Source organism: Schistocerca serialis, chromosome 9 (assembly GCF_023864345.2).
Source record: "Schistocerca serialis cubense isolate TAMUIC-IGC-003099 chromosome 9, iqSchSeri2.2, whole genome shotgun sequence".
In the NCBI taxonomy this organism is placed as follows: Eukaryota; Metazoa; Arthropoda; class Insecta; order Orthoptera; family Acrididae; genus Schistocerca; species Schistocerca serialis.
In genome coordinates, this window is record NC_064646.1 from 438,099,405 (window position 1) to 438,171,493 (window position 72,089).

The following is a 72,089-nucleotide window of genomic DNA, read 5'->3' on the forward strand; positions in this document are numbered from 1 at the left end:
ACTGTTTACGCTATAAGTGGGGAGATTTCCCAGAAAAAAACTTGAAACATGTATTTTACTACTCTCTCCGGGAAGTGTACAATATAAAAGCCTTTAATTCCACCTGTTGCGGTACCATAGGAGAAACAGGTAACTAGCAAAAGGAAGCAAAACTGCCTTCGCTAGACCCACTCTAGGTAGCGAACGGCGCTAATAGTGCGGTATGCGTCGTGAGTATAGTATTTACGTGGCTTTCCACAGCACACCAGGCCGGTCACGAACGCAGAAAGTGACACGCAATGCGCCGACTGACAACGGGGTGCGAAATTCTCAGCGCCTGTCTTTCACTGCATGCTAGCGGAACCAGAAATTCTTCCGCAGGCTAGGGCGGAATAACACACTGCTATCACTTATTGTTTTATGCATCACCTGACAGGAAATTGGCTACATCAACGAGATGTGATCTTGTGTAATAAACTGAAACATACGGAAAGTAGCAGCGGCGAAATAAGGGTTCTAAGTAGTTACTAGCGAGATAATAAAAGAGTCACGCAAGCAAGTTGGCAACCTGAAAAGGTGCTTGTTAGCAAGAGCAATGCTTCATTGCGTCTTATAGCTATACGGTGTGAACCCCTAACCACACCGACAACATTTTAAAGATTGTTCAGGTATATTTTTACAGCATCATTGAATAGGACCTCTGGTCTTCGGTAGCTTGTTACTGAGTAATAACATAATTACGTTTTGTTTGGTTTGTTGCCCCAATTAACACTGTTCTGTGAAACTACCCTGACAACGCTGAAAAAGCTATAATATACAATCGCTGGAATGTACAACACAGCACACACAGTACTGCAGCAACCCTAAGACAGATTAAAAAGCATTGCTCTGTGGTTGCACTGGCTTTGCGGACAGATCAGCCTGCGTTCAGTGAACCCATTCACAAGGTGCATATCTGGCTACTCTTTATCAGTAAATCTTTCCACACTGCCGTGAACACTAACACCGACAGAAGAAAACAAGTCTGAAACATAAACGAGCAATACGGACTGTAAGTTTTAGGGCGAAGAGTAAAGTGGGCGTTTTGACGACAGGAAGTGAGTGAATGGAAACACTTAGCTTCGAAGAAACACACAACGCATGCCGTCTTCATATGCTCTGTTCTGCAATATAGTTACAATGATTACCAGGTGTAAGAAAGTAAATGACATTCGTCTTCTACAAGACGTCCCAGGATGAATGGTCAATATTCAGGGATATCGCAGGAACTGTCAATGGAAGCAAGAAACTTCATACGGACATACGCCCTATTCCGAATCATTTCTGAGATAGAACATATTTAATGTACATGTGAGAGAACATCTGAGCCGCACTTATCCTAATACCTGAACTGGTCGTGTTTGTACATTTCCCTGGCCACTAGGAACGCCAGTCGTTATGCCGTTAGATTTTTTGTTAACTGTGTTGGGTGAAGTGTGAAGTGTGGAAACAATAGGAGAATATGCGAGATGAACTGCTTGCTTGCTTGCGTCATGCTTGCGCAGCTGCCCCAATTAGGGAATGTGCAGAGGCAGCCAGACAACCGACCTATGTTCTCCCAAGAGTGCACAAACTCCCTCAAGTTCGAACATTTATTGTGACCCGTACAACAGCTGTAATGTGAAGTGTACGATGACGCTTAGAAGTTAATGCGTTAAAAATATATATTTTTCAGTTGATACTTTGTAAATCGCATGCTGTAATGTTTACCAACTTTTGTACATTTGCAAACCTGACTGTGTATTGAATAATACAGCAATTAAACAAACTTGTACATTGACTGCGTTCTGTTTCAGAAACTATTCGCAATAGAACACATCTCCAAGTGAAGTTATTTGTGTCAACTGATCGTTGCTGTCTTATCGCTGAATCTTGGCCCTTCCGTCTGGGACACCATGCACGGTATTCCATACTCCTGTTTCCATCAATCGTTGCGTAATGTTCTTCCTGAAACTCTCAACAAGCTGTGGTTCTTTCAATTCATCGAAGTCCCATTTCTTTAATTCGCAGCCGTCTGCGATTTTTTCAGTTTTAATCTGCAGTTCATAATCAAAAAATTATGGTCAGAGTCCACATCTGCCTCTGTAAAAGCCCTGAAGTTCAAAATATTGTATCGAAATCTCTGTTTCACCATTATACAGGGTGTTTCCCAATTACTGTTGCTGGCTTTTAGGGATTGTAGAGAGGACTTACAAAGTTTTGAGAAGAAAACCATTTCAGTAACGTACCGTTTGGATACAAAATGTGTTTCAAGATGGAATCACTTTCAGATGTCGCACTTCATAGTGCGCACACACACTGACAACAGGATTCCTTCGTCGGTAATTCATGTGATAAAAGACACCACACACTGCGACTGCAACAACGGCTGCGAGAAAGCTGTCCGTTCACAGCTACAAGTTGGGCTGCCTGCGGTGCTGTACGGGTGCGCCGCATTCTCGACTTTGAAGAAGACATCATTCGTCACGTAGAAGAGAACCCGACAACGTGTACTCGAAACATTACCCAGAGCTCTACTCTGTGCGTACAGTGAAGCAGGACGTTCGAAAGTGATCCGACCTCTTGTGTCATTTTATGTCCAAAGGGTACATTTCCGGACGTGGGTTCCCTATCAGAACTTTATCTAGTAAGTCCTCTCTGCAAGCCCTAGAAGACTTTGATGAGAATTTTATGACAAAATAAAACACCTACAGCCGTCCTTATGATTTTATTTTATTTTATTGCGGCCAGTTTCAACGCTTCAGTGCGCCATCTTCATGCTGTTGTTGATGCGGTACGGATCAGTCAGTTGATGGTTGGAGTGCTGACTCAGTTGGTAGTTGATGGTTGGAGTACTGACATATTATCTGCCTATCCAGTTATGCTGTCAACTGATGTGATATACGGTATATAGAGATCATATCAACCCGTGCCGCATCAACAACAGCCTGAAGATGGCGCATTGAAGCGTTGAAACAGGTTGCAACAAAATAAAATAAAATCACAAGGACGGCTGTAGGTGTTTTATTTTCTCACAATAGTAAACGACTGTCGTCCCAAAGACCTCCTACCAAAAGGATGGACATACAAAAAAACTTAATAAGAATTGTGAAACGCTGTGTGTAACATATGATAAACCTTCCGGTGCCTCCAAGTCTCTTATATATATATACAAACTTCTTTTATGATTCTTCATCGAAGTGTTAACAACCATCAAATTGTGCTGTCCAACATTCTACAGGGCAGCTTCCCCTGTCATTCCTTTCCGACAGTCCATGTTGTTCTACAACTATTCCCTGATTACAATATCACAAAAAACTGGATGACTTACTTAGGAGAAAAAGCTTCACAAATTCAGCATATCAATAACGCTTTGGTCCACCTCTCAACCTTATGCAAGCAGTCATTCGGCTTGGTATTGACTGATAGTTTGTGATCTCATAGATATCGTGCCAGATTACAAATATGACTAACTGACGCGTTACAACGTCAAAATCTCGCGACTGTTGGAGGGCCCTGTCCACAATGTTCCAATCGTTCTCAACCGGCGACAGATCCGGCGTCCTTGCTCGCCAAGGTACGTTTTGGCAAGCACGAGGACAAGTAGCGAAAATTCTCGCCGTGTGCGGGCGGGCATTATCTTGCTGAAATATAAGCCCGGGATGGCTTGCCATGCAGAGCAACAAAACGAGGAGTGGAATTTCGTCGACGGTTGGTTGGTTGGTTGTTTCGGGGAAGGAGACCAGACAGCGAGGTCATCGGTCTCATCGGATTAGGGAAGGACGGGGAAGGAAATCGGCCGTGCCCTTTGAAAGGAACCATCCCGGCATTTGCCTGGAGCGATTTAGGGAAATCACGGAAAACCTAGATCAGGATGGCCAGACGCGGGATTGAACCGTCGTCCTCCCGAATGCGAGTCCAGTGTCTAACCACTGCGCCACCTTTTCGTCGACGAACCGCTGTGCCGTAAGGGTGGATGACAACCAAAGGAGTCCTATTATGAAAAGAAATGGGTTCCAGAGCATCACTTCTGATAGTCGGGCAGCATGGCGGGCGACAATCAGGATGGTATCCAACCGCTGTCTGGGCAATCTCCGGACACATTTTCACTTGTCGTTGTTGTTGTTGTTGTTGTGGTCTTCAGTCCTGAGACTGGTTTGATGCAGCTTTCCATGCTACTCTATCCTTTACAAGCTTCTTCATCTCCCAGTACCTACTGCAACCTACATCCTTCTGAATCTGCTCAGTGTATTCACATGTCCGACCAACCGGTCCCTTCTTCTGGTCAAGTTGTGCCACAAACTCCTCTTCTCCCCAATTCTAATTAATACCTGCTCATTAGTTAAGTGATCTACCCATCTGGTCTTCAGCATTCTTCTGGTCATCGGGCACAATTCGAATCGGGACTCATCAATGAAGACCATTCTACTACAACCAAAGATATTCCAGGTCAAAGACGTGTCTGGAGAGGCCCCAGACAGCGGTGGTATACCATCCTGAGTGTCTTCCGCCATAAGGGCGATGGGGTGATGGTCTGGATGCCATTTCATTTCATAGGAGGACGCCTTTGGTTCTCATTCGTGGCACCCTTATAGCGCAGAGATGCGTTGACGATATTCTACGGCCCGTTTCTTTGCCGTTCATTTTAGCAATATAATGCCCGCCCACGCACGACGAGAGTTTCTACTCCTTGTCTTCGTGATTGCCAAACTCAACCTTGCCCACCAAGGTCGATCTCTCCCCACTTGAGAATGTTTGGAATATTATCTGCAGGGCCCTCTAGCCAGCCCGAAAGTTTAAAGATCTAAGGCGCTAATCGGACAGAATTTGGCACGATATTCCTCAGGAGGACATCGAATAACTCCATCAACCAACTTCCATAAGGTCCAGAGGTGAACCAAAGCGTTATTGACTTACTCATTTTGTGACGCACTTTTTCTTGAAAAATCATCCAATTTTTCTGAAACTGTAATCATTCGTTTGTCTGTACATGTACATCACATCTACCGATCTCTGTCGCAATTGCATAATTCTTTCGTGGTACTCCTGGTTTTGTTTCTCCCTAGAGCGTATGATCGATGTCTTCCCGTGAACCGGATGACAACAAATAAACTACTGGTAAAGTTGTGGCTTCGATACTGCGTTCGCTATGCCGTTCGAAGTAAGTTGTCTGTATTCGATGTACAATGCAGGAATTATTCTTAACTGAAATGGATAGTTGGCAAACAAGAGTACGGAAGATCCAACCGTAGGGTTGCTGACCGAAACACTATTATAGTTTCATTGCGTCTCAGTTATAGAGGTCAGCCTATTATCTCCTAAGTCATTTAAACAGCAAAAAATAGTCGTTATTGCCGACATATTTTAAACACAAGTAACCCATATCGACACTGTGTGTTTTTCCCGCCTGAAGATGTACAAATACACTACTGGCCATTAAAATTGCTACACCACGAAGATGACATGATGCAGACGTGAAATTTAACCGACAGGAAGAAGATGCTGTGATATGCTAATGATTAGCTTTTCAGAGCATTCACACAAGGTTGGCGCCGGTGGCGACATCTACAACGTGCTCACACGAGGAAAGTTTCCAACCGATTTCTCATACACAAACAGCAGTTGACCGGCGTTGCCTGGGGAAACGTTGTTGTGATGCCTCGTGTAAGGAGGACAAATGCGTACCATCACGTTTCCGACTTTGATAAAGTTGGGGTTGTAGGTTCAAATGGTTCAAATGGCTCTGAGCACTATGGGACTCAACTGCTTAGGTCATTAGTCCCCTAGAACTTAGAACTAGTTAAACCTAACTAACCTAAGGACATCACACACATCCATGCCCGAGGCAGGATTCGAACCTGAGACCGTAGCGGTCTCGCGGTTCCGGACTGCAGCGCCCAGAACCGCACGGGCACTTCGGCCGGCTCGGGTTGTAGCCTATCGCGATTGTGGTTCATCGTATCGCGACATTTCTGCTCGCGTTGGTCGAGACCCAATGACTGTTAGCAGAATATGGAATCGGTGGGTTCAGGAGGGTAATACGGAACGCCGTGCTGAATCCCAACGATCTCGTATCACTAGCAGTCGAGATGACAGGCATCTTATCCACATGGCGGTAACGGATCGTGCAGCCACATCTCGACACCTGAGTCAACAGATGGGGACGTTTGCGACACTGCAACCATCTGCACGAACAGTTCGACGACGTTTTCAGCACCATGAACTATCAGCTCTGAGACCATGGCTGCGGTTACCCTTGACGCTGCATCACTGACAGGAGCGCCTGCGATGGTGTACTCAACGAAGAATGGCAAAACGTCATTTTTTCGGATGAATCCAGGTTCTGTTTACAGCATCATGATGGTCGCACCCGTGTTTGGCGGCATCGGGGTGAACGTACATTGGAAGCGTGTATTCGTTATCGGAATACTTTCGTATCAACCGGCGTGATGTTATGGGGTGCCATTGGTTACACATCTCGGTCACCTCTTGTTCGCACTGACGGCACTTTGAACAGTGGACGTTACATTTCAGATGTATTGCGACCTATGGCTCTACCCTTCATTCGATCCCTGCGAAACCCTACATTCCAGCAGCATAATTCACGACCGCATGTTGCAGGTCCTGTACGGGCCTTTCTGGATACAGAAAATGTTCGACTGCTGCCCTGGCCAGCACATTCTCCAGATCTCTCACCAATTGAAAACGTCTGGTCAATGGTGGCCGAGCAACTGGCTCGTCACAATACACCAGTCACTAAATGACTGTGGTATCGTGTTGAAGCTGCATGGGCAGCTGTACCTGTACACGCCAGCCAAGCTCTGTTTGACTCAATGCCCAGGCGTATCAAGGCCGTTATTACGGCCAGAGGTGTTTGTTCTGGGTACTGATTTCTCAAGATCTATGCACCCAAATTGCGTGAAAATGTAATCACATGTCAGTTCTAGAATAATATATTTGTCCAGTGAATAACCGTTTATCATCTGCATTTCTTGTTGGTGTAGCAATTTTAATGACTAGTAGTGTAATATGGGCAACACAGCGAATTTTCAATTACGAAACTGTCAGTGAACGACAACTCTAATTCGTACAGCTCGCCCATAACCGTATAAAAGTGAACGAGCATTGGAGTTGGCGGGGTACGAGTTGCTACAGAGGCGGTAATAGCAGAGCTAATGGCACGGCCAGTAGCTCATGGCCTCGCGGCTCACTGATGCTCAGGCGGCCATTCTGTATTCGCGGCGCGTTCGCTGCAGGGCGGGTATGGTTGTGGTCCGGCGAGTACTACGAGCTCCGTAATCACGTAGCCAGGCAACCTGCCCCCCCCCCCCCCCCTGTCTCCCTCCCAGCAGAGCAGCATCTGTCGTCTCGGGGAGGGGCGGTGTGATGTGATGGGATGTGGGTCAACGGCACAGCGGGCAGCCGAGCGCTGATTTACGTGGGTACTGACTACGCGAGGGGGTGGGGGCAGAGGGGCAACTTTCATTGCCGCAACCAGAGCTGGTCAGCAGATCAGCTGCCTACCTTCTCCCTAACCGCGCCGTCTAAAACACACACACAAACGTCGTGATTGAACACGGACCTGTTTTTTAATTGCACTTCTTTCCAGCGCCGTACAACCAGAACTAAACGATATGTCATAAACAACAACTCCTGTGGCTCTTTTTTTTTCTGACATGTCTTCTGACTGGTTTGACGCAGTCCGCCACAAATTTCCCTTCTGTGCCAATCTCTTCACCCTGAGATGAAGTACGAGGGTTGCCCAGAAAGTAATGCACCGCATTTTTTTTCTCAGCCGAAAACAATGCTACGAATGCGAAACGTTGACGTATGTATTATTCGAAGTCTCCTGAGTGAGCACACCAAGTTTCCATCACGTCCGACAGATAGCGTTGCTGCAGGACAGTTCCAAAATGGCGTTTGTAGCTGATGTACGGTACAAGCAACGTGCATTCATTTACTTTCTCACTGCAGAGAGAGAGAGAAAGTGTGGGGAATAGTCATTGTGAAAAGTCTATGGACCATCTGCTGTCGACAGAAGTACAGTTAGTCGCTGGACACGGAGGGTGAGGTCATCAGAAGGCGGCTCGGCGGAGCTCCACGATTTGCAGCGGTCGGGGAGACCATCCACGGCTGTCACACCTGACGTGTTGCAGCGAGCTGATGTTGTCATTCGCGAGGACAGACGCACGACGGCGAGGCAGTTGGCGCCGCATCTCTCAGTCAGCAAGGGAAGTGTGGATGCAATTATCTGCAGTTTTCTCGGATATTCAAAAGTGTGTGCAAGATGAGTCCCCTGGTGTTCAGAAATGGCTCTGAGCACTATGGGACTTAACATCTGAGGTCATCAGTCCCCTAGAACTTAGAACTACTTAAACTTAACTAATTTAAGGACATCACACACATCCATGCCCAAGGCAGGATTCGAACCTGCGACCGTAGCCGTCTCGCGTTTCCAGACTGTAGCGCCTAGAACCGGTCGTCCACTCTGGCCGGCTCCCGTGGTGTCTAACAGTGGATCACAAATCGTACAGAACAAACATTGTTCTTGATTTGTTGCAACGTTCTGAAGCTGAGAGGGAGGCTTTCTTGTCCCGGATTATGACAGGTTATGAAACCTGGGTTCACCATTTTGAGCCCGCAACAAAACGACAGTCGCCATTCCCACTCCCCACAGAGGAAAAAATTCAAAGCAGCTGCTTCCGCCGTTAAGGTTATGATCACCGTGTTCTGGGACTGATTCTCGTCGATGTGACGCCATTCAGAAGTGTATGTCAACAAAACTCAAGATACGCTTCCATCGACTTCAGCGCCCCAGCAACCCAGGAGATGTCTTCCTGCAACACGATAAACCTTGGCACCACAAAGGTCTGAGGACTGCTGAACACCTCGCAAAACAAGGCTGGACAGTGTTATATCATCCACCCTAGGTCCCTGACCCAGCCCCCTCTGACTTCCACTTGTTTGGGCCATTTGTGGAAAACCCTTTGAGGACGATGAGAGGTGATTCACACAGTGAAGCACTGGCTTCATCCCCAGGACAAGTACTGGTACTGACAGGGCACAAACGCCCTTGTTTCGCGCTGGAGGAAGGCCATAGAACAGGATGGAGATTACGTGAGAAAATCGGGTTTGTAGATAAAACACCATTCTTTCGTCTGAGTAATTCTCATTATGTTCAATAAAGAATTGTTGAAGAAAAAAATACGGTGATTTACTTTCTGGGCAACCCTTGTACTTGCGCCCTACTTCGTCAATTATTGGCTGGATATAGTTCATTCTTTGTCTTCCCCTACAGTTTTTATCCTCTACAGCTCCCTTAAGTGCCACGTAAGTAATTCCCTAGCGTTTCAGCATACCTTCTGTCATCCTGTCCCTTCTTCCAGCCAAAGCATTTACAAGACATCTTCTCGCATGGTTCATGTGTAAGTAGGCTGTTGGTGACGCCATGTAGCGCCCTGTATTAAAATCGCTGACTGCGCTGTGTGCAGTCTGTGGCTGGTTGGACTCATTGTTGGAATATTCGCTATTGTAGTGTTGGGCAGTTGGATGTGAACAGCCCGTAGCGTTGGGCAGTTGGAAGTGAGCCGCCAGCAGTGGTGGATGTGGGGAGAGAGATGCAAGAGTTTTGAGAGGTTAACATGAGCGAACGATCAGGACGTGTGACCGTGAGAAAAAGGAAATTTGTCAATTTTGATGTCACGAATTTATATGTATATATTATGACTTTTGAACATTATTAAGGTAAATACATTGTTCTCCATCAAAATATTTCATTTGCTAACTATTTGCCTATCCGTAGTTAGTGCGTTCAGTAGTTAGAACCTTTTATTTAGCTGGCAGCATTGGCGCTCGCTGTATTGCAGTAGTCGGAGTAAAGAAGATTTTTGTGAGGTAAGTGATTCATGAAAGGTATAGGTTATTGTTAGTTAGGGATATTCTTTTGTAGGGATTATTGAAAGTCAGACTGCTTTGCACTAAAAATATAGTGCCTCAGTTTAGTGATGATCAGAATAAGTTAAGAGAAAACTGTCTGAGTACGTTCAGTTTTACTCACCTGTTTCTGTATCAAATAACGTAGAAGTTTAACAGCAAAGTCATTCTTTACATTAAAAGGGGGAGTTTCACATGTAGCCACATATACCACAAAAATATATGAATATGTGTGTGTTTTTTACTTATATATTACAAAAATATATGAATGTGTGTGTGTGTGTGTGTGTGTGTGTGTGTGTGTGTGTGTGTGTGTTCCGTATCTTCTTCTAAACCACTGGAGCGATTTCAACCAAACTTGGTACGCATACTCTTACTGCCAGGCAACAATCGCTGCGGTGGTGAGAACTACCTACCACACATAGTTCAGGACATATTAGTCACAAACACTGAGATACCTGAAAAATTGTCGCACCATGCTTGAAGTTTTAACACGTCTATTCTTTATTACTAAGACAGTTGTGCAGTCGAGTCAAATTACGGAAATCTCTGCCACTTGGCAGCGCCCTTGCTAGCTTTCTATTGCGAAGCGGAAACGGCTGTAGCCGAAAACATTAGTCGGTTATTGTTCCGGCGTAAAAGTGAGACGCCGGCACGACGGTAAGGAACGTTAGAGAGGGCTGTGGAGACGACGTCAACCGATAGTACGCTGACCGACCCCTCTCTAGGACGACACCGAGACGGCAGCGACCTCTAGGCGAAGAGGACGTAAGCACCGCGCCACCTGGCCGCGGCCCAGTTGATCGCTAGCCGTTCTACGAGCTCTACAGCAGCGACTTAGCAACTTTATTGTTTCACTTGTATTACGAGTTGTGTATACTGAACAAGTTTTCTTATCGAGTCTGTCGTCCATTTCTTGCGACATATCATTGTAAATTCTCAAAGTTAAGTATTGTCATTTATCTAACTGTAATAAAAATTCATTAATACGATTTGCTTGGACACAACAGTTATAGTGCTACGAAGAGGCGTCGCCACAGTGACGTTTACAAAATCGCTTTGTAGACACGCGAAACAGCTACGACCAGCGTACAGGAACAGCCCGGAATCATATTGGAAACTGCACTTCTACATTGTACATTATAGATTTTTCACTGTACGACTGTTTCATAACTTCAAAAGTGTTTTCACGAATACATAGAAATGAAACTTTTTCGGTACTTCACTACAAAAAAAGTTCAGTTTTTGTTTTCGTTTCTAACAGAAAACAGGCAAAATGAATATCCGGGCAATGATGGATTGTAAGCTGTTATATAAACTACGTCTTCGACGAGGGAGGATCCTATAAATGACTTTAAGCAACACGTGATGAATGAATAGAAATTAGAGAAATGTTTACTGTTTATACATCTTACTTAAATTTTGTATTTTAAGAAAATGTAAAGGATTCTTACTACCTGCTGCTGAATAAATTCAGTATTTGCTGGAAAAAAGTCAGTAAGAGCAGGCCAAGGTTCCGATATAGAGTCTCAATTCGCCACGCACTTTTAACCTACCGCGAAGTTCCAGTTGAACCTTTAATACCACAAACGAAAATAATCTTCAGAATGAAATTTTCACTCTGCAGCGGAGTGTGCGCCGGTTTGAAACTTCCTGGCAGATAAAACTGTGTGTCGGACCGAAACTCGAAGTCGGGACCTTTGCCTTTCGCCGGAAAGTGCTCTACCAAGTTTTTTTTTAAATTATCATTTTGTTCTATATTGTTCGTTGAATTTGTTCGAGGCGGAAGTCCGATGACACTCGTTCAGGTTGTTCGTTGATCCGTTGACTCAGTTTTTTTTTTTTTTTTTTTATTACAGAGGGTAGCTAACCCTCTGACCGAACACGCTGAGCTACCGTGCCGGCACCAACTGAGCTACCCAAGCACGACTCACGACCCGCCCTCACAATTTTATTTCTGGCAGTACCTCGTCTCCTATCTTCCAAACTTCACAGAAGTTCTCCTGCGAAACTTGCAGAACTGGCACCACTGGAAGAAAGGATATTGCCGAGACATGGCTTAGTCACTGCCTGGACGATGTTTCCAGAATGGAATTTACACTCTGCAGTGCGCTGATTTGAAACTTCCTGGCTGATTAAAAACATAGGTAAATCCTTCACCTTTGCAGTTATATTACACTGAATTTATAGATTTTCAAACAGTTAGAATGGGAAGCAGAACCTTTGTATCACCGACAAGGTACCCACGCCTTTATGGAGAGAGTGGACGATGAAACAAACAAACAGAGACACCTGCGATGTTTTCTTAATGGCTATGAAGTGTGCCTGGAAATCTGACTTTTGAAGCACATCATAATACGTAGTATAAGCGCCAAAGTCGTAAGTTAGCTGGTAGTGCCCATGTGTAAGCTGCCAGAAGTTTCAAAATGGTTTCAACCTTTAAAATATATTTGAGTGCCATTTATTTAGATATGCCGGGTGATTATAATTAAGGTGCAGGTGCTCCCAAAAGTCCAATATTGCCTGTGATTACACTACGGCAGGGAACCTTTGTAGATATTTTAATGCCTCGGTTTTGACCACCAGGCGAAAATTTGGAACTGTGAATGAAAGAAAGACGTATATTAATGTTCCGATATGCAATGGATCAGCAACGGGACATGGGAACAAAAGCACAAACATGTGGGAAACGCATAATGTTGACTTCATTGTTAACTGCAACTCACGCAGTTCGTTCAATACGAGCACTGGATACATGAAAGAGATGCTGTACAGCGCCAGATTTGAACTTTGTGGCCAAACTCGAAACTGTTTTTTTTTGTTTTTTTTTTTTTAATGTAAAACGATTCCGCATTAACGCATTAGTATATCTATTAAATTTCGCTGCGATACTATAATTGCAGCCCGCACTGGACCTCCATGAGTTACTGCACTTTAATAACAACCACTCGGTATCAGCACATATAGTCTACGAACCACCGTCAAGTCCATAGCAGAGGGTATTTCGTATTGTGCCAGTTGTTCGGGCTTCTTCCCGTTCCATTTCACGTATTAAACGAGGGTGACTGCTTAAGCCCTTCTGTGTGTGCTGTAATTAGTCTTATCTCGTGCTCGTGGTCCCTGCGGAAGTGATACGTTTGGAGCTTTTGCTATGTTCCCAGATTCCTCACTTAATAGCGTTTCTTCAGATTTTGTAAGTAGACTTCTGCATGATAACTGGCATCTTTCTCAAGTGCCTGCCATAACAGTTGTCTCGGTATCTACCGTAACACTCTGTCATAAAAAAGTTACCTCATATGCTACTCTTGTGTGTATACGTTCAATATCCCCAATTTGAAATACCGTCCTTTACGGGCTATAAGACGCACTTTCTTCTTGCCTCCAAAATTCAGATGCATCTTATACCCGAAATTAATATAAAAATGTGCAGTGTTTGATTTAAAATTCCCGCCAGTCTTAAAAATGGCCATATATTCGATGCCGCGAGAAACCGATCTGTATCTGGCAAAACTGGATTAAACTGGCAGCAGCAGTGCATCGATGCGACGAACATGAATTGCGGGATTCCCAAGCTTGCTGCCGGCCGGTGTGGCCGTGCGGATAAAGGCGCTTCAGTCTGGAACCGCGTGACCGCTACGGTCGCAGGTTCGAATCCTGCCTCGGGCATGGATGTGTGTGATGTCCTTAGGTTAGTTAGGTTTAATTAGTTCTAAGTTCTAGGCGACTGATGACCTCAGAAGTTAAGTCGCATAGTGCTCAGAGCCATTTGAACCATTTGAACCAAGCTTGCTAACACGGTCTCCCGCCCGCCTCGACATAACAAACCCAGAACACTGTCTGCCTATGGTGGGTAATTGCAGTGTACGACGCCAGTGAACTTGAACTAAGTGATTTTTGTTAACGGTAACAGTACAATATTTGTTAGTAGCTGGTTTCGTAATGGAAAAAAAAAGATATTCACATGGTGCGGGCTATAAATTGAAAGTAATAGCATATGCAGAAAATGGAAACAGAGCAGCTGAGCGCCATTTCGGCCCTCCACCAACAGAAAAAAAGCCATTCGAGATTGGCGGACTAGTAAAGAAGAACTGAGAAAAATGAGGAAGACTAAATATGCAAATAGAGGACTGAATGCAAAATGGCCAAAACTAGATGACGTATTGAAAAGGATTCAAGGACACCGGCAAAATGGGATTGGAATTAATAGGAAAATGATTCAAATGCCCGCTGGTAAGCTAGCGCTACAGTGGAACTTAACAGACCTTAAAGGTGGGGTTGGTTGGTGGTACAGGTTTATGAACCTTCATGGACGTTGTATGCAAACCAAAACCAAAATATCTCAGAAAAGACCACAAGAGTATGAAGAGATTGTATTTCCATTCCTTTATTATTCAAAATAGAAAGAAAACCTGTGTGGAACTAAGCCAAACAGCGAAACTCCTCTGACCTTGGATGTGTTGAGTAACAGAACAGTTGCCGTGAAAGGTGCTGAAACTGTAACTGTAAAAACAAGTGGACATGAAAAAATACACTACACTGTTATCCTTTCATGCTGTGCTGAACGTACTTAACTTAATAATAATCCGCAAAACCTTCTGAAATACCAGCAGGAATAACAGCTTGCTGTTATTCCGGAAGAACTTACTTCACAGCCGGCCCCTGTGGCCGAGCGGTTCTAGGCGCTTCAGTCTGGAACTGCGCGACCGCTAAGGTCGCAGGTTCGAATCCTGCCTCGAGCATGGGTGTGTGTGATGTCCTTAGGTTAGTTAGGTTTAAGTATTTCAAAGTCCTAAGGGACTGATGACCTCATATGTTAAGTCCCATAGTGCTCAGAGCCATTTGAACCTTACTTCACAAGCGCAACTTCTTGATGTCTCGATAAGTAAACCATTCAAAGCTTATGTCTGGGAGACATGGAACAAATTGATGATGGATGAAACCCAACACGAATTCAAAACGTGTGTCAGTGGATAAAACAGTCGTTGTGTAGAGTCTAGAAGGCATTATTATTAAATCTTTCAAGAAGTGCGGCATAAGTAACGCTCTGGATGGCAGTGAAGACCACCTTGTGAATGAAGAGAATAACGGTGGCGAGGAAGAGGAAGGAGAAGAAGAAGAAGAAGATAGCTCAGATGACGATTTTCAGGGATTTTATAGGTTAGTTCGGTTTAATAAAAATGGTTCAAATGGCTCTGAGCACTATGGGACTCAACATCTGAGGTCATCAGTCCCCTAGAGCTTAGAACTACTTAAACTTAAGTAACCTAAGGACATCACACACATCCATGCCAGAGGCAGGATTCGGACCTGCGACCGTAGCAGCAGCGCGGTTCCGGACTGAAGCGCCTAGAACCGCTCGGCCAAAGAGCCCGGCTATTCATTCCATTTGACGTCTCTACAAATTTTTACTACCGAGCGTTTGTATGAGTTGACCGATTCCAATTGTGACTCACTGATACTATACTCGTAGGAAACCTCATTTTTTTCGTTTTGTGACGAGCATAATTTCACCTATCTGAACATTTAAAGGAAACTGCAAGTATTGGCCAGTTTGGTATCTCATCGAGATTTGAACGAATATTTGTGCAGTGTGGATAACTGTACCATCTGTCAGAAGTCAGAGGTTGCTCTTAATATTGACTGCCAGGTCATTAGTATACAACATGAATAGCAAGGAACCGAACCCACTTTCATGGAACGCAACTGAAGTTACTTTCACATAAATACGGACGTTATATAAAGCGTATATCACGATTGAAATTACCTTCTGTGGACTGTGTGGAGCAAGAGGAAAGAAAAGAAAAACAGCTGCCTTGTTTACCGTTTCCTTGTGGCCACACACACTCCACTGCAAAAGTTTCACACTCAAGGAAAAGTTGTGTTGCACGGAATATCTGAATCGCATCTGAGAGCAGCATTGTCCGTCGTAACCATAAACGTAGAATAACGCGATTCCGTTTTTTGCTACCTCGATTTATCGCTTTAACGGTTTCTGAAAACTTGCAGAAAGAGTCAAGGAACAAGTTCTGAATCGATTTTTGCCGTCCACAGGCGGTAAATCGGTAAGACTGTATATTTCAGGAAGCTATAACATACTGGCGCTGCACTTTTTTTTTTTTTTTTTTTACATCGGTGTTACTTTCGCTCGTGAACCAGTCCACACTTAACGCACCCGAGGAACAGAAAGGCCTCACGTCAAAACACGTCCTATTCTTTCTGTTTCCTTTTTTTTTAATTTTTATCGCAAGTGTTGCAGCGAGCTGCCATCGGCGCTTATCGCTGGGAAGGCAAGGCGTCGGTGAGTAACGGCCGCGTTATAAATCCACGTTGCGCGCTGCCGGCTGAAACTGCAAGCAGCGCTCCAGCGTTGGCGGGCGCCAGATCTACGGGATAGCCAGGCCAGACAGCGACGTATAGGGGAGGCGGCATTAGCTGTTGGCTATTAGCTACTGGCTACTGGGCGGCAGCCGGGCGCGGGCCGATGCGTCCGATAGCGAGCCGCGCTGTCCGGGGCCGTAACGTCCGCCGGACGTCATAAGCGTCGCCAGTGGCCGATCTGGAGTACGGAGCAGCGGCCGGAATTGGTACCGACAGTTCGTAAACACAGCGGACAAAAGAATTAGTCAACTCCTCGCGCCTCCCCCTCTCCCCCACTCATCCCCCTCCTTAAGCATACATCAGATTAATACCGTCTAACACAGTGGTCGTCAAACCGTTCTGCTCAAGAGCCAATACTGACATTGTGGGGCAGCACCCCGAGCCACATGTGCGGCGATCTTATTATTAACTGGAAACCCGCACGAATTACGAGGGTCATTTCAAAAAAAAAAAAAAATGCACACTATTTTTGTAAAAAAACAGTTTTTAGTCTGCATGTGTGAAAGTTTTACAGTGTGTAGATACATCCTTCCCGCTTGTTTTCAAACTTAGTTCAACCTGTTCCCGTGAGTGGCGCCGTCACAGCATGTCTTCAAGATGGCTGCTACAATTGACGTTCGTCAGAAGCAACGTGCTGTCATAGAATTTCTGTGCTGCGAAAACGAGACAGTGGGAAACACCCACAAGAGGTTGAAAAAGGTGTATGGAGATGCTGCTGTCGATCGCAGTACAGTTATTCGGTGGGCAAGCAGGTTACGTGATGAAAGCGAGCACGGCAATATTGAGGATTGTCCTCGCAGCGGCAGGCCTCGTACTGCACACACTACAGACAATGTTCAGAGAGTTAACGAATTGGTGACTGCTGACAGACGCATCACAGTGAACAAATTGTCACTCTACGTTGTGACAGGGGAAGGAAGTATTTGCAGAATACTGAAAGTGTTGGCGTTTAGAATGGTTTGTGCCAGGTGGGTTCCCAGGACGTTGACAGTGGCTCACAAAGAAACAAGGAAAACGGTATGCAGCGAACTTTTGGAACAGTACGAGAATGGTGGAGATGAATTTCTTCGAAGAATTGTGACAGGTGATGAAACACGGCTCTATCATTTTTCACCAGAGACGAAGAGGCAATCTGTGGAGTGCCGTCATGAAAATTCACCCAAGAAAAAAAAAGAAATTCAAAACCACCCCTTTCTGGTGGAAAAGTTATAGCCTTGGTGTATTTCGATTCCGAATGACTCTTGCTTGTGGACATCATGCCAAGTGGAACCACCATAAATTCTGATGCGTATGTGATGACATCGAAGAAACTTGAAGCTCTACTGAGTTGCGTTCGACCACATCGGCAAAAGCAACATGTTTTGCTGTTGCACAACAATGCACAGCCACATGTCAGTCAAAAAACCATGGAAGCGATCACAAAACTGGGATGGTCAACACTGAAGCACCCGCCTTACAGTCCTGACCTGGCTCCATTTGACTATTATCTCTTTGGGAAACTGAAAGACTCTCTTCGTGGAACAAGGTTTGAAGATGATGACTCACTTGGACACGCTGCCAAACAGTGGCTCCAATAGTCTGGTCCAGAATTTTACCGTGCGGGTATACATGCGCTGGTTCCAAGATGGCGTAAGGCAGTTGAGAGGGATGGAAAGTAAGTGGAGAAATGAAAATATTGTTCCTAAAGGATGTATCTACACACTGTAAAACTTCCAAACATATAGAATAAAAGATGGATTTTTAAAAAATAGTGTGCATTTCCTCTGGAGTGACCCTCGTAGTACGCTATGCGCCACAGAAATTTCAAAAATCATTGGGGGAAGCGGCAACAAAGCAGTTATTCACGTTGGTGTGCAGACTGTATGAGACTGGCGACATACCATCAGACTTTCGGAAAAACGTCATCCACACAATTCCCAAGATTGCACGAGCCGACAAGTGCGAGAATTATCGCAGAATCAACAACGCATTCATCGAAGCTGCCAACAAGAACAGTATACAAAAGAAGGGAGAGAAAATTGAGGATGTTTAGATGACGATCAGTTTGGCTTTGGGAAAGGTAAGGCACCAATGAGGCGGTTCTGGCGTTGCAGTTGACAACTGAAGCAGGACTGAAGAAAAATCAAGACATGTTCATAGAATTTGTATTCCTGTAAAAAGCGTTCGACAATTTAAAATGGTGCAAGATGTTCGAAATGCTTAGAAACATTTGGCTATGCTATAAAGACGGGTAATATACAATGCTTATGAGAACCAACAGGAAACAATAAGAGTGGAAAACGAAGAGAGAAGTGCACGGATTAAAAAACGTGTAAGACAGCGATGTAGTGTTTCGTCCCTACTTTTCAGTCTATATATAAAAGAAGTAATGATGGAAATAAAAGAGGGTTCTTAGGTATTATTAAAATTCAGGGTGAAAGGATATCAATGATAAGGTCCCCTGATGACATTTCTGTCCGCAGTGGAAGTGAAGAAGAATTACAGAATCTGCTGAATGGAGTAAGTCTAATGAGTATAGAATATTGAGGTAACTCGAAGAAATACGAAAATAATGAGTAGGAGCAGAAATGACACAACAAGAAATTTAACATCAGGATTCGTGGGTGATGTTAAGGAATTCTGCTACTTAGGTAGCAAATTAACCCTTGGCGGACGGAACAAGGAGGACATAAAAAGTGACTCGCACTGACAAAAAGAGCTTTCCTGGCGAAGGGAAGTCTACTGCTAATAAACATACGTGTTAATTTGAGGAAAAAAATTTCTGGTAGTGTACGTTTGAAGCACAGGAACGTATGGTAGTGAAACATGGGCTGTGGGAAAACCGGAAAAGAAGAGAATCGAAGCATCAGAGATGTGGTGCTACAGAAGAATGTTGAAAATTAGGTGGACTGATAAGGTCAGGTTCTTCGTAGAATCGCCGAGGAGAAAAATATGCATGGAAAACACTGACAAAATGGAAGGACAGGATGATAGGGCATGTTTTAAACTTATCACTTCCATGGCACTAGAGAGAGCTGTAGAGGGTAAAAACTGTAGAGAAAGACAGATATTGGAACACGTCCAGAAAATAATAGAGGAAGTAGATTGCGAGTGCTACTTCGAGATGGAGAGGTTGGCACAGGAGAGGGATTCGTGGTAGGCAGCATCAAACCAGTCAGAAGACTGGTGACTCAGAAAAGAGGAGTCCGAAGAAGAGAATCTGTAATAACGGCCCCCAAGTACTGAACGTTAAAACTCGGCATCATACGGGACATGTTGTGTCTACTGTTCTCTGTTTTGGACTGCTGCCACCCTCAGCGGCCCAAAAAATTATCGCACTGTAATCGCCCGATGAAATGCTGTTGTTTTGACTGTGTGGCAAGATTATTAACTAATCGATACCAGTAACTCTACTTTTATTTAAATGCATTATGCAATATGAGACATGATCAGATGGGTTTACTAAATGTTTTGAATGTCATTTTTTCTTCTATCGTTGCTACCAGAGGGGGGGAGCTCTGTGTATTAATTTTCGCATTCTATATACTTGCACATCACCCACAAAATTAATTGTATATTCTTACTACTGTCACGGTAATGGTACTAAGCACTGGGACTTACTTAATATCTGAGGTCGTCAGTCCCCTAGACTTAGAACTACTTAAAACTAACTAACCTAAGGACATCACACACATCCATGCCTGAGGCAGGATTCGAACCTGCGGCCGCAGCAGCCGCGTGGTTCCGGACTGAAGCGCCTAGAACCGCTCGTCCACTGCGGCCGACTCTTACTAATGTACGGTACACGTTTTTGATGTGAAAAATTGTATTCACTCGTCCGTCGAACTTCCTTGTGTGAGAAATTGCCGTCAGATATGAAACGCTAATAAATATGACGTTAGTACTGCGGAACAGCTGTTGAGACCACAACGAACAGACCACGTCTGTAGGTGTTTGTCGTGCAGTGCTTCTTTTGCCTGTGACGTCAACGAAAACTACCAGTGTAGGCACATGCGCGTGGTAGCTTTGTGTAATGTTAGAAACTGATGTAGCGTGGAAACGCGTTTAGTTAGGACATTGATTCGAATGTCGCTATGAAGATCTTGTGGAGAAATACTAGGATCCAAATTCACACAATAAAAATATCCGCCGAAATATAAGTTGAAAAACTTAAAATTACAAAATAATGAAAGACGTTGTCTCACAAGTCTCTTAAATCCACACCACCACCACGGCTGTCCGTAATAGTTAATATTGCCCCTCCAAATCTCCCACGACAGTAAGCATCAATACATGAATGGATGAAACTCAAAAAATCCAGATACTGTACCAAATCATGAAATACTGAACAACTTACCACACGTTCGATTAAAATACAGAAACCAATCTGGGTAAACACTGATCAGCTTCTCCGGAAAGCTATAATGTAAACGATGCATGGAGAAATCAGAGGACGTCCTTCCGTGGTCAAAAGAAGTTGGGTAACATAGATCCGACCATCAACACCCGGGTGCGAGCCAACCAAGACAAATATGGAACTCCGCTAACCGCATCAGATCTGGCCAAGCTGTTACTAAAGCAACGTCATACAAGTGGTGAATTACCGTTGATGACCAATGCAACTGCGGAACATCGGAACAAACACTGGAGCACATTTTACTCGACTACCCAAGTAGAAAATTCACGTGTATCTCAAAAGACTTCTTAGACGGTACACCTGCTGCAATTAATTGGCTGGTGCCTTTGGATATCCAGTTGTGATCGAAAATGAATATCGCAACTTCTTTTATCTTCTGCCGGCTCTCCATCTTTCATTCTTATCTATAGATACATATATACATGCTGATTCGTATCATTTTATCTTATCTCACACCAGATAAATTGTATGTACTTTGATAAATACAAATTCTGTAAGCCATGCACCAAATAAATAAAAACTCGCAGATGTGCTGGGAATTATAGAGAACGCAAGTCAGGGAAAAGCTCCCGTCGAAAGGAATCCAAAAAGCCTAAAATTCCAGTGCCGAATGAATGAGAGAGCTACGGCAGCGTCGAAAAGGAATTGAAACATCGCACAGACATTACGTAGCTGGTCTTTCGGGAATACAGCCGTCAGTGGCAGTCCAGACTTGTAGTTTATCTGGTATGTAACCAGTAAACTCTGTGTAACCACTGCATTAAAGAGATTTACAGTTAAATTACATATCAATACGAAACAACTGTTACGATTTTGTCGTGTCGTTTCACAAAAAATATGGGGTGTGGACCCGAACTGCGCCCATGGATTTTTTTTTTTTACCCTTCCTTTTGTTAATGTACCACCACTGCTGCCCAGCAAAGTTTCAGCAAATGATGCTGTAGCGCTCATTCGGTATGAGGGATGCAGGGAAGTGACGTAACGTGGATTGCAGTGTTAAGTTGCCTTAGTAACATTCGCATTCTGAAACTATAAGATATTTTCTTTGTAGCCTAACAACTTTATTCTAAAGAAAATAAACAAAAAACATAATCAATTATTATATTAAATAAAGTTATATGTCTTGTAAATAACAGCATAAACTTTTTTAACATAATTTACAATTGTTTTTAATAATTTAAATAAAACTCGGTCCTATTTTTACTTTACTTTAAAATTCGGACGCTTTTCAAAACAAATTATTTCAAGACATGCTTTTGTGAAGAGGTATGTTTCAGTATCTTGTCGGGTACCTATTTTGTTGTATCACTTGTTTCAAACGCTGCTGCGTACTGTTAAAGGTCTTTTTTAAAGAGATGGTTCACAGACCGCCCCATACCTCTACGAATGCACGTATGGTTTCCTCCTAGGCACTGTTCCATTGTAACCACCTTCTTTGAGTGCTCTGCGAATCGTTTGGCGATATACCTTCTTTCCAGTCTCGGTTAGAAGCTCACTTGCTAATTTGGGTGCACTGAGCGTCTTTTACGTTTCATGTTAGATTCCCCTTCTCACGTGCATCCAACTTCTGTGGTTGGCGCTTTTGATGTATATATACGTTCCTCGTTTTTCAACTATCTGACGACATCTGCCACAGTATTCTTATTCATGATGAGCATGCAGCACTTTGTTTATATGATTTACCTTTCGCTTGTGAAAAATCACAAGCTGTCGTATATCAACACGTATTGAATTAGAGTGACATTGTACCATCTGAATAGTCGTCCGCGCATGTCAACAAACACTGCCTTCTAACTTAGAGTACACAGGGTGTCCTTTAATAAAAACAACAAACTGCAGGGACTGCTTCATGACTCGAAATGGAGGAAAAACAGTCCTATGAACTTTTGTGCGGAAACCGACGGAGTGCGCAAACGACACCAAATCATCCCAGAATATAGTAAAGATCTGCATCGTCTCCATGTCGAAACAGATGTTCAAAGTGGTCTCCATAGAGACAGTAGCGGTTGTCGTGCAGGATACACATAATCCTACTTTGGTTTACACCATATTGGCGGGTCACTTGCCTGGAGGTTGTATTAGGATTCGTCTCAGTGTCCTGGAGAACCCGGTCCTCCATATCTGGTGCACGCGTAGTCCAGTCTGAAAGCATCCATGATCACACGAACGCCCAAAAACGGACTGAATCGTAGTGTGATTTGCTTGATGTCTCTGACGATGTCTTGGTATAATCGTACTGCCTCTCGACCGTTTCCCCGTTTCCATCTGCTTGGCCGTACACAAATACCATCTCGGCCTGTTCCCTACATGAATACTGGACCATTTTGCTGATTACAGTGCGCTGCGTTAATCACACAGCCTACAACACACAAGGAACACACGGAATCTGGTCAGAGGAATACTCATTCGTCAGCGTCATCCACCGTGGCAACGATATATTTCCGGACACTTGTTCATAGAGCTCATACGGCCACTTTTTCCCGCCGGCTAGTGTGGCCGAGCGGTTCTAGGCACTTCAGTCTGGAACCGTGCGACCGCTACTGTCGCAGGTTCGAATCCTGCCTCGGGCATGGATGTGTGTGATGTCCTTAGGTTAGTTAGGTTTAAGTAGTTCTAAGTTCTAGGGGACTGATGACCTCACCTGTTCAGTCCCATAGTGCTCAGAGCCATTTGAACCATTTGAACCTTTTTTCCTCCATTTCCAGTCACGCGTCCGTCCCTGCAGTCTGTCGGCTTTATTAAAATTCACCTTGTATAGCTTAGAGTGAACGAACAAAACAAATGCTACACTGCCAAATATCAAAGTAACGGGAAAATAGTACAGTATTTTGTTTAATCGTACTATTTAAGAACTATTGTAAGTTCTATAAAAACGTTCATACTGTGATGTACTTGAGATCTACCTTGATTTAATACTTGATTAATTTTATATTTGTTTTGTTAAGACTAGAGTTATGGCGCTACGAAGTAAAAAATGGTTCAAATGGCTCCACTATGGGACAACATCTGAGTTCATCAGTCCCCTAGAACTTAGAACTAGTTAAACCTAACTAACCTAAGGACATCACAGACATCCATGCCCGAGGCAAAATTCGAACCTGCGACTGTAGCGATCGCGCGGTTCCAGACTGAAGCGCCTAGAAACGCTCGGCCACACGAGCAGGCTACGAAGTAAAAATCTCGTAGTATCCGAACCTCACTTTAGCAGCAGCAGCAGGTAATTGTTCAAGTGCAATGAAGTGAGGGTGAAGACAGGATCATGAAGAAGAAAACAGGAATAGGAGGAGGAGGAAATGAGTGTGAAAAATCTCGACGCTTTCCCGTAGGTCGATCCCGCTGACCCGGCGAGAGTGCTGGGAGTGTGGAATTCGCTGCTCGCTCATTTTCTCGTCAGCCAAGTGGACGGCAGGTCTTCCGCAACAGCTGGCTCGGCTACGGAAAGCTGAGGGCTGCCGTGTCAGACCGAGACTTACAATCAGAGTCGGAGAACCGCGGGACTCGGCAACTCCACGCGCGACTGCGCTCCGCTAGGCCGCGCTTTCACCGACCAGGGGTCAAGCGATTGATCACCGCCGCAGGAAAGCGGCGCTGTGTCTGAAGCCCGTGTTTAAGAAGGGGCCGCGGCTCTGCTGGCCTGATAGATGGGCGGCGGCGACCCGTGTGGGAAAGTGAACAGCCGCGAGTCCCGGACCCTCCAGTGCGCATGTGTGTGTCATTAGCACGGCTCTGCGCGGCGGAAGGTCGCGGAGAATTACACTGCCGGGAGGAACACGCGAAAGCAAAACCATCTCTGTGACGAGGGCAGTACACACCCAACGGCTCACCGAATTTGCTCGTCTTCCGCACGGCTGTAGCACATACTTGGACGTAACGAATGTTGCTGTAGTACAAAGTGCATCTGAGCGTTTTCAAGAACCGCACGTTCAGATTTTCACAAGCCTTTTTGAGCCGTGGAAAAAAAAATTCTGTTTTGAAGAGCGCGCCGCAGCGCGTTGTGTGAAGCAGTCGCCCTCCGTTTCTGGCGGTGGCGCCGCTGTAGCAATCGCAGCTTTGGTGTCTCCCTCTGGTGGAAAAGTGGGTCAGTTGGTCAGCCGGGTCAGTGTGGGGCAGTCAGTGTCTGTCTGCTAGTATGTGTTAGGCTGCCAGTCTGCTCGAGTTTGTTCAGGCAATGGTCATTGGCGGCTGGATCGATCGGTTGGTCGGTCGCGCACTGAGACACAAGATGAATTGTCCGTCTTGAGCGTCGGCGCATGTGAGGTCGCCACGTCAGTCCAGTGGGCCGCGCCGTATGGCGAGGAGTAGTGGCTTCGCGGCCGACACAACAGGAGTCAATCCACGACATCGGTCTGGCCGGTGCGAGCTGCGACGCCGTGAGACGGGAGATCGGCGCGCCTTCCTGCGTCCATTGAAGCGGCTCGCAGCGGACGGTCCGGCAGAGCGTTTTAGGGGTGCTGCGCTAGGTCTTCGCAGTTTATTAGAAGTTAAGTGATTCGTGATATGTTTGTTAAATTCTACTTGCTTCTTGGTCAGTCTCTCGTTCCCAGCTTGCTCGTTTGTCTCCCGTCTGCATTTGTTAGGCAGTTAGTGTCTGTCTGTCGGTCTGCCGTACGTAAATAGCTGCCGCTGTCATGTTTGTCGCATTCGGTGTTAACGAATTTATTGCTTGAAGTGTAACAGCCGAATTCCTGAAATATGTTTTTATTTTGCCTATCATCTTGAGAGGCGGTATATGTGTAATGTAGAGCATGTTTGTATATTTTATGTAAGACTGCATTTCATGGGTTTTTATTAATTGGTCATTTTAGTATATGAAGTTGCCACCCTTCCACTGTAAGAGTTTTTTTTCTTTTTTTTAATCAAGTTGCACCTTAGGTGGCAAGTTAATTTTTCTAATGTTAGTGTTTTGTACCATTTCCACCCCTCCTACGGGGTGCATAGTTTATGTGCTTGTGTAGTTATTAAAATTTTTAGTTTAAAGTAATCTGGTGTGTTGCAGATTTGCACCAGTGTAGTCTTTCAGAGGTTGTTGTGAGCGGTCGTGACTACGGCAGTGTCAAAAGGGAGCGGCAAGGTTCTCAGCCCGACATACTGTCAAGATTTGTTCTTTCTGCCTCTGAATAAATTGTAACTTGACATTTAGAGGGTGCTTTCTGAATATAATTTTAAATCTGTTTCAAAAGAAAAAAAGGCGCTTTTAGGAATAAAATTTCCATCTGTTGAAAGAAATTTAATTTGTTTTCATCAGTTACCCATTGGCAACTACTTCCACGCTCACATAGTATGATTAAATGTGTTAATGTTCTTGATAAATTGCTAGTAAATAAAGTAAATTCTTAAGAAAAGGTTTTGAAAGTAAACTCACGGTTCACTGTTAAATGCCATAAGAGAGCGCCAGCCTTCCACCATTATCGATAGCGCAGCCGGTTAGTGCAATAAAGTCTTACCAAACAGTGTTCATTTTTTTTTCATGTCTTCTACCAAAAAATTTGCAACACCTCAAAGAAATATATATCTTTGCAAAGGTATACAGTAATAATAACAATGATCGTTGTTGTAGTTAGTAGCAGGGTATACAGGGCGCAGCGAAAAGGTATGCCCAAACTTTCAGCAAACAATCCTCACGCATAGACGAACCAGAATAAAAAAAATGCTCTTATCGTAGCACAAAAACGGCGAATATGTCCAGAGTAGAGTTAGAGACGTAAAAGAAGGGAGCTTTCGGCTTATCTGACAGCTTCAAAGATATTTAAATCAAAACATCTTGACATATTCGCGCTTTTAATCCACCCCTAGAAAAAATGGTTCAAATGGCTCTGAGCACTATGGGACTTAACATCTGAGGTCATCAGTCCCCTAGAACTTAGAACTACTTAAGGACATCACACACATCCATGCCCGAGGCAGGATTCGAACCTGCGACCGTAGCAGTCATGCGGTTCCAGACTGAAGCGCCTAGAACCGCTTGGCCACACTGGCCGGCGAAATCTTTTCCCCCAGAAAATCTTTTTAGCTATTACGTGCATTCTCCTCAGCCATATGATGTTATTGTTTGTATTTTATTATATATTGTTTACAATGGCTGGCGAATCTTCTGGATTTTGGGCACAGGGTCAGGAACTTTAGCTTTTCAAATTGCAAGATGCAAGTGGGCCAACACCTTACAGTTAGAAGAGAACACTGATCTGGGGAAGTAGTGTTAACTCGTAAAAAAGGGCAAATATGTCAAGATGTTTTGATATCAGTGTCTTTGCAGCAGCCAGATAAGCTTAAAAGCTAGTTCCCTTCTTTTACTCCCTTGTCTCTGCCCGGGACATATTCGTCTTTTTTGTGCTACGATAGGACCATTTTTCAGTTTGGTTCCCAAATTTACTCTACCGTAATTTTGACATTAGACCGATAGCTTGGCAACCGATGTAGCTTTCTGCTGACTCTGGCGACACCTTCTTACAAAATTTGAACCGTTTCGCACAATTTAAAAGATGGATGTGGTGCGTGTACAGAAGCTCACAAAAATGTGTTTCTTGCATGTAAAAACCGAATTAAGCTACATTTCTGAAAGTGGGTTTTCAATTTTATCGTAAAAATGAAATTTTTATAGATTTGGTTCGCTTTGAACAGTTTCCGCGCATTAAATTCGCATATGAACGAAATTTACGTGCTACATTTAGTTCAATTTCAACATTCGTATCTCGATAAAGGTTGTTGAATAAAAAAAATCATTTTGACTTCATTCACGTATCTACCTTCGCGCAAAGTTCGAACCATTTCCTACAAGTTTAAAGTTTAGCAGCGACTCAGAAACCTATGAGAAAAACGTGTGTTTTGCACGTAAAATCCAAACGAAGCAAGATTTACTTTCAAACGATTAAAAATGATCTTGAACGTAGGTCCGATACACCGCTGGATCAAATTTAAACCATCAGTACCGCCCTAATCTGGAATTATTTAAGGGTGAGTCGTTAGCTCATAAAAATTGTGTCATTATCTGAGCATTAATTTCAGCCCAATTCGCAAAAAAAAACCGTGCTTAATGTACTGTTACATAGCTACAGCAAGACAGATGTTGGAATGGCCACACAAATTACCTCTGTTCTGGGCAAAATCAAAAATTTTCCACTATTTTTTGATAGCTCAGGTAGCAACCCAGCACCAAGTCGCGATTCTTCTCCCGGCCATTCTATACAATTTGTTACAGCGCTTCCGCGGTACAACGATAAAATGAGTCGTATGGGCATGGCTACGGAAACGCTTTATTTCCATGTTAGATCTCATTTTCTAGTTCTCTTCATAATCACGTTAGTCATGGAAAACACACAGAAACTGAATGTACTAGCACTCAGTAAACGTTTTCTTAAATGAAATGTTCAAAATACCCTCTCGGTTGCGTTTGGTTTGAATGTACAGTAAGTGGCAATTCCCAGGTTCATCCTTGTTCCAGTCGAACGAAGGCAATGTGACTCATTTCATCTCCCGAGTTGACAAAGAACGAATTTTATTTATCTACTAGCATCTTCCACGTGGCATCAACTATTCGGTGTACGTCATGGACTTGGTTTCCGCCACTGTACCGTGAAGGTGTTTTCAAATGAGGAGTTGGCAGATGCCCATTTCCTGTACGGATTAGCAGATGGTAATGGCTGTGGCGCTGAACGTATGTATCGGGAAAGATTGTAATAACGAAGCTGTCTCGACAGGAGGACGTCAAAAGCAATTCACTGTCGTCTTAAGGGGCACTGTACATTGAAGGCTGCTACTCGCCACTGGAGGAGGCCTAGAAGGCCTGAAGGAGGAACTTCTTCGTGCAGTTGATGACAATCCTAGTGTCAGCGAAATACAATTAGTTGCAACAAGCAATGTATGCCATCTGGACAGTGCTACATGAGAACCTGATGCATCCGTGCCATGTGTAGAAACTGAGCTCTAACATGTCCATATAACACATATCTTCTGTCACTACGTGTGAGGTTTGCCCAAACCTTTTTTGTTCCTAGAAGTGTAACAAGGAGTCATGACACCGTTGTCTACGTTGTGAAGTATACTTTCATAGGCAAATCAAAACTTCCTTGATGAGATTGCAGAACTCCCACTGGGTGTGTGCTTCCCTTGTTAGATTCTAAGAAGTCCATGCAAGACAACATGTGAGCCTCATTGAAAATATTTTTTCAGGTTTTTGAGCAAGCCAGCTTTTCGTGAAACCTTCTAATAAATAGGAAGAAAACAACAGCCCTGTCAGCCAGGAATTTATGCAATAATTCAAGAGTTTCAAAATCATTCCGGAGAAGCAACGTTTATCTTGACCAAAGGTAACAGCGGCATTTGAATCAATGAAATGTTCATCAATTGGGTAAACAACATCAGTTTTGAGGCATGCAATGCCGTCCAAATGTACGGCACACTGTTTTCACACAGCGACCTAAAATTATTAAACGAATGACGGGGAAAGAAGAATGGAGTAAAAATCTAACATTAACACTATAGACAAATGATTCCTGCGATCTGGATAACTCATTAAACACCAATCAAAAGGTGTCAAGAGGAGCAACCATAGAACGTGAGAACTTTGAATCCGTTTTTTTAGGGAATTCCAACACAGATTGGCTTGTCCATACGGAGACGAACAAAAAATGAACGGCACTATATTAGGACCTCCCAGTAATGAAACCGCAACAGGAACAGTTGGCGGCTATGGAGTAGAAAGGCCATACACTACGTTACCACTCTGCAGTGTAACAACAGACGTCACAGTTTACAAACGTCTGTAAACAATTCTCATGGACCTAGGAGTGTCCACATAATCAGGCTCCGGAAAATTACAGAACGCTTCTTTCTGTTGCAAGCGCCGGTGGAGATTATGTACGGTTTTATGGTCATAAATTTAAAAAAGAATTAGTCTTTGCTCCGTTCCTGCTTCCTCAATAGGTTTTCCAACGGCACTAATATCAGGAATAACTGTCGAGAGATCTTTATTGTTTCATCCTGCGTAGAATATTTAAGGACGGCGAGGAAAGCGATTGATATTGATTTTGGTTTGGTTGTTTGGGGAAGGAGACCAGACAGCGTGGTCATCGGTCTCATCGGTGTAGGGAAGGATGGGGAAGGATGGGGAAGGAAGTCAGCCGTGCCCTTTCAGAGGAACCATACTGGCATTTGCGTGGAGTGATTTAGGGAGATAACGGAAAACCTAAATCAGGATGGCCGGACGCAGGATTGAACCGTCGTCCTCCCGAATGCGAGTCCAGTGCCTAACCACAGCGCCACCTCGCTCGGTGCGATTGATATTAACTCCGTCGATTGTAATGTTTATAGTGAAGTAGAAAAACATACAATGGAAAAATTCTCACCCTATGAATGTGTACTCGGACAACCAGTCTGCACCAATTATGAAGGTTGTTATCATTTCAGGTATCTATTACATAAGCTGCATTGCTGGGGAAATACTGAACATGCCGAGACCATCCGTTTGTTCTGACCATTGATGTTATACATATGGAGGGCATAAACCGCTGAACAAATTCCAGTATATGTAAAATACTCGCCGTAGCAAGAATTTTAATTATTCTCATGACATTGCACTCGTGCCTCCACCAACTGACAGCCAATCTGTTACTTCCCAAAGTAAACTTCGGGCTACTCTACAGATCTGTCTCTCACCACAACATACAGCCCAAAAAATAATATAAAAGGAAAGCAAATACTGACAATTTTCTGCTGCATCTCCGTTTCCACACGTCATAGGCGATGGTATCATTACATCGAGAGTCAAAGACGACGTCCGGTATCGGTAGGTTCAATTGGGCGAAAAAATCTAATATCTGCGTACGTTCATACTGACAAATCATGAACATACGTAAACACAATGCGTGAATACAGGTGGTTTAAAGCAGAGATATTTCCAATTTCTTGTTTGATAGGTATGACCTGAACAATTCTACGCGTTGTGTAAAGTTCTGTATAGATCTCCCGCCAGGGAACTCGAGACTGCCATTGTCCTCTAGAATGACGCTGTCTGCTGGACTGTCTGAGTACCTGTCGGGATCTCAACTCGTCAGTACAGTTTCCCCGCTCCTCTTTCCATCTCCATTGAGGGCGTCCCGCTAACCAGAAGGGACAGCAGTGGAAACAAAGAGAAGGACGAAGATGCTGGCAGACACAGGTGCGGAGTCCGCTCACAGAGAGCAGTCGGTGGAGGAGGGGGGGGGGGGGGGGGAGGTGGTCGGGGACATGGTGAGCAGGGTCAAAAGAGCTGCTAACAAAAGACGACAGAAGACGGGTCTCATTGCCGCTGAGGTCAGAAGTTTTAACCTCCAGTTTGTTCAGGCAGGTGAAGATGCAGCCAGTATGTTGGAAGTTTCTGCGAGTTTGCTGTCAGACCACTCGATCCACAACGTCTTTTCTCTCGGGGAAATTACTAATTGCGCACTGTTGTTTATTTTGTGTTGTTTATTTATCAGGTTCCACGGAACCATGCGAGCCATAGCTACTTCATCGTGGAACGAGTCAGTAGGTTGTTTACAGAATGCCTATTACAAAATTTATATAAAAAAAGAAAAGCATGGAAAAATTGTGAGAGATTGAGCAAATAAGTAAGAAAAGTTCTGAACTACTGCGTGGAACTCGTGTACAGAATAGGAGTGTGCACCAGGAAACCTTTCGACTTGGACTTGAATACTTGTGGTTCATCATTAAATTTTTCGCAGTTCCGTTGGGAGCCTCTTGAAAACGGAACCTGTTAAATGGTACACACATTTCTGAACAATGCTCAAGGACGTGTTATATAAATGCATACCGCTTTTCCGTCTAGTGTTCTCTGAATGAACACTGCAGTTTCTGCCAAATGAGTCAACAGTTTGAACGACAAGTCCCGTGACAGAATAATTTCAGGGATAACAGGCCTAGAATTCCGAAGAGCTAAACAATAGCCTGCACGAAGTTTGCGGTGACTTACAGATCCGTCTGATCGTCATTTTCTGAACTAAGAATATCCTCGGTGAGAACGTAGAGGTTCCCCAAGATATAACACCTTAAGACAGTGTATAGTGAAGGTAATCAAAGCTCGATCCAATGAAATGATATCCGGGACCTGTACGAGATGTATGCACGTTTGCAAGCTTGCGTTAAACATTCTGGCTGTTACACCGATTATAAATGTATCAGAATTTCACATTTGCGCTGGCTTATCTCACCCTTTCATTAATCTGTGATCTTGCGCTGTTAATCACTTAACACTTTGCCGTCCGCACGCCTCGTACAAATTTACTCGCTTGGCGCCGGCAGCGCTAATTCGGATTACTTGGCTTCTCGCCGGTGGCTTGCCACCTTTCCGTTGATGACAAGCTTCAAACACATTGACTTCTGCACCCTTTAATTTTTCCGGAAGAGGTGTTGCCACTTTCCATAAGAAGGTGTCAATAGTTCCATCATTGTTTTTGCTAAAGGTTGTCCAGCGCCGGAATATATCTTGGATGAGGAAATGTATCCCGTACTCGAATCGCACAGCATCCGAATGAGTGTGCCATATTTCGTAATTTTTGTCGGATTGTAAACTTTAAAATTTAATTATGAACGCCACGGTACCATTCCTTCATCAACTGAGATGTTTTGACTTATATTAAACGTTTCTTTAAAATTTTTGGAAAACTAATCGATTACAAATTGCACTTTGAAAGGCCAATCAGCACTATCCGGTTTATTGTTGTTGTTGGGAAAATGTAAAAATGATAATATTTGTCTGGATCGGTCGTGGGGCATCATTTTGACCAGAAATCATGGATCCTTGCTTTTTTTACAGTTCCCATAAGGACAGTAAGCCCAGACCATTTTCAAAGTTCGGGTCCCGCAACGTCGAGAAATTTGGATTTTTTTTATCCTGTTTCCTTCTATTGCAATTTTGACTGTAATGCTTGCTGGTTTCGTTGCAAATATATTCAAATAGATTGTTCCCAATATATAATTCTACGATATCCACGACGCTCTGTGTATCTTTGGGAAATATACACTCCTGGAAATGGAAAACAGAACACATTGACACCGGTGTGTCAGACCCATCATACTTGCTCCGGACACTGCGAGAGGGCTGTACAAGCAATGATCACACGCACGGCACAGCGGACACACCAGGAACCGCGGTGTTGGCCGTCGAATGGCGCTAGCTGCGCAGCATTTGTGCACCGCCGCCGTCAGTGTCAGCCAGTTTGCCGTGGCATACGGAGCTCCATCGCAGTCTTTAACACTGGTAGCATGCCGCGACAGCGTGGACGTGAACCGTATGTGCAGTTGACGGACTTTGAGCGAGGGCGTATAGTGAGCATGCGGGAGGCCGGGTGGACGTACCGCCGAATTGCTCAGCACGTGGGGCGTGAGGTCTCCACAGTACATCGATGTTGTCGCCAGTGGTCGGCGGAAGGTGCACGTGCCCGTCGACCTGGGACCGGACCGCAGCGACGCACGGATGCACGCCAAGACCGTAGGATCCTACGCAGTGCCGTAGGGGACCGCACCGCCACTTCCCAGCAAATTAGGGACACTGTTGCTCCTGGGGTATCGGCGAGGACCATTCGCAACCGTCTCCATGAAGCTGGGCTACGGTCCCGCACACCGTTAGGCCGTCTTCCGCTCACGCCCCAACATCGTGCAGCCCGCCTCCAGTGGTGTCGCGACAGGCGTGAATGGAGGGACGAATGGAGACGTGTCGTCTTCAGCGATGAGAGTCGCTTCTGCCTTGGTGCCAATGATGGTCGTATGCGTGTTTGGCACCGTGCAGGTGAGCGCCACAATCAGGACTGCATACGACCGAGGCACACAGGGCCAACACCCGGCATCATGGTGTGGGGAGCGATCTCCTACACTGGCCGTACACCACTGGTGATCGTCGAGGGGACACTGAATAGTGCACGGTACATCCAAACCGTCATCGAACCCATCGTTCCACCATTCCTAGACCGGCAAGGGAACTTGCTGTTCCAACAGGACAATGCACGTCCGCATGTATCCCGTGCCACCCAACGTGCTCTAGAAGGTGTAAGTCAACTACCCTGGCCAGCAAGATCTCCGGATCTGTCCCCCATTGAGCATGTTTGGGACTGGATGAAGCGTCGTCTCACGCGGTCTGCACGTCCAGCACGAACGCTGGTCCAACTGAGGCGCCAGGTGGAAATGGCATGGCAAGCCGTTCCACAGGACTACATCCAGCATCTCTACGATCGTCTCCATGGGAGAATAGCAGCCTGCATTGCTGCGAAAGGTGGATATACACTGTACTAGTGCCGACATTGTGCATGCTCTGTTGCCTGTGTCTATGTGCCTGTGGTTCTGTCAGTGTGATCATGTGATGTATCTGACCCCAGGAATGTGTCAATAAAGTTTCCCCTTCCTGGGACAATGAATTCATGGTGTTCTTATTTCAATTTCCAGGAGTGTATGTGGACCTGGATATCCTTCAAATTTATTATTGGTCCTCAGTAATCATGTCTGTCTTCTTCGTTTGATTCATCCCTATCAGTTGGCAACCGTAGCGTTCGCTAAATTCTTCTTGGACGTATTTCACTCTCTTCTGACGATTCTGCTTCACTTTCATTTCTTTGATATCCGATGTCTTCTTCCCAATCGGCCAAGTCGTCCAGAACGTCAGCCAAGACGTCCGCGCATTCATCGTAAATAATCGTATCGTGTCATTCGTCTGCCATGATGAAAGTGCACAAGTACTTATAAAAACAAAAAAACTTGTTGACGTGTGTAACTTATTGTTACCTAAACAAAACACCAACAGAATGCAAAAGATACTAAAGTGCTGTCACTGTCCACTGCGCGATACTATGCTCACGACACCACTGAGGTGTCACTGGCCACTGAGAGATACTATGCACACGACATCACTGTGGTGTCGCCGGCCACTGAGCGATACTATGCACACGACACCACTGTGGTGTCGCCGGCCACTGAGCGATACTATGCACACGACACCACTGTGGTGTCGCCGGCCACTGAGCGATACTATGCACACGACACCATTGTGATGTCACTAGCCACTGAGAGATACTATGCACACAACACCACTGCAGTGTCACTGGCCACTGAAAGATACTATGCACACGACACCACTGTGCTGTCACCGGCCACTGAGAGATACTATGCACACGACACCACTGTGGTGTCACCGGCCACTGACAGATACTATGCACACGACGGTGGTGTCACCGGCCACTGAGAGATACTATGCACACGATACCACTGTGGTGTCACCGGCCACTGACAGATACTATGCACACGACGGTGGTGTCACTGGCCACTGAGAGATACTATGCACACGACACCACTGTGGTGTCACCGGCCACTGAGAGATACTATGCACACGACACCACTGTGGTGTCGCCGGCCACTGAGCGATACTATGCACATGACACCACTGTGGTGTCGCCGGCCACTGAGCGATACTATGCACACGACACCACTGTTGTGTCACCAGCCACTGAGAGATACTATGCACACAACACCACTGCAGTGTCGCTGGCCACTGAAAGATACAATGCACACGACACCACTGTGATGTCACTGGCCACTGAGAGATACTATGCACACGAAACCACTGTGGTGTTGCCGGCCACTGACAGATACTATGCACATGACACTACTGTGGTGTCACCGGCCACTGAGAGATACTATGCACACGACACCACTGTGGTGTCACCGGCCACTGAGAGATACTATGCACACGACACCACTGTGGTGTCGCCGGCCACTGACAGATACTATGCACACGACACTACTGTGGTGTCACCGGCCACTGACAGATACTATGCACACGACACCACTGTGATGTCACTGGCCACTGAGAGATACTATGCACACGACACCACTGCCGTGTCGCTTGCCACTGAAAGGTACTATACACATGACACTACTGTGGTGTCACCGGCCACTGACAGATACTATGCACACGACACCACTGCGGTGTCGCTGGTCACTGAGAGATACTATGCACACGACACCACTGCGGTGTCGCTTGCCACTGAAAGATACTATGCATATGACGACACCACTGTGGTGTCGCTGGCCGTTGACCGCTGTTTTCCGCACGACACCACTGTGATGTCGCAGGACGGCAAAGCGTCAAATATGTTACCTAGAAAAATTTATTCTCGAAATTTCATTTCTGTACATTATTTATATTTTTGGCCTGCAGTTTTTTCGTCAGATATATAGGGCCCAAGTGATGCACTCGATGAGGCATCGTGCGAAAGTTACTTTCGTCCTCAAGTTTAGTACACTAGCGTGTTTCTTGTACAGGCGGTTTACGTCTGCACTTGCAGGCGCTGCGCTAGCGGGAGCTGCAGGTACAGAGCGAGCTGGAGGAGGGTCGCTCTAGCTCCAGCTATAGCTGGAGCCTGTCGGGCAGGTGCAGTGGCCGCTCGCGCTCAGCTGGCATCAGTATTCCGCGCATGCGCCGCAGCTGGGGCGCTGTCCTTGCCGGCCGGAGACACCGGGTCGTTAGCGGCCTATGCTGAGCGCCGCACTGCTCCGCTGTGACGTGGGACGGGATGGGGGCTCATAAAGCGGCGAGGCCGCTCTAACAACGCGCATTCCCACGGCACGCCAGTCTCTAGATGACAATCAGCTGGTGCCCTGCCCTGCGCTGCCCACGGTCTGGTCCGCGTTCCGCCAGATAGCGCATCGTGGCTGCCGAGCCGAGCTGCGCTGCGCTGCTCATTTCGCATCACAACTGCGACATGAGCTGCGCTGCGCTGCTCATTTCGCCTCACAACTGCGACAGGGCAAACGTACACCAGCTGAGTTCTGAAAGTGGTGCAGGTTGCGCTCCCCCACAATTCCTTAAGTTCTCGCCTCGTTACGAGGACGTTCAGCAAGTAATACACTTTTTCTTCTTCTGAAAGCAGGTCGGTTTTATTCAGGCTTTCAATAATCATATTATTCCCCACTCTCTTGGATACTAAACCCTATTTTTTAACATAATCTCCGTTTAAAGCGTCTATCTTTCTCCGCCTTACTGGTTTGGCCTGTATACCCGCACTGTACCAACCTACTGGTCGACATCGAAGCCAACGTCTTGCTGCATCAATAACTTCCGCAACATCCTCGTACTGCTTTCCGCGGAGTGCAGTCTTCATTGAGCCAAACAGACGGAAGTGGAAAATGCGAGATCCGGGTAGTAGGGCAGATGAGGCAGAACAGTCCAGTGAAGTTCTGTGAACTCCTCCCGGGTCCGCAGACTTGTGTGAGGCCTCGCGTTGTCACGGAGAAGGAGAAATTCGTTTGAATTCCAGACTAACATGACAGTCGTGAGATACAGATTAACTCCGGCAGCAGCATCGCAGAACAATAAAACACATCCTCGTTGGTTAACGACCCTGCCGCTGTCATTCCAGCACGTGCTGGTCGTCGTAGCATTCAAGATGGTTAAAATAAGAGGAGATTCCCTTACAGCGCGAAAGTGAAGCCACTGCCTTCTGCTCGCCTCCATGAAGGGCGCACACCTCCACCTCCGCCTAGTGTCACACAAACAGTTTCCAAGTGAGCATCCATCCACCAAACGGATATGACTGCACGCACGACTGCATTCAGAGAGAGTGTATCAAGAGTTAGTTCGACAGTACCAACACCGTCTCTTAATCATTATTCAACACAATCCAGTTACACATCAGTGCAAGTGAACATTACACTGCATTGTCAGGCATCATAAGCACACTCAAAATACGCAGCGCATATTTTCCCTCAGTAAACTATTATCAATTATTGTTAACCAGTGTTGCCCTCAGTTTTGCCGTAGTTCGCGTAATCCTGTGACAAGTCGTGCAGTGGCTGCATGCAAGGCACCTTTACAACAGCAGTTACTTTCTGTGGAAGGGTTTCTGTTTCTACCACACTTACACTGGTCGCCAAATGTATTTGCTGAACATACCATGGCCAGCATTCAAATGCCATTTCTGCAGGACTGTAGGTGGCGTTAGTTCTACGTCTCGTTGCGCTGAACTGCTGTTCATTCGTATGTGTAAGAGTGTAGTACACTGCAAGCCAGTTCGAGGTCTTCAGTTTTATTGAACAGAGCCCTATTTACGACGGTGTGCTGAAGAGTAACGCCTCTGAATTTTTTAAAGTCAAAACTCTTAAAGCTTTTTAAATAAAACGAACGTTATTAACATTCTACATATTTAATCTTCATGTCTACATGTTTGCAGCCGTCTGCCGCTAGAGAGCGCCGAATTGTAGCTTGTAACATGGCAGTGTGTAACGTAACTACGTCGGTGCGTGGTGAGTAACAGAGCGCTGCAAACGAGTATTGAATTCGAAGAGTTCGTTCACACATGGAGCCCTCTCGCCTTCAGCATGACAATCGACGACGTGGTCATCGCTTACGTGTCCTCTGTCGCAGTAAACGTACAGGAAGGATTCAGACGCAAGGCAGTTGCTGGTTCAATGCAAACACGCCGTACGGGTAAAAGCTGCGGATGCCCAAGAACAAGGGTCCATCACAATCTTCATTTACCCCTTGCAGATGTCAACAACGCATCCACTCTTTCCAGGACACTATGTATCCAAGCCAACTCCGCAATCCGGCCCCAGAAGGCAGTAACTCGCTCTGCCACGAATCTACGTAGCATTTATCGTCAGGTGCTGGCGGTGCCTCGTTTTTAATGAGACAGGTCAAAGTTAAAGTCACAATGGTCCCATACTCAGGGACTAAGTGAAGTGGAGCAGATGCAGTAAACATGGACAGTCGCTAGTGCAAAGTCCTAGAAAAGATGGTTTGCCACTGTCTTTCCCCACTTTTTTTTTTTTTTTTGGAAAAAAGACATTTCTTTTAAGGAGACAGTGATTGAATTATTATAAAGCTTTGTTTATTTTTTGACAGTCACTTTTCTATGACACGATCATAACCAGTCTCGATTACAATAGCTATCAACGGAAACTAAGAGCAGCATTTGGTGAACAGTGTTCATGAGTTGTCGAACTGACAGTAATACCAAAAATGAAATTAATGTCTTGCGTTATTGTGTCATGTGGATGACTTTGAGCAGTGCTTGTACAGCGTAGTGCTAGGTTTGCGTTGTTATGCATGAAGAGAAGGGGAGCGTGGAATCCGTTGTCGGCACATAGACTACTCTCCTCGCATTAACACCGAGGGGGTCGCCGAGCTGAACGTCCAAATGCGACGGACTCTTCACCATCATCAGTCACTTATTTCACGAGAAACTGGGCTGGCCGGCCACGGTGGCCGAGCGGTTCTAGGTGCTTCAGTCCGAAACCGCGCGACTGCTACGGTCGCAGGTTCGAATCCTGCCTCGGGCATGTCCTTAGGTTAGATTGGTTTAAGTAGCTCTAAGTTCTAGGGGACTGATGACCTCAGATGTTAAGTCCCATAGTGCTCAGAGCCATTTGAACCATTTTTGAAACTGGGCTGTTTAGAATTTAATACGGGACACCGGCGCAAACACTGCTGATCAGGAACTTTACGCAGCCACCTCTCCTACCCTTGCCGGCCTTATGCTGTCGAAATTTCATCCACCACCAGGATTCGAACAAGCCTACCTCCGACGTGGGCACCGCCTAATACGCTTGTACTTTAGCGACGTCGGTTACGCAGGCAGAGTAAAGATACGGGGCAATGCTGATGAAAGCAGTCAACTGGCCATACAGTGTCTGCCCCTGAACATGTAGACCGACCGCAACACGTATCCTTCCAGCGACAGATGCCCGTCACGGGCGAATTAACCACAACCTTGTGTAGGTTTCTATTTTCACTAACGTCGTTTACTTATCACCCTACGGAAGAACTGAATGGAAAACGAAATGACAAGCGCCGATACGCAGTGAAGAAGAATACCAGCTGTTATAACCAGGAATAACACAATAACCTCTTCAGTCTGGTTTATTAAATCACAAATCACTTTTTAACAATTATGTTAGCCAAGCGTCTACCCAGGCTCACACTCAGAAGTAATGCATAATTAAAGTTTGGTTATACCAATGTCCAAATGGTGGGGTGCACGTCCCGTAATTATTCCCAAGTCCAGTGGAGTTCAGTCTCTCCAAGTGAAGTCGCAAGATTTTCCGCCGAGCAGCCAGGTAGCTTCGAGTAGTGCGGCGAGTCATCCACAAGCAGCTGGAACACGGCGTACTGCACTTCCCGATGAGAACTGTCGTTTGCGGCGGCGGCCGGGTTTATATAAGGCTTGCTAGTTAATGGAGCCGTCGGCTGGGGTCGCTGTTTTCCAGGGAAAACCAATCGCAATGTTTCCTGGCGTACCCAATTGCTGGGTGCTGAGAAACGCGCGCGCACGAAGCCGCGAGCCGCCCGGAAGAGTGCGGCCAGCGATGTATTTCTCGGCCACGTAAAGGAGCGTGCGTGTGAAGACGGCCAGCGATGGAAGCAGCGGGCCGCCCGGGGAAGTGCGGCCAGCGATGTATTTGGCGGCCGCGTACTGGAGCGCGTTGTTCGGTGTTTGTTAGAAGTGGTGTATACCACACTAGCAAGGCAGTTTGTGCTTCCATCGACATTATTATCTTGTCAGCATCTGGAAGAACCGAACGAGATAAGCATCGAATCGCAATGAAAAAGCGTAACGTTACGAAGCGTTTACCGGAGAGAATTACTTTAATCTGGTACGCAAAAACTAGATCACATTCAAGGACGATCCGTGGAGGAGCATTTATTATTACACAGATTACGTATAACAACACAATGAAAAGTTGGTAGGAACTAAACCACCGCCACACAGCACAAGATTCTGCATTTCGCCCGGGCAGCGAAATTGCAAATGCGAAATTGATTAAAGCATTAGAAAGGTTTATAGCGACATATCATAAATTATATTCGGGAAAAACACAGTAGAAGCTGTGGAGTGTTTCGGAAGAAAGCTTATGCAAATGGCCAGAGCAAGGAAGATACCAGAGGAAAAAAGTATTCAGCAGGCGGAGGAAACTTTTTTGGTATTCAAACATTGACGTTGTCGGGTCCGGAGAAGGAGCAACACGCTTCTGAAAAAAGTGAAAAGTGTCGATGAAGGAAGCAGAGAAGTGAAATACTGTTACACGGAGGATGATCGACGACAGCGAAACCAAGGCGTCGGGTCGTTACAGATGTCACAGCGGCTCTTGCTCATTGTCTTGCTAAAGTAGACAGTAGATTACCAAGGCGGCGAGTAGTCGACGACCAATTTTCGGGTAAACTATACATGAACGACGTTCACAAATAATAATAAATTTCCAATTATACACTGATGAAAAAGGGAAGCATACATGAAATCAATCCTCACGGACTGAGAGGGTATATTATGTTATTTTAGTCAAATTTAGAAAGAACTTGGCAGTTCAAGTGGTTCAAATGGCTCTAAGCACTATGAGACCTAACATCTGAGGTCATCAGTCCCCTAGAACTTAGAACTACTTAAACGTAACTGATCTAAGGACATCACACACATCCGTGCCCGAGGCAGGATTCGAAGCTGCGACCGTAGCAGCAGCGCGATTCCGGACTGAAACGCCTAGAACCGCTCGGTCACAGCGACCGGCGAACTTGGCAGTATTAGCCCGCTTATGAATATGATGTTACAAACCATCCGGTATCGATACATCCACTGATTATGTTAGGAAGGGTGTGGTAAAGCCGCTATATCCTCTCCTGAGGCAAGGTGGCCCACAAGCTTTGTAACTGGTCCTCGATATCCTGGTTACTGATATAGGAACGGAACTGGCGTCCGAACTGGACCAACACACCTCTGCGGGACAGGCCTCGAGGTCTTGCTGGCCACCTGAACACCTCATCATCACGCAGACTGTTCACAGAGAAACGTGCCCTGTGTGGATGAGCATTGTCCTGTTGGAATATGACACCAGAATACGATCATATGGGGGGTAACACACGAGGACGCAGGATGTCCGTGACGTACCGTTGTGCCGTCAGAATTCCCTCAAGCGCTACCAATCGTGACTTCAGGTCACCATGACGCCAGAAATAACACTGCTTTCACTCTCCAAAACACTGAAAGAATGGCAGTTCTCCTCAGGCAGTCGCCATGACGACCGCGGTCATCCAAGGCAGCGGGGAACAGTGATTCATCGCTAACGCAATGTGATGCCATTCATCAGCAGTCCGTGCTTCGGCACCACCACAAACGCTGCCGCCGTTTTTGTTGTGGTGTTAACGACGGCCTGCGCACGGGATGGTATTTCCCTAGTCCGGCTACTAATGGTCTCTCACCATTGGTGCGGAATGGCACAGAATGTTGCGGTTTGGAGTCCATTACTTGTTCTCGCGTGGTAGGCGCAGATGTGACAGGGTTACGATGTACTTGGTGCACAATATGGCGGCAGTCCCTTGTGGCGGTAAAACGTGGTCAACCGGAACCTTGAGGGCAACTTGCCTGTCCTCACGTCCCCATGCAGTCCAAAATCGGGCCGCATCAGAATGTCCCACAAATCCGGATATTGCACGATTCGACAAGCCAGACAAAAGGACATCCACAATGAGGATCTTTTTGAAAATCTGTCAGACAAGCTATCGCTCGTAGGAGAATACAGCTTCTGCGTGTACTTCACAATGATCACTCAACATCTGACGCCGTTCACGCCCCTTACATATCATACCACACCTGGGAATTACACTAAACACGAACATTAATACACTCTGGTGGCTGTACTACCCGTCACAGAGAACTGCAGCTTTAATCGTTTACATTCTCGCCGTTGGTGTGTACGTGTACCAAGTCACACCGACATTCGACCGTGTCTTGTGGGTGCGTCGCTTCTTTTGTCAGACAGTGTATGGGTCATCACATTACTTGCGTAGGTCAGAAACGCGCTTGTTCTACCCCAAAATCTTATGTGGTGTACACAGTAACTCTTACAACGACTTTATGAAATTTATCTGTATTATTGTTAAACATCTCTTTAAAAGAATGTGAAGCTTAATGAAATGTACTGTTACGAATATACAGCTATTTTTAAAATTTTATGCGCACAAGTGAGATTCGTTATGTCCAGTCTTACTCATTGTTTACCTTGCTTTAAGACTTAAGTTAAACAAATCTTATGTTGAGTAAGTAAATAAACACTTAAATAAAACAATGCCTTGTAACTCAGTGGTAGAGATTAGCAGTGCTACCTTGTGCATCCACCTATAGGCAATGAAATTATATTTCTTACAGCACCTGAATTCAAATCGATGAGTCTCTAGTAGAGCAGTGTACTACAGGCGTGGGTTAACGTTCTCAACTATCGTTTTTTCTTTCTCTTGTGGGCTTCCCATCTCCAGTTCTAGCTCATCCTGTAACTTGCCTTCTTTGGCTAGCTTCTCACGTCACTGTTAGCAATATCATTTTGTTCTTCTTTCTCCTATTCGATTCCTTTTTTAATTTTGATTCTTAGGATTATTACTCTCCATGCTTGAAATGGCAAGAAACTTTTAAAATGTACCTTCTTCCGATATAGGATGGTCTTTCTGGTTCACTAAAGACATTTAGCACTACAACAGCGTCGTCTGTCCTCGCTGATTTCCGACTCGTATTCTCCGTCAGTGTAAATCGAGAATGATCATTAAATACTTGTGCAACCGCTCAACCTATTTTCTGCCCCACATTAGTAGCATGATCCAATGTTGCTGTTGCAGTTAGGACTGAGAGTCCACTATGTCCGCAGTTATAGATAAACGAGAGGGACTGCAGAGGCTGGTAGTAAAGCACCGTGCCTTTCAACCTGACCTTCGGGCTGATGACAGCTTTGCGTTTTTTATGTTTCATATTCGTACGACTGAGTTCTCGATTCGTAAATCATTTTTTTATTACTTGTGGTTTTAACAACTTGCTCAGCACAGACGTGAATTGATTTGGCTCCCGGCCAGTTCGCCAGCTTATACATCAGTTTCGCTCTTTATTCGCTTAGGCAGCTTCTCGTCTAAATGATAATTAATTGAAACCCTCAGCTGGCGACAGGTGTTATTGATATACCTCGATGGGGACAGCTGAAAAATGGGAATGTGGGTTCTCACGGGAACCGTGCAAGGGATAAGTCCCTGCAGTCGCGCTATTCATCTGTGTCCTCCGTGGCTCAGATGGATAGAGCATCTGCCATGTAAGCAGGAGATCCCGGGCTCAAGTCCCGGTCAGGGCACACATTTTCAGCTGTCCCCATCGAGGTATATCAACAACACCTGTCGGCATCTGAGGGTTTCAATTAATTATCATTTAATCTGGAGAAGCTGCACGGTCATCAATGGTATCTGTTCTTTCGAGAACAGTTACTATCTTTATATATATATATATATATATATATATATATATATATATATATATATATATATATATAGCTTCTCGTCTGTCCTCGCGAAACTGTGTGGACCCTTTTCCAGACAAACGTGGGGTCGTTACGGGGAATCGAACACGGCATCTCGGCATTACATTAGTAGCCAGCAGTCGCGGAGGCAGGTGGCACTACGAACAGAACACGTGTCAACCTTTAGGTTCTTCTTGTTTTCATGAACCACTCAAAACGAATGCTCGGAGAGTTCATTCACGAAAACACGGACAATTCCTTTCTACGAAGAACTAGAACTGGTCGAGTGCTCCGTCTATCGACGAGATGCAGGCGAGGAATAAAGGGAAGAGAGGAGCCTGATGGGAGATATGTCTGCGCAACTATGCGTTTTAGTAACCGCGTTTATATTTTCCTCCGCATCCGTTGTTGACAGGTCAGCGCGGGTGTTTCGTTACTGCCAGGGACTTCTCCTTCGTGGACTGCCCTCAGCCTCATGAGGCCAGCCGAGGAGCAACCTGAACGCAGGTCACGAGCGCTAACAGCGGCCGGGTGGGCTCCCTCCCATAGCACGTCCAATGACGTATTTGTTGGAGGATGACATGGCGGTCGGTCGGTATCGACGGGTCCGCCAGGTACTCTGAACGGAGTTTACGTTGCGTTTATATTTTTAATTATCTATGCCAACCTCCACCCACCTCCACAGCCGAGGTCGCAAACTCAGGGCCGTGCGGCAGCAATCGACCCAGGTAAGCCGGTTCGAGTCCTGGTGGTGGAAAATTTTCACAGCCAGTATTTGGCTGGTAAGGGGAGGAGAGATGGTTGCGTAAAGATTCTGATCACCAGTCTTTGCAGAAATGTCTTAGATTCAATTCCAAACCTCTCCCTAGCGTCTTAAGGAGTGCTGACATGCCACGCTGTTGATGATGATCCGTCCATCGGATGGGGACGTTAAGTTCTGCCGGCCCCTTGGTTCTATCCGGGAGGAGTAGTTTACGTGCGAGCATCAGATTTCACCCTATCCGTTCCTTTCATCCACAACAGCACAGACCCAACGCCACACTGTAGAAGCAGTCATCACAGATACACACTTGACACTTCACAATAGGTGTGAGGAAGGCAACGGCAAACCATCTCAACTAGGTCCACGATTAGTGAATCTGCTCGCCTACAATCATTCCGTGAGTATGCAATTACTTTGACTTGAACTGTGTGCGCATTTATGACTGTTAGAGTTGTGCACTACCAAAACTACGGATCGGTAGATTTGGTACACTACATGTATGACGCAGTAAATGATAGCATTAGGGTCTACCGGTAGTATTGGTGGGGAAAGAAGGGTATATACAGGGTGGTGCATTGATAGTGACCGGGTCAAATAACTCACGAAATAAGCATCAAACGAAAAAACTACAAAGAACGAAACTCGTCTAGCTTGAAGGAGGAAACCAGATGGCGCTATGGTTGGCCCGCTAGATGGTGCTGCCTTAGGTCAAACGGATATCAACTGCGTTTTTTTTAAACAGGAGCCCCCATTTTTTAATTACATATTTGTGTAGTACGTACAGAAATATGAATGTTTTAGTTGGACCACTTTTTTCGCTTTCTGATAGATGGCGCTGTAATAGTGAGAAACATATGGCTCACAATTTTAGACGAACAGTTGGTAACAGGTAGGTTTTTTAAATTAAAATACAGAACGTAGGTATGTTTGAACATTTAATTTCGGTTGTTGCAATGTGATACATGAACCTTTGTGAAGTTATCATTTCTGAGAACGCATTCTGTTACAGCGTGATTACCTGTAATTACCACATCAATGCATTAAATGCTGAAAATGATGTCCGTCAACCTCAGTGCATTTGGCAATATGTGTAACGACATTCCCCTCAACAGCGAGAATGCCGCCATCTTGCGTGGCTTGGAGAGAACTGAATTTCCTGCGTTGCGCCTCGCATCTCGCTATGCGGGGTCCCTGATCCCTGGCACAGTATCGGTTACAGCCGGCCTCGTTCCCGCCACGCCACAGCAGCCACCCCTGCCGCTCAGGTCGCGCGCGTCTCCACTGTATGCGATCCGCGGACCCACTGTGCAGCGCCGGATTGTCTCCCGGAGCCACGAGATATTGCTGGCCAGCCTCCTGGCGTGTCACTCGGTATTCTGCATGCGCAGCTTCATCCACGCCTCCAATACAGCTGACTCCCTGAAACCTTCCGTTGTGTTTTATGCCTTCAAAGTACGACGGCCGTATTTTTATTTTTTTTTCAACCTCCGATCGCTTGGGCCTGTATTACACTATCAAATTTCTTTGTCAAAGATTTGATCAAAGATATGTTCAAATATTCCTCAAATTTACTTGACAAAGATCGTAGACGTGGCGCTAAAAAGGGGTATTACAGTGTCATCATATTTTTCGTCAAAGTTCAAGATGGCTGACGACAACAACAACTTGTTATTAACCGCAGCAAATGGTTCAAATGGCTCTGAGCACTATGAGACTTAACTTCTGAGGTCGTCAGTGCCCTAGAACTTAGAACTACTTAAACCTAAAACGCTCCGCCACAGTGGCCGGCTTAACCGCAGCAGTTGCATGTACCACAATTGCACTGTTTGCACATGTGGAAGAGAAGCGGAGGAGGGGGGGGGGGGGGGGAAGGAAACGTACCTGGGTGAAGCTGTGGGTTTTACGACGAGACGATAAAAGTATTTAACAAAACTTGTTACGTAAGCTTGTAGTGGAGGACGTCAAGTCGTTCATCAATTACTTAAGAATGGATGAGCATACATTTCTGTATGTGCTCAGTGATGTGTATCCTCATATCACAAAGCACAATACTCACGTAAGAACTGCTATATCTGAAGAAGACAGGCTCACTGTAACACTCCTTGCTACAGGGAGATACTCTAGCTTACAGTACAGCACTCGAATAGCGCAGTGCACATTAACGAAAATGATACCTGAAACGTGTGCAGCAATTTATAAAGCACTAAACGACCAATGTCTGAAGGTAAATAAATGTTCAATACACTTTATGTGCATTAAGAACTATTATTATTTTATAAACAAATCAATTAAACTTTGTGTCCGAAAACCGTATCTCGCGGATAATGGCCTCCGCAATATTTTTGTAGCTCTCCAATCTTCTTAATCTATTTTTGTATTCACGGTGGCTCACGTTGTAAAGCTCCTCATCAGCTTCATACTCTATTAATTGTGTAGTTGACGGTACAAACCAATTGTATTTACCGGCCATGTTTACAAACACACTACAGACAACAGAGCGCTACAGCGATGCTAGCGCTCCACATGGTAACATGTCACACAGCAGTTAACAGAAGACAAGCGACTTTTATGATCAAATCTACAGCGAGGCCCTAGATTAAATTTGATTTGACGACAGGCGAGATTTGACAAAGTGCCCTATTACACCATCAAACTTCTTTGACATAAATATTTGACATTTCAACTTTGGCAAAGAAATTTAATAGTGTAATACCGACCTAAGCTACTCGAGCGGCAGGAAGTGGACATGTACTGTAGTCTACATTGCAACTCTCGCACTACACACTCCGCCGTTGCCGACCTCAAGGCATCAGTCTGCGTCGCACTACAGCCACGTAGAAATGGTGCCGTCATTGTTGCTCCAGCCAAGTGTGAATTACGAAGTGTAATTCGGCTTCTACAAGCAGGAGGGAATAGTGCAGCAGAAATTCATCGGAGAAAGTGTACACCGATAACTTCATGACTGACGGTGTTGTGCGTGAATGGTGCCGAAAGTTTAAAGATGGCCGAAATGACGTGAATGATGAAGGGGGCCAAGGACACAAGTCTGTCGTTACAGCTGACCTTGCTGACCGAGTTGACAGAATGGTTACAAAAAATCGAAGGTTCACCATAAATGCTTTGTCTATGGAAATTCCGGAAGTTTCAAGATCTGTCATACACTCTGTCGTTACTGCTGAACATTTAGGCTACAGGAAACTTTGTGCTAGTAGGGTTCCAAAAACGTTGACGGACGCAGAAGTGGCGAGTGTACCAGTAGTTTCTTTGGCTGTTCAGTGTATATAGCCGATTTTCTCAGGACTGAAGACCACAACAACAGCCGATTTTGTGAAGCAGCCTATGTGACAGGTTGTTTATATACATTTGACATTTCATTAGTCATATTTTATTGACGTTTTATTTCTTATACGTACTGTAACAAAAGACATGAAGTGCTTCGCAAATATCACTGCAGACACCACACGCTGAGATACAGCAGCCACTGAAATGCGAACTGTCACTATCTAAATGTTTCCAGATAACCAAAATGTAAATGCTAGCCATGCTATAGGTTATGGTGATCGTGAGTAACTAATGATGTTCTTTTAAATTTCCCACTCACGTCTGTTGAGAATGCAAAGACAAGCGCCAAGAGACAGCGATATATGTCCCAAGTTTTGGAATAATGCTGAGGAAAGATGGAGCCACAATTGCGTTAAACGCGCTACCTCCTCGAAATTCACGCTTACGTATACATCCAGATATCTAAAATTCTAATTTGGTACGCCGTTTTATTTACTTCTTCAAAAATCGTCTCCGAATATGAAAGTGTTGCATCCCGCCTCTAACGTCGTGTGAAAAAAATAAATTAATTAATTAATAAAGTTCAGAGACTACGTTCGTTATCTCGTGCCCTCTTCCGTTCTCTCTAGTGTAAATGCTTGTTCGCGGATGCAAGAGAATGGTAGTTAACACTGGCGAATTATCTGCGAATGGGCATTCACTTGTGTCCGCTTCCATTTGGTCCGGGCCGGCCGGGTTGGCCGAGCGGTTCTAGGCGCTACAGTCTGGAACCGCACGAATCCTGCCTCGGGCATGGATGTGTGTGATGTCCTTAGGTTAGTTAGGTTTAATTAGTTCTAAGTTCTAGGGGACTGATGGCCTCAGAATTTAAGTCCCATAGTGCTCAGAGCCATTTGAACCATTTGGTCCGGTCTAAGCCAGGTTTAAAAGAGCACTTCAGTCAGCGCGGTGAATAGAATAACTTGCTCGTCACGTCACTGGAGCGCCGTCAGAACATCCTATTGCCCGCCTGAGCGACAGCAGAGAGGAGAGTAGGGTGGACGCGCGGTACAAGGGTCGGGTGTGTCTGACACGAACCACACTCGACGTCCGGGCCACTGAGGATACGGGTTGTTGTTGCAGTGATGCCTTCTGCCACTGCGTACACCGCTAGCCATTAAAAGTAATTAAGAAGGTGGCAAGCAGGTCGAAAATCGGACGACCTCTCTGGCGTCACATTAAACACTCAGTTTCAAAACTCCCGTTTCCTGACAAGATATATAGTTGACTACGAAGTTTTTGTGACGGAGTCCTTGAATAAAAAGTTGTAGGTTTACATTAAAAAAAGTTGCGTCTGGTTAAAGATCTCCTCCTAAGGGTGCCCGGTGTTTACAACACCCCTTGCGAATGTGGCTCAAGTTATGTGGACCAGTCTATACGGCCCATTGCCGATCGCTGCTAAGAGCATCAGCGTCACCTTAGACACAGGTATAACTCAGCGGTTACAGACCGCAGCCTGTTAAATAAGCACAAGATTTCGTTTCAACAAACAAGAATATTTACTCACGCATCGACCTACTGGGACTTTGTGATCAGGGAAGCAGTTGAAATTTGATGTTCAAATGTGTGTGAATTCCTGAGACCAAGCTACTAACGTCATCGGTCCCTACACTTACACACTACTTAAATTAACTTTTGCTGAGAACAACACATACACCCATGCCCAAGGGAGGACTCGAACCTCGGGTGGGAGGAGCCGCGCAGTCCGTGACATGACGCCTCAAACCGTGCGGCCACTCCGCGCGGCTTGAAATTAGGCTTTCTGAAAATAACTTCAGTCGAGACATCGAACATGCCCTTACCAATGCAAGGAAACGTGCACTTGATAAAGAAAAGGCGCAGAGGAAGACTTCTCGCAGTTTACCGCCTGAGACGAGGGATGGCGCTGCAAGCGACATTGGATAGACAGCGCAAACAAAATCGATGGACGTAGAGGTCGTCATTTCAGTGCGCGCCATTTCATTGTTGTCATCATGTTGTAATCCAGCCAATGTGATGTCATACTGTGACTATAAATGTGGAAGCCACGCCAGTTCATTACATACTGCAGTCTTCCCCTCCATTCACTCATCCTATGTCACTGTTTGCAACACCAACCCTCGTACCTTCCACCCCACTGGAGAAGTACCCCAAGGTTCCGTTCTCAACCTCTCTGCTTTATCTCTTATAAACTGCCGATATGCCCAAACCACCTCCTCGCATCCACCTACTTCAGTATGCTGATGACTGCGCTTTCCTTGCTCTCTATCCTACGCTCCAGAAATCCCAACGCTCCCACCAAATCCATGTGAATCAGTTTACTTCCTGGTGTTACAAATGGCTCCTTAAGATTAATCTCTCCGAAACACAGTCAATAATTATAGGGCACTCCGCCCGCCCCTTCCTTCTCCATGGCTTCTACCTCAAAATTTACCACTGTCCCATTCAGCTAACCAACACACTACAATACCTTGGACTAACCTTCGACCGGCAGCTAACGCGGTAGCCTCAAGTACTTACTATCTAACAGAAAGCCAAGAATAAGCTAAAACCAACAACCGGCCGAACATAGGGACTAAACCCCTCCACACATACAAATCCCTGAACCACCACGTCCTTTGCTACGCAACTGTTGCATGGATATCTACCCCACTCAAGTTCTGTAAATCCTTTCCATCCTCCCAACGCCATGCTTTCCGCGTCGCTCTCCGCATCCGCTTATCGTACCCCACAAGGACTCTTCGCCAAGTCATGAAATTCCTACTTCTCCTCTCTCACTTTGAACATCTCCGAATATGCTATACCATCGGCGAACTCGGCTCTAACAGTCCTACTGTGCCGGCCGGAGTGGCCGAGAGGTTCTAGGCGCTACAGTCTGGAACCGCGCTACCGCTACGGTCGCAGGTTAGAATCCTGCCTGGGGCATGGATGTGTGTGATGCCCTTAGGTTAGTTAGGTTTATGTAGTTCTAAGTTCTAGGGGCTGATGACCATAGATGTTAAGTCCCATAGTGCTCAGAGCCATTTTTTTATCGACTCTGAATTCACCCCACCGTATCCCCCCCCCCCCCTAACCAAGGACCTCGTCCTCTACCCATATGACAGCTCCTCTTTTTCCCATCCCTCTCTCTTTGTTCCCCACAACCACCCTTGCCTTCTCATCACTTCCTACCACTCCTACCTCAGTCATCACTGCCACTCTCCTATATCCATACCAACCTGCCATCCTAGGGCTAGTCCTTTTCAGCTTTAGTCCAAATGTACAATGCTTCGTTTCTAAGGGTCTTCTGTCGTTTTCAGTGATTTTTCAAGTTGTTTAACTGTGTTATCTGTCCACTTTGTCAGTTTTTCTAAACAGTTCATGAAGACCGCAGTTTTTACTTTCATTCTCCCATTAACGACTCATTTTCAAAATTTTTAAGTGCATGGTACATATGTTTCCTTGTTTTCTGTTTCAGCGACTACGTTAGAGACTAATGTCTACTGGCTGAAGAGCGGGTTGATTGTACCGCCGTCACCCCTCTCCTTCCCTCGCCACACACACACACACACACACACACACACACACACACACACACACATTCATATGGAGCGAGGTGGTGAAATAACAATAAAGCAAAAGAATAATTCATAACAGCTAGTCTTAGTCGCTGACGATGATGATGCAGGCAATCATCGAAAGCTTGCAATTTTATCGGAATGAGAAATGACAAGTAAACCGAGAACTTTTTATGCAAAACGTATAGTTGCGTGCCTGGGATAGTAACGTAGTCTCAGATCTGTTCGCATGAGAACGCTCAGTCAATGCAAAAATGAAACGAACTATCCCGAAAGTGTACACGATAACTTTTATCTTTCAGCGGTTCTGTAATTCAGGTGGGCAGTTCTTTTCTGTGTGGTATTTGTACTTGCAGCTAAGCTAACGTTCCATTCACTCGAGATCAACCTACTACCCTTTGTTCTTCAGTGTAAGATCAACGTAACCGCGGCTTGGGTCGCCTTATACACTCTAAGAACCGAAACTTCTAGAACATACGAGTGTTTTTAGTCACAGAACATCGGAGATAGTTTAAAACATTCGAGATGATTTAAAACACTACATTTGCGATCCCAGAAATTTCGAGTTCATTTTTAAATATAGCATTTCTGATTCCAGACCACTGCAGTAATCTCCATTAAATTCGAGAACATTGCAATAATCTCCTCAACATTCGACATCATCCAAAGGATTTCCAGCACACAGCAGAAATTCAAAAACATTCGAAAAAATTCCTAGAACATATCGAAAATTCCGAACATTCAAAAACATTCAGAAAAGTTCGGTGTACAGGAAGCCAACCCATACAGATTTATATCTGCATAGCCATACCTTCCATCATCCGTCTCAGAAGAGAGCTATGCTGAATACTTTAGTACACAGAGCCAGGACTATTTCCGACAAGGACCACCTCGGTCCCGAGATTAACCATTTGACGACTGTTTTAAAGAGGAATGGATATTCTGCCGGTGAAATTAAATCAGTATTGTCCAAGAAAGTAAGACACGATGCCAGCCATTTACAAGAAGAGGACCAACACATAGCGCGACTTCCTTTTTGCGGTGCTACAACGAGCAAGATAGCCAGAGTCCTGAAGAGGCAAGGAATAAAACCAGTTTTCCGACCACCTAGGAAGATAGTCTCGGCTTAAGAGTGCCGGGAATTTATACTATTCCTTGCGAATGTGGCAAGAATTACGTGGGCCAGTCTGTAAGAACCGTTGCCGACCGCTGCATCGAGCACCAGCGTCACCTAAAATACAGGTATTTGGAAAAATCAGCGGTGGCTGAACATAGCCTGCTTAACAAGCATAAGATTTTATTTGAAGAAAGCAGAGTAAAAGCGCACGCATCGAATTACTGGGACTCTGTGATCCGGGAAGCAGTCGAAATTAAACTTAGCGATAATAACTTTAACAGAGACAACGGCTATGCACTTAGCAACACTTGGAAGAGTGCACTGGATAAAGAAAAATCGCAGAGAAAAACTTCCCGCACTACCTCCTAATTCAAGGGATGGCGCTGCGAGCAACGCAGGATAGAAACTTGCACATTCGAGGACCTCTCCGTGATTTAAATCTTATAAGACTTGAACTACCCTAATAGCATCCAAACTCGCAACAGCCTATATCCTTTACCCCCATTTTTTTTACTTATACAAGGTGAGTCATGTGAGAGGTAACACTCCTATTGGGTGAACGGTTCAAAATATCTAAAAGAGGTTTTCGGCAAATCAAATACACATACGGACCGGTAATTTTGTTTCATGTTTAATCCTCTTAACCGAGATGTTGGAGGAATTTCGGTTTTTCAAAGGAATAGTTAACGGTGATTTTTTAAAAAAGTGTCGCGAACTCGTACATGAGGTAATATTGATCAAAACCTGTTCATATACAGGCTGTTTTGCTTGTGAGGAGTAATGCCTGTATTCGGTGGTGTAGGCCGTCTTATTGTTGCAGATTGTCATCAAGAATTCCCAGCGCTAATTATCCTTGCAGGAAGACGAGACGGTGGGTTATGCATGACGAAGCACTAACGTATTTTCTACGGAACGATACAACACTTCGTCGACGATGGACTGGTCGAGGAGGTCCGGTATCACGGACTCGCCCAGCGTCGGACAACAATCCGTGGAATCTCTGCCTGTAGGGACACTTAACTGCTTCGATGTTTGTCCGACCCATCGACAATGTGCAGACGTTACAGGAGAGTGCGGCCAATGCATGTGGCTCTCCTAACGGAGCAGGTGGCAGAATGCCTCATTCACTGCGGAGAAGGGCTGAAGGACGTGTCAGGATACGTTGTCATCACATGCAGGACTGCTTACAGTGTCTGTTTCCATTAACAGATATTTTAGACACCCTGCATTTAACAGCATTTGGAAGTCTTGAAAAGACGCGTACAGCGACATGTCGCTCTTAGTGTTGGCGTTGAATTTTTTCTATAAATGTACGAAAACTGAGCTATAATTGAAGGGAAAAGTGCTGGGAGACGACTACTGCAGTGTAAACACCGCCGAGTAGGGCTCTGTTGAGAAGCAACGTCGTTGTGTCATGTTTGCTGACTGTTCAGTTGTTTCCAGAACACATGTTCACTTGGACAAAAGGACGTACGCACTTCTGAAATAGTTCTCCAAAGTCCATTAGCACATAGTTCCAACTAAAAACGTGGCAGCTGATTTGTGTGTACGTCGCATTAAGTAGGGCCAAGAGGATGTATGTTCCAGCTTGGTAACCTCAGCCCGTCTTCTGGCTGACGTGAGAGTCCCTCTTGGCGGATTTTACACCGCAGTGGTCTGTTCTGGACACGTTGTCCTTCAGTTTTAAACATTTTTCGGATACTTCATCGAATCAATTGAGCGCCATCTCTAACGAGTAATACGGGTCGATTCAGGTGCCCCTAACTATGACGTTTTATGCAACCCGTAATGTTGCAATGTTATAACTGACCTTCAAAAACCACGCCCGATAGTTTCATATCCTCTCACTCGCTACGCACAAATTCTTAGTCCAACATAAAAAATGAACAGGAGCTTTTAACAGGAAATTTAATGTAGTTAAATTTTGTACTGGGGCACATTTTCGCTGCAGACCAGGGTTTTCGAGTTATTCAACAAAAACATAAAAAAATTGCATTCAAACACAGCCGCACCCTCTCACTCATCCTTCATCATTCAGGATTACTAGTACGCTGTTCGTGGTTCTCCCTCCTACCACTCTACAAGAAATTACGACGACACGAACTATTGCTGATATTCGATCTTTTTTGGTCTCTATTGCTACGGCTACCAGTATAGTCGGCTATTTCGTCAACGTTGTTAATTTAAACGTAACCGTGGGCGTAGTGAATGAAAAAACGTATTTTGTAAACGTTACGCTAAAACTAATTACGTTGACAATTTGATCCAGACTTAACCCTTACAAGCGCAGTAGTTTCGTAGTCAGAAGGCCTGACGAATACAACGCTGTAATTGTTTATTTTATTCTGTTAAAATTCACAAAACTGTTCGGTAAAATTTACACAAGCATCCGTTTTACAATTTTTAAATGCTAGATTAAGCTGCTGGTGTAAGAAGGCCAGTCAACGAAGACCAAAAAAGGTCGAATGTGGGGCATCGGTAGTGACACCTGAATCGCCCTGTGGGTGCAGTCGCAAATTTGTGTACAGTGGTAGGAGCGAGTGCCCCGAACGATATACTAGAAATTCTCACCGGCGAGGGCTGAATGTGAGGGTGGAGGCCCGTTTGAGGGTCACTTTTGTACGTTTTTCTGGAATAACTCGAAAACTACGGCCTCCACCGAAAACGAACCCCGTGCACAAAATTTAACTTCATTAAAATTCATAAACAAGGTACTGTTCATTTTCCTTGTACGAGTAATAATTTCGCGTAGCGAGCCAGAGTAGGAAAATCTCACTCGTTTTCTTTGAAGGCCCGATATAACATTACGAAATGCATAAAAACGACATCGGTAGTGACAGCTGAAGCGCCCTGTGGGTCACATCAGTTCCTGGCGGCCCAAGTGTGTTCCTAGCCCTGTCCACTACTGGAGTCGCTTCGGCCAGATCCCGTCTGTAGCGGGAAGGAGCGGGGGAATTGTTTGCTCTGAAGGCGTGGTACCCTTTTCCTAATCATTCTAAATGTGTTGCGTACGCAGCCCACATGGCTGGCTTACAGAGCGAAAATTTCCCCGTGATGGCCAGTGCTTCAACACCTGTTGCAGAAAAAGTTTTTGAAGTCCTACGGGAATGCAGTAGCGCTATAACCACGAGCAGGAAACGGCCAATCAGAATTCTTACAGTCTGTTTCCGATTGGCCGAAAGGCGTGTATGTTAAATAATTTGGTGGAGTGATTTGGAGCTCGACGTAATCGAGGGATTCCGCAGAGAGCCCTTGCGGGTTGAGGTGGCACGCTGTGGGTCGCTGAGTTTCAAAGCGGTTATCTCCGTGCCCAACGGAAAGCCTACAGACCATCCACAAGTGCGTTCCCGTGCGTGGATGTCGAATTCAGATTATAAAATTTCATTTTTTTTCTCGGCAAGTGTGGCGGATTAATAAGGGCCGTCTTGGCAGGTATAAAGGGAAGCATTCTAGGAGAGTGTGGAGCCATTAGCTTGCTGGAAGTGATGTTCGGTTAAAGTGACAGACTTAGCTAGGGTTAACTGATCCTAATAAATTTAATTTGTTTCAGTGCAGATTTAAGTATGATACTTTTTTGTGACTCATTCCCTATCGACGTTGAATTACATTCCTGTTCTGGTGTTGTCGTAATTATCGGCAGGTGTTGCTAGTAGGCGGTTGGAAGCAGTGTATGCGGGATATCCAGTGGTCGGATCCCGGAATCTTATCGTGAAGTGCTTAGGCAGGTAGCTTCGTTCGAACAGACCTCGCAAGGCCCAACGGTACCGCCCAACCGCCGTGTCATCCCCAGCCGATAGGCGTCATTTGATGCAGATATGCATGGCCATGTGGTCAGCACACCGCTCTCCCTGTCGTTGTCAGTTTTTGTGGCCGGAGCCGCTACTCCTCGGGCAGGTCGCTCCTCAAGTGGCCTCACAACGCCTGAGTTCATCTCCCGCTTGCCAACAGCGCTCTGCAGGCTCGGAAGGTCACCCATCCAAATGCTAACCGAGACCAACAACGCTGAATTTAGGTTGTTACCACTGCGACAAGGCCGCTGGCCACTCAGATAACTACAGGGCTCTTAATGATTGACTTTGGAGTAGTGAGAAGTTTAACGTTGTTTCGCCGGTCAAAGGCCGGCGACCTTCTTTTGATTTGTTGGATGGCGTGACAGCGCAGAGAAACCATCCGGGTGCGCCAATAAAATGTTTCTAATTAGATTCGTGGAGCAGTATTGCGTATAATTTGTCTCGCACGCCGCACCGCACATCGCCAGGAGCGTATGGAATCTGGCTACTAGCGTGATTTCGCGGGACGCTGAGTGATCTTCAAGGAACGGAGGACATAAACGTTTCAACTGTACTACGTCTTTTTAAAAGCTTTCATGTGCCGTTAAAGGAACTTTATTAGTGCGTTTATGTCATACTGGCTTCAACATTTCTGTTGTTGAAAGCTGTTAAGAGGATTAAACATAAAACAGAATGTCCTGACTCTCTGTGTATTATGATTTGCCGAAAACTTCGTTTCGACATCTTGGACTGTTCGTGTTATAAAAGGGCGCGAGTCATCTTGTTAAGCAAAAACATTATCATCCCCTCAAGCCTCGGACCGTTGCCGGAACAGGTGCCACCGCTGGATGTATTTTCAACATAAAGTGGCGGGGCTCCGATTACCGTTGCCGGAGGCCGTCTTCGAACACCTCAACGCTACGTTTGCTGCTAAATTTACAGGAAGGAGAAAATTTCTCCGTGCACCCTGGACCTCTCCATCTTACGCCTATGCGCTTTCCCTATCGGTCGGTTCAAAGTAAGTGATGTATTCGCAGGAGTCGGTGAATCCTGATCTCATTCGAAAACTCGTCATTAGTAACTGGCAGTCCGTTGCACGTGAAATTTTGAAAACTGCCAGACTATCATTACAACTTTATCCGCGTCCAACTGATAGCAAAAACAAGAAAAATTAACGGAAACAATAAATATGAGACTCGAAGTAATTCACGATAGTTAATTGGAGTGCTTCTTGGTCAAATGGGATACTGCGAAGGCTGGATTCCCGTGGGCAGACATCAGTGACAGTAATTTTTCTTCTGTTCTGTGTGCACTTCCTGTAGTAATTTTAGTTGGTGATTTTATGAGTTCTACTCCTTCCCAACATGAGTTGTGGATGGTGACAGTCACTGATGCTATCTTATAGCGCGTAAATCCACTCACGTCGTTCTGCTACCTTCGTCTGTATAGACAGGGCGTTGTTTTGATTGGTAGAGGTGGCTGATGTCTAACGCAGCTATTAAAATACGATGTTACTTGGTCGTACCTACTGACCAACAAATACGCTGCACATTGGACAGTCCTAAAATTTTAACATAAAAGGATGTTTACACCATTCACCTCGTTTTGTTAGCAAGCAGAAAACTGTTCAGTTTTTCAGTATTTTTATTTTTTTCTATGAATATTTCACCACTGTCACTGAAATACGCAACATCAGAGTTCCGTCCAGTAAGCTACAGGCCTACTTTCAGAAAAGACTTCCAAACATTAAACTTTTTATTCGATAACAACACATTTCTATTTCTGGAAATGCTTTTCTTGCTGTAATCAATTTGCATTGTATATCCTCTCTACTTCGGATCGTGTGATTTATTTTGCTGCAGAAATAACTGTTGTTTCTGCTGACCTTGTACTTATGCTGGGGTGCAACAATGCGTTCACTGTGCTATTCATAGTAGCTTACCCACATTCTTATTTTGTAATTCATACGAGATATACCCATAAACTTCTGTTTTATTTTCTGTTGCAATCTCTAAAGCCGGCCGGAGTGGCCGTGCGGTTCTAGGCGCTACAGTCTGGAGCCGAGCGACCGCTACGGTTGCAGGTTCGAATCGTGCCTCGGGCATGGATGTGTGTGATGTCGTTAGGTTAGTTATGTTTAATTAGTTCTAAGTTCTAGGCGACTGATGACCTCCGATGTTAAGTCGCATAGTGCTCAGAGCCATTTGAACCAAGCCATACTCTAAACATAGACTTTTGTGTAAATCTAAAATAAATAATCACACATTTCTCTACAAGTGGGAGATTTCAATCATGAATGTCACAAGGATGCAACAAAACTTACGGTTTTCAATATTAAATAAAAAAACAGCCATGGCAGAAATTTCGCATATTCAGCTTAACTGCTCTTGCGTCCACGTTCAAATCCAATGGCTCTGAGCATTATGGGACGTAACATCTGAGGTCATCAGCCCACTAGACTTAGAACTACTTAAACCAAGCTAAAGACATCACACACATCCATGCCCGAAGCAGGGTTCGAACCTGCGACCGTAGCAGCAGCGCGGTTCCGGATTGAAGCGCCTGAAATCGCTCGGCCACAACAGCCGGCTGCGTCCTCGTTGCTGACAACAATAATATACAGAAAAATGAAAAGAAAAATGAGGATCTGTCTCGCTTTAGCAAAGGTAAAGGCGCCGGAGGGACAGTTCCGACGTTTATTTGATGACACAAGCAAAACTTAATAAAAATCAAGGCACTTTCACAAGATTTGTCGTTGATGTAAAATGATGCGAGATGTTTGAAAATCTCAGGAAAGTAGGTATAAACACTAGGGAATAAATATATAATAATAATAATATAATAAATAATAATAATAATAATAATAAATAATAAATAAATAATAAAAATAATAATATAATAAATATATAAAATAAGTATAAACTCTAGGGAAGGACGGGTAATGTAAACTAGGGTTTAAGACAAGGATGAAGTCTTTCCCCCCCCATACTATTCAATCTGTATATCGAAGAAGCCGTAACGAAAATAAAGGAATAGTTCAGGAGTAGTTGACATCAGTGATAGGATTTGCTGGTGACATTGTTATCCGCAGTGAAAGCGAAGAAGAGTAATTATTACAGGAACTGCTGAATGGAATGGACAGTTTAATGAGTACAGAATGTAGATTGAGAGTAAAGTGAAGAAAGACGAAAGTAATGAGTGTTGGCAGAAACGATATCAGCCACAAACTGAACATTAAAATTAGGGACCATGAAGTAGACGAAGTTAAGGAATTCTATCTTGGAAGCAAAATAACACATGACGGACTATTCATGGAGGGCGAAGACCCACTTCCTCGCCAAAAGAAGTCTGCTAGTATTAAATATAGGTCTCAATCTAGAAAGAAATTTTCGATGGTTTACGCTTGGAGCTCATCATTGTTTAGTAGTGTGACTGTGGACTGTAGGAAAATCGGAAAAAAAGAGACTCCAAGCGTTTGAGACATGGTGGTACAGAAGAATGTTGAAAATTAAATGGACTGATAACAGACGTGTTCTCCGCAGAATCTCCAATGAAAGGAACAAATGGAAACCAGCGACAAGAAGGAGAGACAGGACGATAGGGCTTGTGTTAAAACATCAAGGAGTAACTCACACGATACTTGAAGCTGGCGCAGACTCATAGAAGGCAAAAACTGCAGAGGAAGACAGAGACAGTAATATATTCGACAATAATTGAGGACGTTGGGTAGAAGCGGCGGGCACTGGAGAGATATTCGTGGCGGGCCTCAACAAACCAATCAGACGACTGAAAATAAGTATTATTAATAACGATTTCAACCAGAGTAGTATATTCCCGGAATGTATGTACTACCAGTCAGTATACTGGCATGTTTTTATTATTTAATCTTCACACTCCCTCCCGTTGTAGGCGCTTTGGATGTTTAGAGTCCAGCGTGAATCCTGCAGTTGGTACATTGTCACAATGAACACATTCCATGCGATCTTATCGGAACGCACAGCTGCGTACTACCGACCGAACATGTTCCCTTCTGACTGTGGCATGTAAGGACTATATGTTTTTTTTTTAAAAAAAAAAAAGAAACCAACATCATAAATATCTCACAATCATTTATGGATGGCGTAATCTGAACCGAGCCCACAACGCAAACAGGAACCGACGGCGAACAACTACACGTAAGATATCCTGTTGGCGAACGCATAATACAGCGCACAACACATCGTGTGTTCGCTCCGCTCATGTTTTCGCAGCGTGGTCGTCGAGGGCGTTCACCAATATCGCTGACAGATATATGAAAATGGAAATCCAGCACAGAAGCTGCTGCAGCTACAGCATAGGTCTCAGTGCAGTTTTCAGAATGAAGCACAACTGCGTTTACATTTCAGGTACGATAACATGCGGTGCGGCAAGCATAACATTACTATTTGTCTGTCCCAAATTACGCAGGTGTATATAATCTTGTAACGGCAAGATAATGGTGATAGAAATATTGTCTGAAATTCCGAAGGCAGTAGGTATGAAATACAGCAAGTGAAAGGACTTATCTACAACATGTCCGGAAAGCAGACAGTAGTTATAAGCTCCGAAGGACCTGAAACGGAATTAGTGTTTAAGGGGAGGGGGGAAGATTGAGACAGAATTATGTCCTATCCTCAATGTTATTTAATCTGTATATTGTGCAAGCAGTAAAGAAAGTTAAGGAGACATTGAGAAACAGAATTTAAGTTGTAGGAGAAGAAATAAAAGTGTGGGCACAGTAATTCGGTTAAAGACCAGATGGGTCTTGGAAGATCAATTGAACGGAATGCACGGTATGATGAAAAGCGGTTGTGTAATTAATACCAACAAAGGTAAAACAATGTTAATGGAATGTAGTCCAATTAAATCAGGCTAAGTTTAGGGAATTTGATTAGGTTGAAAAAAATGGTTCAAATGGCTCTGAGCACTATGGGACTTAACTTCTGAGGCGATCAGTCCAATAGAACTTAGAACTACTTAAACCTAACTAACCTAAGGACATCACACACATCCATGCCCGAGGCAGAATTCGAACCTGCGACCGTAGCGGTCGCGCGGTTCCAGACTGTAGCGCCTAGAACCGCACCGCTACCCAGGCCGGCAATTTCATTAGGAAACGAGTCGCTAAAAGTAGTGTATTTGTGCGTCAAAATAACTGTCGATTGTCGATATAGAGAGGGTATAAAATGCGGATTGCCAAGAGGGAGATTTGTTGACATCGAATATAATTAAAATATTAGGACGACTCGTCTGAAGGAATCCCGTCTGGTGTGTAACCTCGTGTGGAAGTGAAATGAGGGTGATCAGCATTTCAGAAAAGAAGAGAACAGAAGCGTTTGAAATGTAGTGCTACTGAAGAAACCTGAATATTAGATGAGTAGTTAATTGATAAACTACTGAACGGAACTGAGGAAAAAAGAAATTTGTTCCACAAGTTGACTGAAAGACGGGATAGGTTGATATGATCATCAGTTTAGTGCTGGAGGAAAGTGCGAGGAGTAAAAATCCTAGAGGAAGACCAGGAGATGAATGCAAGACGCATATTAGGAAGGATGTAAGTTGCAGTAGTTCTGCAAAGAGGATGAAGCTGACATCTACATCTACATCTACATAGTTAGTCTGCAATTCACACTTAAGTGCCTGGCAGAGGGTTCATCGAACCATTTTCATACTACTTCTCTACCATTCATCTTTCGAATGGCGCGTGGGAAAAACGAAGACCTAAATCTTTCAGTTCGAGCTCTGATTTTCCTTATTTTGTTATTATGATCATTTCTCCCTACGTAGGTGGGTGCCAACAAAATGTTTTCGTATTCGGAAGAGAAAGTTGGCGATTGAAATTCCGTAAATAGATCTCGCCGCAAAGAAAACCGCCTTTGTTTCAGTGACTGACAACCCAACTAGCGTATCATATCAGTGACACTCTCACCCCTATTGCGCGATAACACGAAACGAGCTGCCTTCTTTGCACTTTTTCGATGTCCTCCGTCAGTCCTACCTGGTAAGGATCCCATACCGCGCAGCAATATTCCAGCAGAGGACGAACAAGTGCAATGTGGACTGTCTCTTTAGTGGGTTTGTCGCATCTTCTAAGTGTTCTGCCAAAAAAGCGCAGTCTTTGTTTCGCTTTCCCCACAATATTATCTATGTGGTCTTTCCAATTTCAGTTGCTCGTAATTGTAATTCCTAGGTATTTAGTCAAATTGACAGCCCTTAGATTCGTGTGATTTATCGTATACCCAAAATTTATCGGATTTCTTTTGTACTCATGTGGATGACCTCGCACTTTTCATTGTTTAGTGCCAATTGCCACTTTTAGCACCATACAGAAATTCTCTCTAGATCATTTTGTAATTTTAATTGATCGTCTGATGATTTTACTAAACGGTAAATTACAACGTCATCTGCAAACAATCCAAGGAGGCTGCTCGGATTAGCACCTAGATCATTTATGTAAATCAGGAACAGCAGGTGGCCTATGACACTACCTTGCGGAACGCCAGATATTACTTCTGTTCTACTCGATGATTTACCATCTGTCACTACGAACTGTGAACTCTCTGTGAGGAAATCACGAATCCAGTCACACAACTGAGACGATACTCCATATGCACGCAATTTGATTAATAGTCGCTTGTGAGGAACGGTATCAAAAGCCTTCTGGAAATATAGGAATATGGAATCGATCTGAGATCCCGAGTTGACAGCACTCATTACTTCATGAATCCGTGTTGGTTACATATCAATAAGTCATTTTTTTCAATGTGATTAATAATGTTCGAGTACAGTATATGCTCCAAAATCCTACTGCAAATTGAGGTCAGTGATATGGGTCTGTAATTGAATGGGTTACTGCTATTCCCTTTCTTGAATATTGGTGTGACCTGTGCTACTTTCCAGTCTTTAGGAAAAGATCTTTCGTCATGTGAGCCGTTGTATATGATTGCTAAGAAAGGCACTATTGTGTCTGCGTACTGTGAGAGAAACCTGTCGCGATCTGCATCAGATCAGTCTTCAAGCTGAAGACAACAACAAGGTTAACAGCTTTGTGTACCTGTACCGATCACTCGTGATTTCTGTGCCCGATCGAAGACAATGGCGTTCCCGAAATGTACTGCGAATAGTGTATCCATCTACTTTGGGTGCTGTTGTGACGAATACTATGACAAAAAAACTGATCGAGGGAAAAGTGGCAATAAAGAGGAAGGAATGGAGATTAGGGTTTAACTTACCGTTGGCGACAATGTCAGTGGAGACTGCACACAAATTCAGTTTGAGAAAGATGGTGAAGGACACTATCAGTGTGCTTCCCGAAGTGACCATCCCGGCGAGCGCATTAAATTGTTTAGAAAACCTAGAGCTGAACAACCGGACGGTGAACTGAACTCAGGATCTCCCGCTTTGTAGTCCAATGTGTTGACACTGCAGCACCATTCTTGATGCCGTCTGCCACTGGAGTTTGTTGATCGTCCACGTAACGCTCTGGCTGTTATCGAGCAGTATCGTTACGTAAAGCGCCTCTTCATTCTTCTACAGTGGTTGGATGAAAAAAATATGGCAACACCGTGGGGCAATGTATGCTTGAACATAAATGCAGTTGCTACCCAAGCCTGCAGCCGTTTTATTTTCATTTTCCTCAATGCGTTACAAGCGTCAGTCGTGGTAAGATCAGTGTTCTGTGCAGTGGCTGTGTTTCATGTACGAGCTCACTGCATCAAACGTGGACAAATTGTTGCTGCTTCGCTAAACAAGGTAGCCGAAGTGTTTGGTGCAGATAACGTTATCCGTCAAGTCACAACGCGGACCAAAGTGTTAGTTCAGTGATCGTGGTGGACGGCCATTGAAGAAGGGGCCGACAGTTGCAAAAGTCACTGCAGAACTGAATGTCGCCCTCGCGAACCCTGTCAGCGTCAAAACAACACAAAGCGGGCTCCATACGCTGGGAATTGCAGAGCGAGGTGGAATCTCAAAATCACTCCACTCATCAGTCAGGCAAATGCTAGTAACAGGAAAATGAGGTGCCGAGGCCAAAAAAACGTGGAGCAATGGAGGAAAGTCATTTGATCGGATGAATCCTGTTTAAGTCTCTATCATCTGGCCGAGTTAACGTCTCAGGAGTGAAACGTGGCGAGTCTTCGGTGATGATTTGGACAGACATATCGTCCAATTTCATGGCAGCTACCGTTACCTGAAATGTTCGCATTACTGCCAAAGATTATGTGACCATTTTGGCTTATCAGGTCCACCTCATGACACCGTGTTTGTTCCCCAATGGTGATCCGAGTTGCAAGGCGACAGAACTCCTGTTTAGACACCTCGCATCGTCCAGAACTGGTTTTGTGAGCACGAGGATGAATTGTCGCGTCTACCCTGGCCACGACAGTTGCCAGTCTCAATAGTATGGAGACTTTTTGGTCTGCTCTGGAGAGAAGAGTGCGTGATCGCTATCCGTCTACATCATCGTTACCTGACCTTGGCTCTGTTTCTCTGGAAGAATTGTACAAGATTCCCTTTTCTTCGCCAATCTCTGTGTATCCTCCATCAATCCAACTTAGTAAGACATCCGCAGACGAACAGTACTCAAGAAACGGAGAAGCAAGAGGCTCGTCAGTCACTTATTTGATGGCCGAATTACATATCCTTTACATGTGTTCTTTACACGCCAGGTGGTTATTCCCAGATATTTTACTGTTGTATCGTTTCCAGTGTACTGTAACCGTACAGTAATTGATCTGTTCCATTAAGTTTCGGGTGTGCAACCGCAACAATTCTCCTTCTTCTTCTAATATTTCGGCCGTATAACGTTCAGCCATCTTCAGGACGAGCCGCAAGACTGCCGCTCCAGTGCTCGCTTCGTCCCTTCATACTCGTGTACCGTGCATCTGCGCATGCGGCCACAGATGCAAACGTGCCAGAGACGTTGGTCAGCGGCAGAGACGTACAGAATGCGCGAGTTGCATCTATGACTCCGCAGTCGATCTGTGTTGGCATGTGGCTGGTCCCGGCGGAGGTTCGAGTCCTCCCTCGGGCATAGGTGTGTGTGTTTGTCCTTAGGATAATTTAGGTTAAGTAGTGTGTAAGCTTAGGGACCGATGACCTTAGCAGTTAAATTCCATAAGATTTCACACACATTTGAACATTTTTTTTTGTGAGTTGGCATATATCCTTGTGAGCTGCACTGTGACAACGTCTTTGTGAGTTTATTACGCCAAGTGCAGGATTCCATGATTAATCAAGGTTGAAACCACTATCTCTGTTACTTAAATTCGTCATCAAGCGAATCTCAATTGCCTCCTTCACTATCGAGTCCCAAAAAGATGATGTAGCTGCCAAAACTTCGAGTGTGGCCAGTGTCAATACAGTGCTCTGCCACTGCCGACTTGTTAGGTTGTAAAAGTCGTGTGTACCCCCGGTGTTCTGTACATCTTTCTTGGACAGCACGAGTTGTCTGTCCAATGTAAGAAAGGCCTCATTCACATGGAATTTTGTAAACTCCAGATTTTCGGAGCAGCAAATCATCTTTGACGGGGCCCACGACTGCAACTGTCTTGGGTGGAGGACGAAAAATCACTTTTACTTTGTGTCTTCTGATAATCCGTCCTATTTTTGATGAGAGGCTACCCACATATGACAGGAAGACCATCGATTTAAAGGTTTCCTCGTCTTCTTCTGCTTTCATTTTCAGTGCCTTCTGTATTTGCTGTGGGGAGTACCCATTGTTTGCAAACACTCGTTGTACGTAGGAAAGTTCATCTTGCAGACTGCTTTCGTCAGAAATAATATGCGCTCTACGGGTCAAATTGATCTCGTCCCCTATTTATGTGCAATACCTTACATTTATTAACGTTCATGGACAAATGTCATTCCCTTCAGTTCTCATCGATCCCCTGCGAGTCATTCTGCATTTCACTACAGTCTTCTGGAACTGCATTATCGTCTTCATTAATATGTATTACAAACAATGACGTCCATGTAGCACACGCCCTGTGCTACTTTAGGAAATCTGTCGATATGGTTGCGTTAAGAACAACGTGTTGAGTTACTTTTTCAACCAAATTCCAAATCCAGTCACAAATCTGCGCCGAACGACAGTCCTGAACAGCATCAAATGCTTCCGGAAGTCAAGAACACAGCATCAACCTTTTAATCTATAACGGGCGATCAAAAACTTACCGTTCGAATGCCACACAAAACCCCTCGCCTACAAGTAGTTGCTTATATACCCGCATTGGAGTCACGCTGGGTTGCACATTATTTGCAGCGACTGCCCGCAAACAAACTTTTTGGAGGTGATCCCACAATTTGTCAATTGCGTTTAATCCAGGGAGTTCGGTGGCCAGTGAAGTACGGTAAAATTATGCTAGTACTCTTCGAACGAGGCACGTACACTGTGAGCTATGTGACACGTTGATAGATGCCATGTGCGGAGGAAAGCATGTAGGGATGAACATGGTCCATAAGTATATGAAGATGGTATCTGTTCTTTCGGACATGTGCGAAAGGGCAGATACCATCTTCGTACAGTTAAGGCTAACCAGCCATTGGCCTTCTTCTTCTGTGCTGGATGCACACGCATTGCCCGAACACTTACAGGACTCGGCAAGATTGTCTGCCGGGAGTAATGAGTGTAATGGGTAGGGACACTACGAATGTAGTGTGTGGATATTGGGAATGTGGGTCTCACGGGGAGCGAGCAAGGGATAAATCCCTGCAGTCGCACTATCCTCTGTGCCCTCGGTGGCTCAGATGGATAGTTCGTCTACCATGTAGGGAGGAGATACCGGGTTCGAGACCCGGTCGGGACATACATTGTCAACTGTCCCCGTTGATGTATATCAACGCCTGTCAACAGCTTACGGTCTTGATTTAATTATCATTTCATTGGTCGCATGGGGTAGCAGCGCGGTCTAGGGCCCCTTTTCACGGATCGAGTGGCTGCCCTCGGGCATGGATGCGTGTGTTGTCCTTAGTGTGAGTTAGTTTAAGTTAGATTAAGTAGTGTTTAAGCTTAGGGACCGATGACCACAGCAGTTTGGTCCCATAGGACTTACCACAAATTTCCAAAAAATTTCCACAAGGGTAGATGCATACTTCTGTTGATCCATTGTGCGTTCCAGAATGACGCGATCATTTAGAGGAAGACCACGAAATTTCCCTGAAGATTATATTCCCTTAGCCGACCTGGACCCTTCCGAAGATTGTTGCAGGGCCTTACACGCCAAAGGCTATCTTTCCGATGGAGCATAAAATGTGATTCATCTGACAAGGCCACCTGTTGCCACTCAGTGGACGCCCTGTCGCGGTCTGGCGTGCAAATTCCAGCCTCCGTCGCTGGTGAACAGCAGTCGGCGTGGGGGCTGAACCAGGAGCCTGCTGCAGAGGCCTATCCGCAGCAGCGTTCGCTGGACGGTCGTTGAGGAGCCACTGTTGTCAGTCTCGTGGTTCATCGGGGCGTGGTTCATCGGCCCGCACACGTCTCCGCAGCTGTCTCTAGCCCCTGTCACGGAAGGCCCGGATGCATCACGGTTGCCTCTGCGCCAGTTTGGACAGCGCCGTTTTGCCATGTACTGTATACTTTTAATACGGCAATACGCGAACATTTTACAAATTTAGCCATTTCGGGAAAGTTTTCACTCCTGATCTGAAAGCCAATGACCATGCTCTTTCGGTCGTCAATAAAATCGCTCAGCTTACTCATTACAACAACTACCACTTTCACTCGGCACGCTTTGTATACCCTCCACTACTGGTGCTGCCATCTGCCCTCTGTGAGTGGTTACTGCACATCGACGTCGATGATAGACGTTGGTCGCATTAATGTGAGTGGATCGTGTATTCTAATTTGCTGTATTTGACGTTTTGACGATTCTGTGTTTACCTCTTCTGTGCTTAAATTAGGAAATTAACACAACCGAACAGACTGTTGAAAACTCTCTCTAAAGGTTTAAATAATGTGCAACTCGTCAGATTCTTTTTAAATCATTCCTTTCACGTTTGCCAGAAATTTGTCTCTAGAAAACCCTTAAAGCCGTATACGTATATACCAGATGCCTGAGATGGTTTCCTTGAGTCACAGACGTACCATTAACTCTGGTTTTGGTACAGTTTAAATGGCATGTGAGTCAACTTTACGTACGGAACAATCATAATGAGGTTTGCAGTGTTCCTGTCTGAATGTTTGTTGCAGTTTGCTTCATTTTCAAAGAAGCTATTGAACCGTAATGTGTGGGATATCCGAATAGTTTTTACACTCACTATTTAAGTGCTTCATTAAGACGAGTTGTGCCCATGTGAGGGTCTTGCCTAACAAATTCGTAATGCTTGTGACACAACTGTATTGTAAAACTGATTATTCATGCTCCTGGAATGATCAAATAATCATAAAGGCCAACATTTCACTAGTAGGACTCAGGTTAAATGGGAAGCTCTTAAAGGAGCTTTCATATTCTCGACCTTTGGAGGAAACGAGTAACTAGGAGCACCTAAAACCAAGAAACTCCTTTACACCGTTTCTTTTCAGTTCTTTCAATCCATTGGTGGCATATTCTGAAGTTCCTCTGTGCTGTCACAAAGTTCACTCTTAGCCCAATAGAACTCTGCCTGAAATATCTTCGCTTTGCAACATCCATACTTTTATTACCTATCGAAATAGACAGGCAAGTATGTTCTGATAAACTGATGTGTTTTTATAAAGCCATTCAATAGATCTTCAAAAGTGGTATAAAACGACACCTGTCTACGCTTCCTATAAAACGTCTTGCTAAAGTAAGCAGAGAATGCTGCAACTTGACTGCGTAACACGTGTAAATATTGGATAACAAAGTTGAAACGCCATTACACACACAGACTTCTTTCTTACACTTCTTTTACGAACAGTTTCAGTGCGTTTATTGACGTCGGATATGTCACAGCATGCTTCTTTCCGCAAGTGACTGGATGTTCAATTGAAGTATGCGAATATCTGCGACTATTTCCTTTATGTTATTATTGCAGCCGGCCGAGCGGTTCTAGGCGCTACAGTCTGGAACCGCGCGACCGCTACGGTCGCAGAATCGAATCCTGCCTGGGGCATGGTGTGCGTGATGTCCTTAGGTTAGTTAGGTTTAAGTAGTTCTAAGTTCTAGGGGACTTATGACCTCAGAAGTTAAGTCCCATAGTGCTCAGAGCCATTTGAACCATTATTATTGCAGGTTTCACTTAATGATTTCCTTAACAAATCGGCAACGTATTAATAAAGGTATTGAGATGCGAATATTTTGTGGAAAAGCCGTACAGATGGCTAAATATCTCTCTTTCCTTGTTACGCTGTTTCGGCTACCGTAATCATCAGATATCAAAAAACTCTGAAACTGCGAAACAAGGTTCAATGTCAAGGTATAGAATTCAATATTGACGCTGAACCTTGTTTCGCATATTCAAAGTTTTGAATCTGTTTTGATATCTCGTGATAACAGCAGCCGAAATGACGCAACAGAGAAAGAAATTTATTTAGTGATCTAGCCGGTCTTTTTTCTCACAAATAGGTGTAACGGATGATGTGACAGACGTACTTAAAAGTTAATTCTGGTCACTGGGGGGTAACTCACAAAACTGAATACACATTTCAGGTTAATTTTAACTGAGTTATCCTGATAGTGAAAGTTTAATTTTCTGACACGCCTAGTGGACCATAAAAATGTGACTGATGTGACTGTTTACAGATATTTGTACATCTCAACTGACGAACTCTCGAACTCATTTTAGATCAGTTCAGCTGAGTTGTCCTGATAATGGAAGTTCAGTTTCCTAAGATGCATAGCGAGAAAATAAAAAAGTGACTGGTTATAGTTATTTGTATACATCTGATGCATGTATCAGTTACAAATCTGAAATGTTCTCATACGAGTCCTTGGAATGCTTACTAACAAATTCTTAAATGAGTCTTCAGTCATTACGAATTTTGATGTATAACACCCCTGAGAGCGGTTAATGTATCTTTTATTTTTTACATTAGTGTTCAGGCTATTGGCTTCATCAAATCGAAATCTTAGACCTCGAAAACGAAGTACACAGTCGTGCTGTTATTTCCAGTTACAGAAGTCATAGTTGCATCCGTATCTCGGTAACGAAAATACCATCTCAACTGTGTGCTGGCACTTGCGGAAAATCTCGTTTCGATATCACGAAATATTTATGAAATAATGATCGTAAGGTTTTGAACCTGGATCAGCGGCCGTGTTTTCATACATTACAGGGATTGGGATACGCCTGTTTTGTTACAACACCTTTCTGCCATTATCAGCGGACATTTTTATTTAGTTGTTACATTCTAGTATTTTAGCTTCTGTGGGTCGTTTTTTACATTATTATATAGCTTTCCATTGTTATTTTCATGGTATCTGTCCTGTCCTGTGCACTCTGAATACACATAAACACGGTACATGTTTTTCACGAACGCCACTCGCAACTTACAATTTCTAATTTCTTTATTATTAGTTCTGCCTGACCACAAATTACATTCGTAGGTACATATAAGTAGTTACAAATTTTCATAATGACATATAATGAAAACTATTCACAATAAGTACGTATATAATAGAAAAAAACAACATTACTTTCGTCCTATCACTTTGGTCAGTATTGGAAAATTCTTCAATAGAGTATAGTGGGTTCTGTTTCAAGTCCTGTGCAAGTTTCCTGTTACGTATGCCGACAGCTTCGCATTTCAATAGCTCTCTTCTTCGGGTGTCATTATTGCGTATTTCTTACTTATTTTGAAAGCCCCTTGGTTTTATTTTACTGATGAAGCATAAAAATATATACTGGCTGTAAATGGTCATTGTTCCTAACCAGGCTTGCAGTGCATCAGCTTTCTAAAAACACAATGTTTATATTGCCGTTATGCACTCCCTGTTGATGTTCGCTTGGTTTCGTAATATCTGCGAACCTTAGTTTCTGTCATGTTTAGAACTGCCACAGGTGTCCACGATACGTGTCCCTTCTATGTTCCTTGAGAACGCAACTTTGGTATAGAGAAAATTATACTACATTGTTTCAGTCACTTATTATTAAAACCGCGTTTCGGCGATTATAATTTACATCTCTTTAATTGACTTCAGTTGTTGGTTCATGGTGAAAGCTGTACATAGTGTTAACCAAACGGAACATATTGTTTCCTTGTTTCACGACCTACGTTTCGGGCTGTAAGCCCACTTTTCAGTATACAACTGATTATAAAGATGGAAAACGAGCAAAGGTTAACACTTGTCAACTACTTAATCTATCAGTTCTCAACTTAAAGTATAAGAGTTATCCCCGTTCGCTAACTGGACAGTCAATCTGCTTGGCTCACAAAACACGGGAAATTAAAGACGCCAGATTCAGCCTTTGCTGAAAATTGCTTGAACTAGAACCACAAATATGTAATGGATATAGAACTCCTACACATTAGGCGGAAAGAATGCAAAACTCACTCAGTTAGAAATACTAGAAACTAAACAACAGATATTCTATTTCCACATTTACTACTGAAGCACCCAATGCCATTATTACCACTTTTAGATAATGTCGCAACTTATTACGTAGGAGGAGAACCTTGGTA